We start from the raw sequence: 71,543 nt of genomic DNA on the forward strand, positions 1-71,543 counted from the left end.
GTCACATTTGAGGCCAAATTTGAACACAGGACCTCCTGTCTCTCAGTCTGGTTCTCCATCTACTGACCTACCTAGCTACACTCCTCCTTGACCCAGTACAACATAATATCTTGAACAACCACTGCAAGTGAACAAAGAGCCAGGCCCAGAATTGAGCAAGAAAGTGGATTAGATTGTCATCAGAAAATTATTCAGAGTTTTCAATGATCTAAACTGCTATTATAATCCATTGTTTATAGTAAGGTGGAAAGGACACTGGTGAAAGAGTTGGTGCACCAGGGTTTGAATTCCACCCTGGTTAATGGTACAACTTAAATTAAGGTACAGCAGTCCCCAGACCTCAGTTTCCTCATCTATAGGATGAAAAGGTTAAGATTTGATCTTTCAGGTTTCTTCTAATTCTGGATCTGGAGCACAAAATTCCCTGAAGAAGCATCATGAGGGGGCCCAAGAACAAGAGAAGAGAGATGAATGAGGGGTGGTGAGGGGTCGTGTTACCAAAGATGATTTACATAAAAAAGTATAAAAATGAGCTTATAAAAGTATTTTAAAACTTCATCAAATTAGAGGATATGGGCCTGTAATAGAGCAAGACTGAGTAAGTAGAAAATGATGAAAAACTCTTGCTGCCCAAAGGAAGTCCTGCAGAACATGCTTGGGCCATCTATGGAGGATTTATAAGAAGACATGGAAAAAAAAAATCATCCAGGGGCAGAGAACTTGGTCAGATTGTAATCATTAGTAGTAGAGGAAACAACCTAGTGAAAGATCAATAAATAATTCTCTTAGAATATCTCACCCTTGAGCTCCCTCAACGGATTTCCCAATAAAACAGTTGCTATCCTGAATCTATCATTAATTGTTCTCTTCAGTGATGTCCAGATAATGAGTTCTGCCAGATTAGATCCCCTCCTTCTCCTCTACCAGGAAATAGCATATGGATTATTGATGCCTCTTGTTCTTCTAGGCTGCTCCAAGAACAAAGAAAGCCAATCCAAATATTTAATTAAGTGTTCCTGAATCAAAGGCTTGATATTTGATGTAGATATGATTCTACTTCTACTTCTGGGGAATGTTTACTTTTTGTTTGGAGGCTGAGGGAGAAGGAGAGAAGACAAAAACTGAAAGTCATTGAAAGGAGAAGGAGAAACAGAGAGAGAAAAAAAAGAGAGTAGGGAGAAGGAGAAAGAAAAAATAGGAGGGGAGAAAGGAAAAGAGAGGCAGGATAGAGAGAAGGAAATAATGAGAAAGGATGGAAAGAAGGAAGAAAGAAGAGGAGGGATGGAGGAAAGGGAAGAAGGAAAAGAAGGATGGAGTGAAGGGGTGATGGGAGGAGGAAGGGAAGGGAAGAAAGAAAAGAAGGAAGGAAAAAGGAGAGATGGAGGAAAGGGAAGGGAAAAGGATGAAGTGAAGGGGTGAAAGAAGGAGGGAGGGAAGGGAAGGAAAGAAGAGAGGGAGGGAGGGAAGAAGAAAGGAAGGAAAGAAGAAGAGAAGGAGGGATGGAGGAAAGGGAAGAAGGAAAAGAAGGATAGAGTGAAGGGGTGAAGGAAGGAGGGAGGGAAGGGAAGGAAGAAAAGAAGGAAGGAAAGAAGGAGGGATGGAGGAAAGAGAAGAAGGGAAAAAATGATGGAGTGAAGGGGTGAAGGAAGGAGGGAGGGAGGGAAGTAGGAAGAAAGGAAGGAAAGAAGGAAGGAAAATTCAGAATCCTAGTGATTGAAAGGTTTGTCTAAATATCACTCCTCTCTGTGAACAAGATATAATAGGTAGGCTAGACAAAACCTAGGAACCAGGGCCCAGGGCCCAGGGCCAGCTGGGTTTGGCTTCATTGCTCCAGTTACAAATCTCCATTTGCTTTCTTCCTCACCAGGTCCTTTTGTTGGTCTGAGAGGCTCTTTAGCAAACAGTGTCCCAGTTACTGGCTCTTGCTTCCTTTGTTTTTGCTTTAACTTACTGAAAACACTTTCCAAGGGGAAGGAGCAAACACAAAGGCTTTCCTCAATGGTCCCCATGTGTGAAGGATAAGGGGCCTGCTTCTCCAAGATCTTTGCCCTATGTGCACAATGTGATGCTTTTCTTCATTGAATGAGATTCATTATATCATTACAGGACACCTTTCTCATGTAAGCAGCACAAAAACCCTTTGCAAAAACCATCTAAAAACTCATAGCTTTGGGGGCCTGGATCCATTAGAGCTCAAGTTTCCATCTTTCTGTTAAAGGGATCATATCCTTGAGCAATGCCATGGATAGAGTTTTGGACCTGAAATCTGGAAGTACTAGGTAAGAGGAAGCAGGGCAATGCAGCAGTCAGGAAAACCTGGGTTCAAATCCCATCCCAGACACTTACTAGATGTGTGATCCTGGGCAAGTTACTGAACTTCTTCCCTAGTTTTCTCAGCTGTAAAATGGAGATGATAAGAGGACCTACTTCAGAGAGTTGTTGTCTCCAACGAAATAATATTGGTAAAGCTCTTAGCACAGTGATTAGGTACTTAATAAATGCTTCTTTCCTTCCTTCCAAATCTGGATTTGATTTTGACGAGCTGTGCAACCCTGGGTATGGTCACTTTAACATTCTTGAGCCACAATTGGCTCATCTGTAAAATGGACTTAATCATAAGTTAATACATAGTCAAAAGTGTTCTGTAAACCTGAATGCATTCTGTAAATGCCAGCTATCATTACTGATTGTCAGGACCGTGGCAAGAGACGAGGAATATGTCATTGCCACTGGGTCTTGTGTGTGGGCAGCAATGTAAGTCATCCACACAGTACGGGATGATTTGTGCCCTACCCAGCAATTGCTCTTCGGTGACTTGGCCCTTAGAGATTTATTTCTTTGGGTTACTCCATCACCAGCCTCTTTCAAAATGCAAGTGTTTCTTCTCATTTCAGCTAATGGCAGCCATGAGCAGAAAGCCCTGAGGGAAATGGATGGGAGGAAAGAAGGGAAGGAAATTTTGGATCTTGAAATCTTTCCAGGTAAAGTGTGAAAGCTGAGTCCCCTGTGGATGAATATCCTCACCCAGAGCACTTTATAGTAAGAAGGAAAGGACTTGGTTTACCTCGAAATAATGCCCTATAGGTAGCACAAGTAGTAGATAGAATATCAGGCCTGGAGATGGGAGGTTCTGGGGTTCAAATAGGACCTCAGACAATCCCTGGCTGTGTGACCCTGTGCAAATCACTTAAACCTCCCCCTTTCCCTCTCAATTTGCCTAGTCTTTGTCCATACGTCTTGGAATTACTACTAGGGCAGAAAGCAAGAGTGAAAATAAATAAATAATTCCCTATAGGTCATGGAGAATGGAATATTATGGTATTAAAAATGTGTACGTTTACACCATTTAAAAATGACCCTTTTGTATCACTTTGTCTATTTTGCTCATTTCTAGACTTTTTTGGGGGGAGGAAAGTATGAGTTCAGTGAGGAACTTGGAGGGGACAGGGAGCCATATTGAGAGAAGGGACCAGAAATATGGTGGAAAAATGGGGGGGAGCCAAAGAATTTACCTTCTTTGCTATTTAATTCAAAAGCTACTAATGGCTTTAAAAAAAAGAGGAAGAAGAAGCCAGAAGAGCAGTAGACTAGACTTTTGCACAAGGGGACTTTCCTGGTCTCCCCTCTGTTTCCTCACTAGTGCCTTCCCTCTGAGATGACCTCCCATTTATCTTGTACCCATCATCTATGTACCTGGTTGTTGATGGGTTGTTTCCTCCATTAGAATGGGAACTCCTTGAGGGTAGGGACTGTTTTCTAGCACAGTGCCTCACTCTTAAGTAAGTTAATTTAATTTAAAGTAATTTAATCTTAGGTAACTTAATTAATAATGCTTGTTGAGCGACTGATTCACAGTTTTGCCAGAGGTTAGCCAACTTCTTCTCCTTCCCACCTTTTGGGCTGTGCACTTCTGACTTGGAGTTGTTGTTTGTTTGAATCCTATCTAATTCTTCCATTTAGGTTTTATTGGCAAAGACAGTTGAGTGGTTTACCATTTCTTTCTCCATCTCATTTTATAGAGGAGGAAACTGAGGCAAACAGAGTTAAGGAACTTGTCCAGGGTCACACAGTAAGAAAGTGTCTGAGGCTATCCTCTGGCTTGGGGTAGTTTGGATCAGTTCCAGTGATGAATAGAGAGAAAGGAAAGACCTAGCAACTTTAATCCTAGGCACAGCAGTTCACATGGAAATAATACTGAATAGCCAAATGCCCATTATTTTCCTTGGAGAGTGGCTGAAGTTGTTGGAGGCTGCACTGAAGGGATTGGCATAGAATGGGAGTCAGGATCCCTGAGTTATTTTTTTTAAAGCCTTATCATCCATCTTGGAATCAATACCAAGTACAGGTTTCAAGGCAGATGAAGAGTAAGGGCTAGGCAATTGGGGTTAAGTGACTTGCCCAGGGTCACACAGTTAGGAAGTGTCCAAGGCCATTTTCAACCCCAGGACTTATCATTTCTAGGTCTGGCTCTCTATCCACTGAGCCACCTAGCAACACCTTCCCATTTAATTTCTTATTAACGTGTGATATATTGATGTAAAAGGAATACCTGTATAAATATGTATATATATATATATATATATATTTTAAATTTACCTTTCCTTTTGAAGAGGACCAATGATATCATGGGGTGATGTCTTGACTTGTGAGTGAATTGAATTTAAGTGAGGCAGAGTTGCACAGAATCAACAGCCTTACTATCTCTTCCAGGGTCATTGAAGTCCAGTGTCAGGACAAAAGTCAGGATGACTGGAGATGGCCTGGGATGCAACGGGTGAGCTTGGGGTCTTCCACATCTGACCAAGTTCTAAGTAGTCCACAGTGGCCGATTCAGCTGCCTTCCTGGCCTTTTTAATAAATTGTTCTCATCTGTCTGACCTGCCAAGGGAAATCTTCACATGCTTGGGGGAGATGCCCCACTCATTCTCGAGCCCCAAGTAGGCAGGATAGAGGTCATTCCCATTTTAGTTAAGAAAACTGAGTCTTAGAGGTAGTGTCAATGCCCCGTTTGTGAAAAGGCCCTCTAGCTCATGGATCTTTGGAAAATGTTTACTGTTGAATATGATTTGTTAAAGCTTCTCAACTAGAGGAGAAGCCCCATGAAAATACACCGTATTCCCATCTTGGAGAGTTTGCAGGTATTTGGATGGGATTTTTGGAAGTAGAAGAAATTGAAAATAATTTACAGGATTATTTAGAATTCGACGTCTTCATTACCTTCCTCCTTGTGTAATCCTAGACTTTAGACATATGCAATAATTAAAATGAATATTTTAGGGAGTTAATCAGATTGGGTTTCTAATATCAACCCCACCCTGCCACCACCCATTTAGGGCTGCCTGTCCCTCTTTTTTTTCTCCCTCAGTAATATTTGATTGTATTCCCCCCCCCCAATAATATGTAAAAAACAATTTTAAACATTTTTTCTGATAGTTTGCAATCTATATTTTTTTCTTCTTGTCAATGGCAAGTAATCTTGACATAGGCTGAAATGTGCCACAAACTCTGCCAAGTAGCCATAAACAATCAAAAGAACAAGGACAAAATAGCTGGTTGATTTAATGGAACCACCTTTTAAAAATGGTATATGGGATTGAGAGCCAGGTCTAGAGATGGGAGGTCCTACATTCAAATCTGGCCTCAGACACTTCCCAGCTGTGTGATCCTGGGCAAGTCACTTGACCCCCATTGCCTAGCCCTTACCACTCTTCTGCCTTGGAGCAGTATTGACTCCAAGATGGAAGGTAAAGGTTTAAAAAAAAAATATGGTATGTGGATTGCTTAGATTTACAATTATGAGAAAACTCCCTACCTCACATAAAGTCCTTGGTTAAGAAGGTTCAGATTCCCAGTCCCATAGGACTAGCTTCAAACAATGCTCAGTTTCCACATTCACTACCTTTCTGTGCAGAAATGAGCAAAACTTGACCAAAAGTCTCCCCTGGGGTGTTTAACATTATTATTAGCATCCCATTAAAATTGCTGTTTGCCCAAGTGGACCGAAGTGGATCATGGGTAAAGGGGCATCAGTTCTTTGGAAACAACAGAGTCACAACCACCCAAACAAATGACTCCTTCTTTAGTAATGAATCAAGATTAAATGCTTTCTTGAAAACCCCTTACCCACCACACCCCCTTTCCTCTTTCCCTTCCCTTATTTACCTACTTACTTCTTCTTTTACTAACTACTCCATAGCTATCTTCTGGTATGATAAAATTTGTTCCCTCAGCATGGAGTCAGCCCATGCTGTCAGTTCTTTAGACTAGACCCTAATCCCCTCTGACCTAGGCTCTACATGTCCTATCAAGCAATACATATTTCTCTATTTGTCAAAGAAGACACGTATTGTACATATAAGAAAAATTCATAAAAGGAAATGAAGTAAAAAATGGCAAGCTTTGATTTACATTCAGATTTCATCAGTTCCTTCTATGGTAGTAGAGAGCATTTTTCATCACAAATCCCTGGAAATTGTCTTGTATTCTTACATTGCTGATAAGAGTTAAGTCAATGACAGTTGATCATCGTACAATATGTTGTTACTCTGTACAATGTTCTCCTGGTTCTGCTCACTTCCCTTTGCATCACTTCATAAAGGTCCTTATAGATTTTTATGAAATTGCCCTGTACATCATTTCTTGAAGCACTTTAGTATCCCATCATAATCATATACCATGACTTGTCCAGCCATTCTTTGATTGATGGACATCTCAAGTTTCCAGCTCTTTGCTGCCATAAAAAATAGCTGCTATAAATATTTTTGTACAAATAGGTCTTTTTCCCTCTTCTTTGATTTCTTTGGGATACAGACCTAGTAGTGGTATTGTTGGGTCAAGGCAGAGCCACAGTTTTATAGTTTTGGCTACAAAAATTTGGTTCCCCTAACCTCCTAGCCCCTAATCAATAAACTCTACTGGCACCCCATTACCCCCAAGATTAAATGCAAAAATCCTCTGTTTGACTTTCAAAGCCTTCATAGACTATTCTTCTCCTACCTTTCTAGCCTTATTACACTTTACTCCCAGACAAGATCCCTTTGATCTGGTAACAAAGAGTTCCTGGCTCCAAATCTCCAAGATACTCCATCTCTCAGCTCTGGGCATTTTCTCTTATTCTTCTCCATGCCTCAAACATTCTCCCTCCTCCACTCTGCCTTTAGACTTTCCTGGCTTCCTTTAAGCTACAACAAAAATCCCATATTCTACAGGAAACCTTCTCTCTTGATTCTAGTGCTTTCCCTGTTTATTATTCCTATTTATCCTGTTTGTGGCTTGTTTGTATGTGTATATAGACAGATAGATGGACAGATAAAAGGAAGGAAGACAGAAAAGAAGGAAGGAAGGAAGGAAGGAAGGAAGGAAGGAAGGAAGGAAGGAAGGAAGAAAGAAAGAAAGAAAGAAAGAAAGAAAGAAAGAAAGAAAGAAAGAAAGAAAGAAAGAGAGGAAAAGAGAGGAAAAGAGAGAAAGAGAGAAAGAAAAAAGAAAGAAAGAAAGAAAGAAAGAAAGAAAGAAAGAAAGAGAGGAAAAGAGAGGAAAAGAGAGAAAGAGAGAAAGAAAGAAAGAAAGAAAGAAAGAAAGAAAGAAAGAAAGAAAGAAAGAAAGAAAGAAAGAAAGAAAACTTAACAAAGAAAGAAACAAGGAAAGAAAAAAAAAGAAACAAAGAAAGAAATATGGATGGGTGGATAGTATAGATAGACATACTTTTTTTGCTGTTGTTTTCCCCCTTTAGATTGTGAGCTCCAGGGGAGAGACCATCTTTTGCCTCTTCTTGTATACATAGAAGGCACTTCATAAATGCTTACTGATTGACTGAATGATATTAAATAATAGCCAACTATAAGTTACTACCCATTTTGTCCCATGAATGACTCTTAATTCCAAGGGCCAGTTCAGGCAGTGTCTGCTGGATGTACGAAGGAGTGATACAACCGGGGAATGTGTGGGTGACTTGGCAGTAGCTGGGCATGGTGTGTACAGGTGTGGAAGCAGGTTATATGAGACTGGGTGTGGGTTGGGTGCTGAATGATATGTGTAGGAGAGGTAGGTGGGGCTGGAGCACCCCTGGCTGAGGTGGGCCAAGGGTAGATACTCAGAGTGGGAGGAATTCAGAATTCAGGCTGATAGAGAGATCCTGATTACTTTATAGGAATGTTGGGGGTGGAAGAAAGAGAAGACTTTGGGAAAAACTCAAGAGAGTTGCCAAAGATTCCAGAAGAAGAAATTTTGGATTTGAGCTCAGCAAAAGATCAGCAAATATTTATTAAGCAACTTCTAAGGGCAAAGCTTGGTCCTGGAGGAGAAAGAGAGAGTCAATAATAATAAAAGGGCCTATCTTATGGAGCTTACAGTCTAGTGGGTAGATACCATACACACACCCATAATTATAGTATAAAACAATGTGGCTAGAGTGCAAGACACCAAGGAGTAGGCTGGGGCTAAAGAAAGCAAACTCATTTGTGACCGGAGGCATGAGAGAAGAGTTCAAATTTGACCTCAGACACTTACTTTGAACTGGGTTAACAAAATGGAGGAAGAGAAGGGTGGCAGGAGGACACAGTTTGGGGGATTTTGAGGATGGAAAGGAGAAAGAAGGGCAGAGGGAAGAAAGAGCCTTTAGAGAGTCAGAGTGACAAAGAAAGAGGGTTTGAGGTAGAAAGGGAAGAAAATATCAGTGTGAATATTGAAGGGAAGAGATTGATGTCAGGGACTAAGATCAATAAGAAGGTTGGATAAAGATATAATAAGAGGGAGAACGTCAAAAGGAAGGATATTTCAAAAAGGTCTGGGCTGGATAGAAGAGGTAGGCTGCAATTATGAGATGAGAGATTTCATTCAACTCTTTTTTTTTTTTGGTCAAGCTGGTATCTATACTGGACTCTAGGGATACAAAGGGGGGGGGAAAAGCAAAAAAAAACAAATAAATTGGTTCTTGCCTTTAAGGAACTTATTTTTTCCTGTGGGAAGGGGGAGAGGACATATATACAGATTGTTGTTATTCAGACATTTCAGTCATCCCTGACTTTTCTCGACTTTATTTAGGGTTTTCTTGGCAAATACTCTGGAGTGGTTTTCCATTTCCTTCTCCAGCTCATTTTACAGATGAGGAAACTGAGGCTATTTTGAAGGAATAAAATACAGGTGAGGAGGGAGCATCCCAGCCTAGGGGATCCTTGAACGGAGACACATTACAGAATATTGAATACAGATGACATCAAATAAGCAAATTTGGCTGGCATGTGGAGCACATGAGAGTATCTAACATGGAATCAGTTTCCAGAAATAGACTGAGGCCAACAGTGAAAATGCTAGGACGCTTGTGTCTTCTCTTAGAGTTATTAAGGAACCACCAAAGTCTCTTGGGGCAGCTAGGTGGTGTAGGAGACCAGAGTTCAAATCTGACTTCAGCCACTTACTAGCTATGTGATCCTGGGCAAGTCACTTAACCCTGTTTGCCTCAGTTTCCTCACCTTCAAAATGAGCTAGAGAAGATGACAAACCACTACAGTATCTCTGCCCCCAAAACTCCAAATGAGGTCACAAAGAGTTGGACACAACTGAAACAACTGAAAACAACGATGAAGTCCTTTACACAGGGAGGTGATCGGTCAAATCTGATTTTATCCACTTTTCAGCAGTGGAAGATGGATGGGAAAAGAGAGAGCTGTGGAAGAGGGAAGACAAATAGGAAAACTGTTTCAAAGAGACTACCTCCCAAGAGGTAATAAAACCCTGAATCAATCAATCACCAGGCATTTATTAAGTGCTTACCAGGTGCCAGGACCCATTTTAGTACCTCTCCCACAGAACTCACCGCCCATCATTACTCATCTCTTTGACTTTTACTAGGGAGGGAGAGAATATTAGGTGCCTACTATGTGCCAGACACTGTGCTAAGACTTTATACAGATCTCATTTGATCCTCACAACTCTGGGAGATAGGTGCTATTATTTCCTCATTTTATAGCTCTTAGGAGGAAACTGAGGCAGACAAAGATTAAGTGACTAGTCCAGGGCCATCCAGCTAGCATGTATTGGGGGCTGACATTGGAATTAGGTCTTTCTGACCAGCCTTGTATCCACTGTGACACCCAATTGCTTCAAGAATCTAGTGCCAAACACTCTTCTGTACCCCTGCTAAAATCCTTTGTGAGCCTCCTTAATGCTAGTTTTTCCTCCAAAATTATCCCAAATTTATCCTGTATATAAAAGAAAAACAACAAAAACAAATCTATTCTGTATTTATCACTTCTTTGTTATTGTTATGACCGGTCGTGTTTGACTCTTCATGATCCCACTTGGTGTTTTCTTAGTAGAGTGCTTTGCCATTTCCTTCTCTAGCTCATTTTACAGTTGAGGAAATAGGCAAGAAGGGTGAAGTGACTAGTTCAGAGTCACACAGTTTGCAGGGTTGTTTGCATATTGTCCCCTCTGTTATCTCCTGGAGGACAGGGATTGTCTTTTGTCTGAGATCTCCTGGAGGACAGGGATTGTCTTTTGTCTTTTTTTTTTTGTAACCCCACTTAGGGCAGAGCTGACTTATAGTAGATGTTTTTAAAATGTTTATTGATTTAAGTCCTGGTAATACAAAGACAAAAGAAAAGAATGAAACCTGAACTAGAATACTATGAATGGACAGACAAGATGGATCAATGGGATGATGTGGAGAAAGAATCAATAAGTTTCTTTGGATGTGGGAAGGTGGAGGAGTTGAGAATGGCACTGAGGATGGAATCAGGGAGACTCATCTTTGTAAAACACTTAGCACAGAGCCTAGCACATAGTAGGTGATTATTAAATGTTTGTTTCCTTCCAATTGGAAAGGTTTTAATGGGAGTTTCAGAAAACAAAAGTGTGAGTTGTAGGGCCTGAGAAGGAGGGAAATAAAGGCACCTTGGAAAGAAGTAGAAGGTCGACGTAAAGGGTTCCAAGTGGGTCTAGATGGAGAGAAGTTTGGTGAGGGATTTTGAGGAAGAGAAGGTTCTGGTTGGGAGAGTCAATCAATCAGTAAATATTTCTTAACTTCCTGCTATGTACTGGGCACTGTGCTAAGCGTTGAAGATAAAAAAAAAGAGGCAAAAGTCAGTTCCTACTCTTTTAGGAGCTCAAAATCTGATGGGAGAGACAACATGAAAAAATACCTAAACAAAGAAACAAGCTATAAGCAGGATAAGTAAGAAATAATTAAGAAAGGCAATATACTAGAATTAAGAGGGATTGAGAAAGACTTCCTGTAAAAGGTAGGGTTTTAGTTGGGACTTTTAGGAAGCCAAGGAGGTCAGTGATTGAGAAGAGAAGGGAGAGCTTTTCTGGCATGGCGCAGAGTCAGAAAGGAAGCCCAGAGTTAAGTTGGAGTGTTTTGTTCCTAGAGTAGCCAAGGGGCCAGTATCACTGGATCTAAGAATATTTGCCTGGGCTTAAGGTATAAGATTGGAAAGGTAGGACTTCATAGGTCAGGAAGGACTTTGAATGTCAAATGGAAGATTTTGTAGTTGATCCTGGAGGCAATGGGGAACCATTGGAGTTTTTTGAGTAGTGTGTGTGTGTGTGTGTGTGTGTATGTGAGAGAGAGAGAGAGAGAGAGAGAGAGAGAGAGAGAGAGAGAGAGAGAGAGAGAGAGAGAGAGAGAGAGAGAGAGAAGGAGAGATAAGGAGAGAGGGAGAGAGAGAGGGAAGGAGAGATGAGGAGAGAGGGAGAGAGAGACAGAGAGAGAAAGAGAGAGAGGGAAGGAGAGATGAGGAGAGAGGGAGAGAGAGAGGGAAGGAGAGGTGAGGAGAGAGGGAGAGAGAGACAGAGAGAGAAAGAGAGAGAGGGAAGGAGAGATGAGGAGAGAGGGAGAGAGAGAGGGAAGGAGAGATGAGGAGAGAGGGAGAGAGAGACAGAGAGAGAAAGAGAGAGAGGAAAGGAGAGATGAGGAGAGAGGGAGAGAGAGAGGGAAGAAGAGATGAGGAGAGAGGGAGAGAGAGACAGAGAGAGAAAGAGAGAGAGGGAGAGAGAGGGAAGGAGAGATGAGGAGAGAGGGAGAGAGAGAGGGAAGGAGAGATGAGGAGAGAGGGAGAGAGAGACAGAGAGAGAAAGAGAGAGAGGGAAGGAGAGATGAGGAGAGAGGGAGAGAGAGAGGGAAGGAGAGATGAGAAGAGAGGGAGAGAGACAGAGAGAGAGAGAGAAAGAGAGTTTGATGTGGTTGGACCTGTGTTTTGGTGAATAGAGGATGGATTAGAGCAGTGAGAACCTTAGCAGACAGACCAATGTAAGGAAGGCTTGTACCAGAGTCTTGGAAGAGACAGAGAGGAGCAGGGACTGTCTTCAAGAGATATATTTGAGAGATGCTTCAGAGGTGACGGGTCTTGGAAACAGCTTGGATATGGGGGGTGGGAGAGGGAATGAGAAGTAGGAGGTGAGGACAAATGATGTCTGAGGGACTGAGAAGAGGATAATCTACAGAAAAACAGTGTCAGGCTTTTTCCTGGGAAGAGCAAGTAGGTGCCATACTTTTCAACATGGCTCTCAGAGAAGGGAATGGTTGGCCCTGCATAGCTGGAGGTCTTTTCTTTCTCTGGCCTACTTGTTATTATTTAATAAATAACTATAAATTAAGATATAGTCTCCAGAGAATTTTAATCTTAACACAGTAATAGTACTATAGTACTCTGTGGTGATAAGGAAGGTACAGGGAAGGTTTGGTAGAAAGATAACAAGGTCTCTTTTGGACTTGTGCTTAAGATTTCTATTGGAGGGCAGCTAGATGGCTCAGTGGATAGAAAACCAGGCCTAGAGATGGGAGGTCCTAGGTTCAAATTGGAATTCAGATATTTCGCAGCTGTGTGACCCTGGGCAAGTCACTTAACCTCTGTTGCCTAGCCCTTATCGTTCTTCTGCCTTGGAAACCACACACAGTTTTGGTTCTAAGATGGAAGGCAAGAGTTTAAATTAAAAAACAAACAAACAAACAAACAAAAAACAACCCCCCCAAAAACCATTTCTACTAGACATCAAACCCAGAAAAGCAGTTGGAGATGCATATTTGTAGGAAGAAGTTGGGGCAGGAAAGGTAAATTTAAGAATCATCAGCATAGAGATGGTCTTTAAATTCATGGCTGCTGCTGAGAACCCCAAATAAAGTAATAGAGAGGAGCAGAGAGGAGGACTCAGAACCCTAAAGGAGGAGCTATCGAAGGAGACAGAAGAATCTTAGAGAGGGGAACTAGATGGATTAGACAATTAATTAACCAGCATTTATGTGGTGCCTACTTTGTTCCAGACACTGCTAGTGAAGCAGACACAAAGGGAAAAAATGCTGTCTTTACCTTCTGAGTTTATGTGCTTTGGGGGGAACCAAGGCTGAAAAGCAGCGGAGAACGGTCCCGAGTCCAAGGGTTTAAACCTGCACCCCAGGCATGTAGTGACCCTTAACCTTCACAGTGCCCCGGGTGCCTTGGCTCCTCAGAGGCAGCTGGACTGGACCGCTTCTAGGGCCCCTGGTATGTCTAAGCAGAGGGCTATGGCTAGTGCCATGCTAGGCATTATTAGGGCTTGGCACAGTGCCTGGCACCCAGTGGGCACTTAATGGATGTCTGCCGACTCAGTGACGGTCCTAGGGTCCAGACTGGAGCCCTAAGGGCCGGGGGCGTCTAGAAGAAAAAAGAGGATGCAATTGGGAAGGGGAAGGTCCAATTGGGGAGGTCCAGTGGAGAGGGCGGGGCGGTCAGGGAGCGTATGGTCACTGAGTCTAGAATGGAGGGAAGGTGTGATTGAGAGGCTACAGGAGGAGGAGGGACTCATTTGGGAGCTAGGAGGGTCTGGCTGGAGGTCTAGTGGAGGGTGACCAAGGAAGTTAAGACAGAGGGTCTGCCTGGGGCGGGGGTCCGGGGCCGGAGGAGAGTCTAGGGAGGGGGTGGTCCTCCTGCGGGCGTCTCGGACGTCTCGTCCTCCGGAGCTGCAGGGGGCGCTGTAGGCGGGGGCGGCCCTCGGGGCCAGCGGCCGAGGCCCCTCCTGCCGAGCCCGGCCCCTTTTCCGGGTTCCCTCCGCTGCCGCCGCCGCCGCTGCCGCCGCCGCCGCCGCTGCCGCCTCCTCCTTGGCCTCGGTCGCCGCGGCCGCCGTCGCTGCTGCTCCTGGTCGGCCGCTTCCAGTCCATTCTCCCGGCCGCCCCCGCCGGTGCGGCAGCCACCGAGAAGCGCGGGCGCGAGCGGAGCCGGAGCGGAGCCGGAGCGGAGCCGCAGCCGCAGCGGGGCCGGGCACGAGCGCCTCCCGCCGTCCCCGCCGCTGCCGCCGTCCCCGCCGCTGCCGCCGGCCCGCCCCGCCCTCCGCCCGTCGGTCGCTCCAGGGCCGGGGCGGCCCGGCCAGGCCGGCCCCGCCGCCGCCGCCTCCCGCCCCCGCCCCCGCGGCCCCCGGCCTGGCTCCGCCGCCCTTCGCAGCCCTCGCCTGCGCCGCCGCCTCGTCGCTGCTGGGGTTCCTACGCTCGGCACCCCGGCCCCGCCGCCTGCTGCTGCTGCCGCCCCTGCCCTCGTCGCCGCAGCCGCCCCGCGCCCCCCGCTGCCTCCCGGCTCCACCCGCCATGCCCGGCCCGGCCGCCGGGAGCAGGGCCCGGGTCTACGCCGAGGTGAACAGCCTGAGGAGCCGCGAGTACTGGGACTACGAGGCGCACGTCCCGAGCTGGGGGTAAAGCCAGCGCCGCCGCCGCCCCGGGCTTGGCCGCCCCGGCCGCCCGCCTGCCTGCCCATGTGCTCCAGGCCGGCCCCCCGCGGGGCGAGCACACGCACTGCTGGCTGTCGGGCCCCGGGCTGGGCTGGGCGGGGGGCTTCCGCAGCCTGGGGCCGGCCAGGAGGGAGTGGGTGTGTGGGTGCAGCCCCAGCCCCAACACCGAGCTGCTAAGGGAGCCCCCGCCGGGTGCTGGGGGGGGGGGCGCGGACCGGGCGGCTCCTGCTGCAGAGTCGCCAATACTGGGGATACATGGGCCTGCAGAATGGAGGGGCTCCCTCCTGCAAACCGGCCGGGCGCCCTGCACATCCCCGTGGGCTCAGGGGCAGTTGGACAGAGGAGAGATGCTGGCCCCCTCCCCAATGGAGTGAGGGCCAGTAGGTTAGAGTTGGGATTCCTGTCCATCCTAACTCCCATCGAGGATCAGTTGGATGGAATTGGGGTCTCTGCCCCTTCTATCCATGGAGTGAAGGACAGTAGGATAGAGTTGGGGTTCCTGCTCCCCACCTCCCAATGGGGTGAGGGTCAATTGGATGGAGTTTGGGTTTCTTTCTGCCCCCCTCTTTCCCCAGTGGAGTGAAGGTCAGTAGGATAGAGGGAGACTTTAGGGGCAGAGTTAAGGGAAGGGGGGCAGCTTTGACACTCCCTTGGGCGAATGAATTGTGACTAAATGCTTTTTCAAGGGCTGGATCTGGATGAAGAGAGAGAATATGGAGGTAGTTAACACCAAAGCACTGTCACTCCATGTGTCTCCTGCCTGTCACTTAGATGTGTCTCTTGCTCTTCACAGTAATCAGGACGATTACCAACTGGTTCGGAAACTTGGTCGGGGAAAATATAGTGAAGTATTTGAGGCCATTAACATCACCAACAATGAGAGAGTGGTTGTAAAAATTCTCAAGGTGAGTCAGTGCCTTATTGCTGGTACTCTTATGATTGCTATGAGAATTATAATAGTTAATATTTCTCTAGTTCTTAAAGGTTTTCAAAGTGTCTTATCTCATTTGAATCTCACCATCCTTCTGATGGCTTGATCTGTTTTTATCCCCATTTTGCAGCTGAGGAAATTGAGGATCATGGAGGTTAAATGATTGGCACAGGATCGGGTAGCTAGCAAGTGTCTGGGACAGAAGTCTAGCTAGAGTCTTCCTAATTCCAGGTCCAGTGCTCTATCCACACCACCATCTAGGTTTTTTTAATTTGATTTACAATTTCATCCTAGTTTTAGTTCAGAAGGAAAACATCTTTTGCCTTGTTCCAGAGTAAGAAGTGGTATGTTTCATATTATGTAAAAGAGCTTATCTATGCTTTCCATCCAACTAAAAATCTTCCTCCATTAATCTTTCCCATCCCATTTTCTATTTACCACCCAAAAATTGCAAACTGGGGGGGGGAGAATGATTTTGACAGTAAAATCTAAATATAGCTTTTTAGGAACAGATGTTTTACTCATATATTAAAATTCTGGGTCCCCCTAGCAAACATCTCAGATAGGATTTCCTTGCCTGTTTTTTAGTTGCCAAATAAGATCACCCACAGACACTGGTTCCTTTATTTCCTGGTCCTTTCTTTGTGCAAAGTTTGCTTGAGCATTATTTATGTTTGATGGGTGTTTTGTAAGAGGAAATTTCAGCTGGCATTGAGATGGATTCAAGGGTTGACTGATGCTGATCAGAGGTAGGAAAAAATGTCACAGAACCATAGCTTGTTCATTTGGCTATGGTGATGATGTGATGTGAGGTCATGCTCTTGTGTGGGGGGATGTTTGCTAGTTTGTAATGGACTCATTTGGAATAAGTTGACACTAGACAACAAGGTAGAATACTTGAGCCCTCTGGAATCAAGTTTTGCCTCTGTGGTAGCTGTCTTCATGACAGAAAATTAACCCTACAAAAAAAATTTGGAGCTCTTAAAACAAGAATTTGGGTCTGGAATTTTAAATGTAGGATATAGTGGCATGTTCTTATGTTAACTCATATAACTAACTTAGTGATAAGTTTATTAGTGTATAGCACATCCATAATGAACATACTTGACTGAAATTCCTTATGTTGATAGTATATTTGGAACTATCTCTTGATAAAGACAGCAGAAGAACTCTTGGAATCTGATGGGTGCTTGTGACAGATTAGTTTGACTTACTCAAGTAGTTATGAAAAATAAAGGAATTAAATGACCAGAGCTCAGCTATTATGTGTACCTTCCTGATTATTAGCCTTTTGAATAGATTTGCAGAATAAAAATAGGATTAAAGCATTTTTCATGTCAGTACTGTAAATGATGATCCTTGTTTGAGTTGTATTACTAAGTTTTTACTCTGGGGATATTGAGGAAAGAATGTTGCACAATTTCACCTCAGTGATCCATCCTGCTACTGGAGTAGTTTGAAAAGTGCTTGGGCCGAAATAGGGAAAGCACAGGATACATGGAATCTTGTTTTCCTCTGTGCTAACACAAGAGTAACTTAAATGCAAACAAAAGTGTTTATAAGTGTTGGCCTCTTCAAAATAATCATTTTTAGAGTGATAGCCCCTTTTTCTAAGGATGTTTACCCATCACAATAAACAATTTTGAAACTCCTCCCTCTTGGAATTATATGCAGAACCAGTTACAGGCATAATAAAAAAAAATTAACCTCATTTTTCTAGCTTTTTTTTTTTAATTGAAAATACTGTTCCCCACCTAAAAATCACCCATCCTCGTCCACTTGAACTGGTTCCAAATGCCTTTTGCCTATTTCCATGACTCTTGAGGATTTTTGTTTTGAGAGAATTTTTCAGTTTCCAAAAGTGTTTTGAGCCAATGGCACCTTGATTGGAACACTTGTTTGCAGGCATATCTTACCCATAGATTGAGGAATGTTTAGTTTAAAAAATCATTTTGTTCAGTAGTCACACCTTATAATATAAGTAATATCATCACTGGGCAAATAATATTCATTCCCCAATAAAACTAACACTTGGCTGTTAATTCCCAGAATAGCTCAGTATGGTGGAAGTTCTATTCACTGTTTTTACAGGTGGACAAACTTGTCCAAGAACCCCCTTTGTGTACCTGAAAGAAACATAATATATACTGCAGTGCAGTTTGCTGGGTTTTAGTCTAGTACTTTGTTTATCCAGCTACAGTGGTTCTTGCTTCCTAACATAGGATCAGAATTGACGTGGAAGGGATTGGTGCTGTGTTCATGGGAGCAGCATTAGCTAGATGGATGAGACCCTCTTGGCAATCATAGTTTTGGCAGCAGGAAGTCAGGATCCCCTTCTTCCCCTTATGAACATAAATCAACATAGGCACATTGCACAAAAAAAGGATATTTTATGCCTCTTCACACAAGAGGATTGAGAAACTAGTGAAGCTTGTGACTTTATGTCTTAACAGGCTAAATGCAAGTGGATTTAAGTGACTTGAAAATATTAGAATCTTTATTTTTTACATCTCCTATATCCAGATAAGATAGAATTGAGCTTCCTCTTTTTTGTGTGTGTATTCTGACAATTAATTAGAGAAGAGTTAAGTCTAGTAAATGACTGACTATGGCTCTGAGGAAAGCTGCTTCTTAAGACAATCCTGCTGTGACTTTGCTACAGTCAGGAAATAGGGGAGCCCAAACTAGAATGTAAATTCCCTAAGAGCAGAGCCTATTTTTTCTGTGTTCTGTATAGTGAAGAGATCATAGATTTTGGGAAGGTAACTCAGAGGCTATGGAATCTAGTGCCCTCATTATATAAATGCAAGAATTGAGAATTAGAGAGGAGGGGCTTACCTAAGGTCTCCCAGAGAGGGAGAAATGCAAGGGACATTTGCATGTTGTCTTTTTAAGAAGACCTGGGTTTAAATTCTGCCTGAGGCACTTAGTGGCTGTTGAATCCTGGTGATCTTGTCTGGACATATTTCTTTGCTTGTTTGTTTCCTTACCTGTAAAAATAGTGATAGTAATAGTATTTTCCTTTATAAAATGGAGAGGGTCAAGTGTAGACAATCTGCTGAGTAGGAAAAGCCACTTGTGTAAAGTGCCTCATAAATGGGATGACAGTCCAGTGTATCATCCCTCAAGAAGACCCAGATTTCAACCTCTCCTCAGATTGACACATCCAGGCTGGTCTCAGAGTTCCACTTGACTTCTAAAGAACTGGTACCGATCTTGGGGTTTCTTTACCCCTGTATAGTTTGGATTTTTAATTCTCAACTGTTTTGTCATGTGCCGAGTCTAACCGACTGTGTCAGGATTCTGAACTGATAAAGTGGAAAGTTTTTTGCTACCTTCCCCCCCCCCCCCCCCATCATCAGTAAGAGGGGATGTGTGGGCCAAAACTTAAAAGAGTTATAAAAAACCAGTAATTCACCCAGCTCCTACAACCCACAAGGCATAGGAAGATTCCAGAAGGTTTTTGTACCTTGTTTTTTGATTCAGAGCTCTGTGAGAGAGGTGGGGGTAATTGTATAAAGGAATGGTGAGAGAGGCGTGCCCTAGATTTAATTTAATTGACAGCTATTGAGCAGCACCTGTGTGAATTGGTATTCCCACAGAACATTGACAAAGACATTGTCCTTGCTGAACATGGGAAAACATTTTTTTTAAACATAATGAGACGTATAAAGGCTAGGAAATTGTTGTTTAAAATTGTCTGGGAATTGTCTTCTTAACAGCCTGGCTGACTAAGACTACAGTCAGAGCAGAACAGGTGTTTCTATGAGCTCTGAGCATGTGGACAATTTTGTTCTTTTTACAGAGATATAGGAGTCAAAAGTCTTTTAAAGGAAGAACCCCTCTTCCCCGCCTGGACATCCCTTTTAGGGATGGATGACATGAGGCCAACCAGCCTTATCTTCCTCTTTTTAGGCTGACCTGGGCCTTTTTTGTATTTTCATTTTCCTTGGTGAAAAGTTCTTGTTCTTTTTCATACAGTCAACTAGCTGTGTAAATTAAAGTTTTTATTTCCCTGAAAAAAGGACATTCAGAATGTATCTGTGACTATTGCAGAATCTTATTCAAAAACTCATTTTCTTCAGGAAACCCTTTAAGATTATAAATTGCAGCATATGACTTATCTTCCTAATACTATCATTGTCCAAGATTTCAGTACCCTGGGTATTTTTAAACAAAATTTTGTAGATAGTTGGCAGAACAGAGCCACACATATGAAACATGGGGTGTATTTTGATTCTTAAAAGTAATTGATTCTCCTTGGTTAATTTCTTTGGTAGTTAGAGGAGTTCTTACTGATTCTGTTCAACCTTAAATATCAAGATTGGGGGGTCCTCAAGCTGGTTAAAGACTTTGGAGCTCATCTAGCCCAAGTTCCTTGTCTTACAGATGAGGAAGCTGTGCCCAAAGTCACCCCGCCTTTTGGGAGCAGAGTTTCTTCCCAAGCCCAGGTTGTTTAGCATTTCCATTGTTATTGAGTGATCACAATCCTCTTTGTTTTTTTTAGTACATATTTCAAAAATAGCATTTTACATTGTGAGGAAAAAACTTGTTTTTCGTACACTAATTCTAAAAATGTCTTGACCTCATGTAACTAGTTAGATTTGTGCAATTAACAAATGAACAATTAATTGAAATGAAGCTACATCCTGGCAGCCATTGTTTTCCACAATTGCCAGTGATGAAATGAATGCCTTGGTGATGTAATCAATGGTTCATTAGTAGTGGAGCAAAAGTAATTCGACTGGTTTTGAATACCCTGGCTGCTGGAGTTCCAGTTCTGAGTTACCTACTTCATGCCTCCATGTGGATGTTCCCTTAGGGTGGCAGGAGTTTGAGTAGGACTGTGACAGCAGCAGTCAGGTCTGGTCCCATTCAGTCCAAACTCTAGACAGAGTTCACAGAGGACATAGGCTGTTGTTCATTTTGTCTTTGTATCTTAAACATAGTAAGGAGGTCCTTTTGGTTTAGGTCATAGTATGTATACTGCACCATTGGGTGTTAGGGTTATAAGGGCAAAACTGAAACAGTCCCTGCCTTCAAGCAGATTGTATTTCATCAGGAGTATGCAATGAGTATGCCAGAGAAGGAAATACAAAGTATAGATGAAGTAATACAAAGTAATTTCAAGAGAGCCAGGGAACAAGAGCAGTGATGACTGACCAATTTGCCCTGTTTACCTAGGGAATCTAAGGCCTTGCATATTCCAAATATGGGGGATAGCCAGTGCAAAGACTCAGGTAGGAGCTGGCTTGTCTTAAACCAAGAAGGCTAGTAGCAGACCAGATGTGACTATAATGAGAGTGGAGGTATTGGAAAGAAGACTAGATCAAACAGGGAGTAGGGCTTATATTGTGGAAGGCTTTCTTGCCAGTCTAAGTAATGCAAAAGAAAGGTCATGGGTTTTAACTCTTGTTAACATGTCCAATCAATTTAAAATTTGTCAGACAGCATTAATTACTTGGTATTTCTTGAAGAATTTCAACTTTTGCATTTCTTAAGAGCCTGTCATTAAATTTGTGTTTGGTTACTGGTAGGTCTCAGTTTTCATTTAAAATGTTTAACTTCACATTGAGGAAGGAAAGGGCTAGAGGAGTCAAGCTGGCCTTTGGGCTATGAGGTTTGATGGTTGTAACACTCTGGGGCAGACAGGTGATGGGAAAAGGAAACTTTTTTTCCTCCTCATTTTCAAAGTTTTCCCACAAAGTTTAAACTCTATATTAAGTATTTTCTTTAAGCATATTGTACTTAAAGCATACTTAGTTCTATATTATTCTTTTATGTAGCTAGATTCAGTGTTTCAAGTTCTCAAATTTGGATACTTTTGAGTTTTCGGTTTGCAATTTTATTCATTAAAATTTAAGTGAAGAAAATACAGTAGAATATCAAAACAGCCCAACTGATTTGGTTCAGACTTTCTAAACACAGGACTGATGTGAGTTAAGTTCAAACATGGAATAACAACTTAAAAATGTTTTTTTCCAAAATTAAGGGATAGAAATAGGAGATCATCATGGAAGCTATCATGTGATTTCAACTTTAAATGACTGGTGTGATATATATTGGTTTGTTGAATCCTGATAAGAAGTGAAGAATTCTTATCTTTGTGGGAAAAAAATCAAACCAAAATAACTCATTTCTTCTATATAGTGCCTTCTCAGAGCATGGTCTTTCATTGATATGGAGTTAGAAAAAAGTAATTTTATAGCTCCCTCTGCTCCATTATAAGACCTTCTATAAAATAATGAAATGCAAAATCATTAACTTCTTCTATGGTCATGCTCTCCAATTCCATTTGGAAAATTAAAGTTACCATTCCCAAGGAACTCATTTGTGGTTTGGCTACTGGAACATCTCCCAGGTTTAAAGGGCTGAGCAAAGATTAGATTGGAGTCACAGCTTAATTCAGGCCAAAAATTAGGTACCTGCATTCTCAGGGTACTTGCCTTTAGGCTTAAGGGCTTTGGGTTTGGTCTACATGACACTTATGGTCCTCAAGGGAAAGAGCAAAGCCGAAGTAATTACCCAAGATAATTCATCCCTGCCCTTGCACACCAGGCCTTCCTGGTATGAACTGGCATTCCCATTTGCCAGGATGGTATTTGAAAGTGAGATGCCAAGCAAGTGAATGGGTTTGCTCATATCATGGAAAACTTTTGGGTGGAAAAGGAACATTTGTGTTCATCTTAACTAGTTCCTCCAAGGGGCCTTATATGTGCCTTAAATGTTGTTAACTAATAGAATAATAGCTAGGATTTATGAAGCAATTGAGGGTTTGGAGATGGTTTTACAAGGACTACCTCAGAGTGACCCTCAGACTCAGAATATCAAACCATTATCTATATTTTTATTTCTATCTCTTACTGAAATATCTCATTCAGTGGACCATTCTTTACGATTGGCATAGTATTTCTCTTATTGATATTATAGACTGGCAAGGTATATGCAAAGATCTTTTTTTTCCTTTACTGTTATTGCTAGGAAAATCCTTACTTTTTTCTACTGCCAGATGACCATTCCACAAGTTGCTTTCCTTTGAAAAGCATTGCTTGTTGTGTTAGCATTTGCTGAATAATTTATAGGCGGAAGGCCCCTTTCTGTAGATCTTTGGGCCTTCTCTGCCTTTGTAGAGAGGAGCTCTTTTTCATTGAAACTCTGATCCCTGGGGGCAGATGCTTCTCTGTCTGAGTGGAGTGGGGGAGGGGTGCTTTTGTGAATTTTTTGTCAGTTTAGTGAAATAGAGCTAACATGTCCATAAGGCAGCTGGGTGCTAAGGAGAGAGCACTGACCCTCCAGAGTTGGAGGACCCAAGTTCAGGTCCTGCTTCTAATCCTTATTCCTTGGTGTGACCATGAATGAGTCAATCAACTTCCCTGGACCTAGGTTTCCTGATCTGTAAAATGAGGGGATAGCAGGGGTAGACCATAAGGTCTTTGAGGTCCTTTCCAGGTCTAGCTCTATGACCCTCTATGAATATTCCCTCAGGAGATGCATGTGATTGGCATGTGTGTGTTTTTATGTATACTGAATTCACTGATCAGAATATTTTAGTCACATTTTGAAGCATTGTGGCCAGCCAGTTGGCATCACTTTCTGTTTGCCTGTGCAGATAGATGTATGGATGGCTGATGGATGCCTCTTTCTTAGCTGGTTGTTCCCACAGACATATCTTTGGAAAATATTCTTTTGCCACATGTAGAGAATGTGCCCTTGCTTGCTCTGTACTCTAGTCATGTTTAACATGTTGTTCTGGGACCTTATCTGTCACTCACCAAAAAAGGGGAAGTGTAGCAGGAATAATGCTTGTCTTGACTCTCATCCTTTTGAATCAGCGCACCCCTCAGCTGGCCGCTTCCTGCTGAATCCAAAATGTGAAGAGGTTTTCAGTCAGTGTCATAGCAAAAGCTGATCTCTTTTTTGCTGATTCACCATCTGTTTCTTTAGAAATGGAATCCAGTGTAAGAGCTTACCAGGTTTGCTGCTGATTTCAGATCTTAGATCTGAAGTCTAAGGGACTGGCCACAGGCAAAAATGGGAGCCAGCAGCTGAGACTCACCCAAGTTTGACATTGAATTGCAATGGACTGGCCTAACTTGCTGGAAGATGAAATACTCATGTATAAGCCAATGCAAGAACAGGTGGCTTACCCTTTTGTTTTAGTGGGGGGGTGGGGGGGAGGTCCTGTGACTACAGCTGCTAGTTCAGATTTGTAGAGATATGAAGATTTCCCATAAGATAGGGAGATCAATCTACAAATTGACCTGAACCGGATGAGTTTAAGGGGTTTTGGCATCTACACTCCTGGGTTGCAAAGGCCTTGAATTTAAACTCACTCTCATGGGTTCAGCTATTTGATCTCCTTCTTCTTCAAGTTTAGATAAACATTTTTTCACAGCCTTCTTGTGTAGGATACAAGTAAACCAGAGTTAACTTCAAAAGGAGTCTCACTTCTAATTGCTCTTATGTATTTAAGCCAGTGAAGAAAAAGAAGATAAAACGAGAGGTTAAGATTCTGGAAAATCTTCGAGGTGGAACAAATATCATTAAGCTCATTGACACTGTGAAAGACCCGGTGGTAAGTGCCTGAGGGGCTTTGGGGTCCCTGCTAGGTTAGTGGAATGTATTTCAACTATGGTTGTAGCCATGCTCTTTCTTCTGCCTCAGTGGTATCCTCTCCAGCCTACCATTATGGTTATTTTAAAAACCAAAGAGAACATTGCAGTGGTAAAATACCTTTTATTGAGGAAGCTGATCATGCTAACCTGTTGAATGACTTTTTAATCCAGGCAGATTTGTGGCAGTTCACAATACCACCTATCATTAATATTTCTTACAACTCTAGAACTCCATAGACCATGGTTATTTTAAAAACACCTTTAAGTGAAAAAAAATACCACCACTATCCTTCATACTAATGATTTACTCCTATAACCATATTGCAAATATTTCAAGGTTTATGTGTTCTAGAGATGAAATTGAGATACTTACTGAAAATTCCCAAGGTTTTTAAAAAAATTATTTTAGATCTAATGCAGCTTAATTAATTTCTTTAGTGAATAACTAACTTTGAATATTTTTGACTGACTGGTTCAGGTTGAAAAAAGTGCCCCCCCCTACACACACACACTTTCTTCCATCTCATTTCTTCCTCTTTTTTCTTTTCTATTTCTCCTGAGGTACCCCTAATTGCTTTCTCCTTTTCCATAATAATCTAATTTCCTTTGAAGAAATTTACTAGTCTTCATCTGTGGTGTGTACTAAACAAGTTAAGGACTCTATTCATTTTTTCTTAAAGGATTGAGACAATTGCTAAGATAAACCTAATTCAATCCAGTAAACATTCGTGATTTTTGCCTCTTGTGTATAGAGCACTGTGCTTGGGCGTTAGGAAGATACAGACATTAAATAAAATTTGGTACTTGCCTTTTTGGAGCTTAGAAAATTTAAATGGCAGCATGTATACCTGGGACTGTTTTAGTTAGAGCTGTCCCCCTGAGAGAATGGTCACTATTAGTGCCTGATTCTAATACTTCTCAGAAATCATCTCCTTCTTTAGGGTTGTCCTATTACATAGACACACAGTGTAGATTTAAACTATACCTTATTTCGTTTCCCTATGGGCACATCTTAGTTGCTCTTAACCATATGCAGAATGCCAGAGAGTATACTTGCATGCTATTCATCCTTAATAGGGGCCATTACTATGGGCCTAACTGAAAGGGAAACAGGATCCTCAAGATATTCCTGTCTCCCTGATTGCTCAGGAAGCATGTTTCCTTTGGGCCCTATAGCTCTTGACCATTGCAATTCAGATAGCTAAGAAAGTACTGGTCAGCTCCCAGAGCCTCCAGGTGGTAGAAAAGGAAGAGCTAGACTTGATGATGATGGGGGTGTTAGTGGTGAATCCATCTCTGTTAGTTTTTGCTACCACTGTTTGTTGGACTGGTTAAGGGGCTATATAGACTGGGGTCTTTTCTGGACTCATAGGTAGTCAAAATCCCTAGCTGCCTGCTGCCCATTCTGTCTAGATAAAACACAAACTTTAAAATTTCTCATGACTGCCTTCTTTTCTTCTCTTCCTCTAAACTACAAATTCTGGGGTTTTTTTTTCTTCTGTTGAGAAATAACTTGACCTGAGTTGACCATTCTTTATTGTGAATAAACCTGGCATATGAACGTCAGGATCTAAGCAAGAGATTTTGGCTGCTTACTCATTTTACACAAGAATCTCAAGATTTCTTTAGCTAGAGACAGTATAACACTTACAGAAATGATTTATAATGGGCATGACTACTGATAATTAGGCCCCAAAGGCAAATTACATTGGTTTTATATATCTTTGCACACTCTGGACCAACTAAGCCCAGTTTCTGATCAGAATTTAAAAAATTTTAAGACTTGATAGCATGAACTCTTCATTGTGATTCCAAAGCATTGTAGTTTTGAATTTAAGTGGGAACTTGGGAGTATTTAGTAAAAGCAAATTGTACCTTTTTTTTTTTAATCACTTTTATCTCTTACAGTCAAAGACTCCAGCTTTGGTGTTTGAATACATCAATAATACTGATTTTAAGGTGAGTACATATCTAAATTTATCTGTGTTTACTTTGTTATCTCTTAGGAATACAAGTTAAGAGAGAAGGATTTTAGATATGTGAAAATATAAGAAATGTTAGAAATACTGGAATGAGAATAGTAGGAAATAATAAAATTGAAATGCCATATTTTATGGTTTTCTAACAGATCAAGGGCATCATGAGATAACAAATAAATCAGAAATAGGCCAATTGTTCCTTCTGGTAACCACTGAAAGTAGTTAGAAGATGCAGAAAAATGAGAAGGGTTATTACATTTCACAAAATTACACACACCCCTCCCACTCTCTTAATATAGCACTGCCTGCTTTGCTGTGTCTTCAGTCTAAGATAATCCCTCTGCTCTGGTGGTCTATTTCTGGCCAAGTTGTTGATAGAGATGCAGCTTTGATTTGTACAAAAATCCTGTGGGGCTAGTTTGGTATGATGATAATAAAAGGACTGACACAGAGCTCATTTTTTATTAGAATATGTTATGTTATGTTTTGAGCTTCAAGCAGTTATTCATGCATTTAGATGTGTGTGTATTTAGAATGTCTTCCTTTAGGCCCCAATTTTAAGCATTTGGAAGTTAGGAAATTTGTATGTTGATGGGCTTTTGGGTTTATTCATACTATAAAACCCTGCTATTGTGTGTTTAGACAAGAATATGGAAGTTGTCTCAAACACATGCCTCTTGGTGATGACATTTTGTATAATCAGCTGTTATTAAGACAGTATGGCATAGAGAAATTAAGGCTTGGATCTGTGGCCTGCTTCTGATGGACACCTACTTCACAGTGCCCCAGTCCACTCTCTGAGATCTAGTTTGCTGATATGCATTAGCCTGGGAGTTTCTACACAGGAGACTTGCTTAAGCCCATGAAATCACAAGTCTGGAGCAGCCTAGAACTCTTAGAAGTTCCTTGTAGAACTTTCTTGGGGGACAAAAGGGAAGCCTCAGTTTTTAGAGCTAAATGGCAAAATTATAAGTGATTGAAATGAGTTTACTTTGCTAATCATGAATATGAGGGTTCGGTTTTGTTGTAGTTGCCATGATTGAAAAGGGGACCAAGAATGACCTTCATATTTATTGGAAATGTTGATTTCTGGTTGGAATAGAAGAATTTAGCCCTTTCATTAAGTTTTCCTTAGTATAGTCATCTCTGTAAGGTGAGTTAAGAATAATAAAAAGTAAACCCCATGTATTAACCTTAAGACAAACAAACAAAACTTTCTGTCTTAGAATCTAAAATACTAAGTATAGGTTCTAAGCGAGAAGAGTGGTAAAGGCATGGGGTCACATGGCTAGGAATTGTCTGAGGCCAGATTTGAAACCAGGTCTCCCTACTCTAGACCTGACTATCCACTGAACTACCTAACTACCCCCAAATATTGATCTTTTTCATAAATTTCACGTAATATACAATGTAACTTTTTCCAGATATGGCAAGCTTTTCTATTTATGATTGTTTTGTAAATGTGAAAAAATCAGTAGTAAACATTTCCTCCAAAGTAATGGGCTCCCTGCTACCCTTCCCCTTTCTTCCTTAGAGGAATCTTATAGTATTCTTACTGCTTTATGGTTGATCCCATTTTACAGTATGAATAACCCAGGTGTCTGGAAGTTTTCGACATATTATGTGAGTGGGAATATGAAAGAACAAGGCTTTATTGTTGCTTCGGCCCTTGAGCTTTCTTATTTCCACTTGGTGGATGCTTTGGAGATGCAGATCTCAGCCAGGTCATACCATTTCAGGTGCTATGACAATCATTAACCATATTTTTATACAAGGCTTCTAGAGAGAAGGGCTCCACCTGACATCATGGAAACATTTTCTGAAGTCTCTTAAGATTGCATAGCTCATGGTGGGTCAGCTGCTAGTTAAGAATTGGATTTTCTCTCTTGCTCCATGACTAGGCCACTTCATTTTCTGGTTCTTAGCCTTAATACTTCTCCTGTGTAATTTTTTGTTGATACTATGTAGCAGTCTGCTTGATGCCCACCAAATAAGAGATAATGGACTCTTGGTTGACTTACAGCTGTAAATTTTTAAACTGATATTCTATTTGCCTTTTTTTTTTTTAAATCCTTATAATACAACGTATTGGTTGCAAGGAGGAAGAGTAGTAAGGGCTGGACAATTGGGGTTAAGTGACTTGTTTGGGATCATATAGCTAGGAAGTATCTGAGGCCAGATATGAACCTAAGACCTGTCTCTAGGCTTGACTCTTCAGTTATTCTTAAATATATGTCATCACTGGAAGAATATTGTTGTTTTTTTTAACCCTTACCTTCCATCTTAGAATCAATACAAGCCTAACTCAATCCACTGAGTCTCTTAACTGCCCCTATTCCATTTACTCCTAAATATATCCCATCACTAGAAAAATACTGGTCTTAGAAATAATAATTCTTCTTTTTTTCCTGAGAGAAGCTTAGGGTCAATATAAACATTGTAGAACTTCCCAAAGACAGTCTAGCCCATTTTTCTCCCATTTAATCTTGGGTCCAGTTCATTATCTATTCACAGTGTTTGTGTATACATATATCCATTTAGTGATACTAAGCCTTTTAATGAATACATTTAAAAGATAGACCTAACAGGGATTTTGTACTGCACTCTTCCATTATTAAGATGCCACAAACAACTGTCTGGCTTCTTACTGGGATCTCATTCATCTAGCAGATGAAATGTTCACCCCAGAATTTCATGGCTTATAAATCACCCTATTCTTTCAAGTTGACAAGATAATTAATTGAGGGCTTCTAAGACACTTGGCTAGTTTTGAGATTTCATAGCTTCCTCTTTTAACAGAAGATTTAAGAAACTAGGCCTGGAATTCTCTAGGGGCTCTTCACCTTTAGGGTGAAGTGGTATTTTCTTCTACTTCCTATTCTCAAATCATATTTAAACAATTAATTTCAGCATGGTTTAATCAAAGAAAACAGGATTAAAATTCAGAGAACCTATGGAAAATGACTATAATTTATTTATAATTAAGCATATGGGTTAATAGGAATGTTTACAAATTAATTTTTCTTTTAATGCTGATTATCACCTAGAAATCACCTGTCTATCAGACAGACATCTGATTTTGCCCCATTCTTAAATGGTTAAACAACTTACTTAAAAACTACATCCGAAAACTACCAGTGTTGCACTGTCAGCTTGAGATGCATCAGGTGGTCCTGCAGGGATAATTTTCATAGACAATTATTTTCAGTGTCTTTATTGATGACCTGGAAGCCAGAACATGCCATTAACATTATTAAGTTAGCTTCTTAATATTTTGGAAGGCAAGACTAAAAATGAATTTGGGGAAACTGTCCAACAAAAATATTAAATAAAATTAGGAGAAAACATATGGTAAGGACCAAAACCTAACAATAAAAGCATGAGATATTTTGGCTTATGCCTAGACTTATGGAAGAAAAAGACTAAAGACAATGTCAGCATTTATATGGCATTGGTCAGTATGATAAGTAGCAATAAAATGAATTTAAATGAGCTAGACTTGGAAAGTATTTCTCTATTTTAATAATTATTAAACTTATCGAGTTTGAAAAAAGTAGACTGTTAGGAAGGCTCAGAAAACAAGCAGTGAAAGAATAGAAAAACATCAGGGATTTAGGGTTATTTAATAGTCTTAAGAGAAAATAAAATACTGGTTTTTATTATTAGTTATAAGAAGGTTTGTGGGAGTGCTGGTCAGTCATTTTTCATGTCTTTGGGAAATTTGACAAGAGGAGATGGAAATAAAAATGATTGGAGAGCTATGTGAAAGCTTTATCATAAGGGTGACACTGTTGCATAATGGACCCACTGAATTAAATGGTTTTCATGCTTTTCACTCACTGTTGGTGCCTAGGCCACATGTCAGCTTTACATCCCAGTCAGATCTTTTATGTGGCTTATGATAATGATAGCCACAATGATTTGAATAAAGTTAGCCCAAGTGTAGAACAAATTAATAACAGGTTTTCAATAGCTATAGTATTACCCTTGGGATTTCTTTAAAGGATTTTAAGGAAAAGAGACATTTTGAGGATATTTTGTAGTAGATCTCACTTATTAAATTTTATATTAACTAGTTATACTCTAAAACATGGTCAAGATTCCAAGTTGTATTATCTAAAATTTCTTAATCTCTGTCATTAGATCAAGAAACATTTCAATTGTAAGATTATTAAGATGGATGGTATAAGATGGATGGTGGAAGACTTTACATTTGGACACTTAAGTTAGCAGAAATATTGACCAGGGAGTTACTTTTTTCTTTGGACTATATATGTGTTAAATATAATAATTCCAGCTGTAATTCTACTGTATTCTAATTCTCCCAAGGACCATAGGACCATGGGTGCGTGTGCGTGCGTGTGTGTGTGAGTGTGTGAGAACGCACATATGCATGTACTCGTGCGCTGTGTACTGTTTGTGAATTTGCCAGTGGGTAGACACAGAACAGAGAAAAACTCCTAAACTTAGGATCTATTCCTTGGCCATTCTGGGCCTGCATTTCTGATTGAGGGAAACTCCTGAGCATGAGTCTATGAATCAAATTGAGATTTCTTCCATTTGAAGACTTAAACCAGGGTTATAGATGTGAAAACCTGACATTTGTTGAGGATCCTCTTAGGGTTAATCATGACTTCCAAGGAGGCCCTGGCATTAGTGAGCCTCTGAAATAAACATGGAAAGCTGGTATTTGATAATTATAAGAAAAGGAGTACAGAACTTTGGCACCTCTGTATAATATCAGATGTAGAGTTAATGTAGCCTAGGGAGCAGAATACCAGACTGAGAGTCAGGACATCAGGATGTGAACTTCCCAGAGGCTTAATTGTGACTATTGGCAAGTAACCTAATGTCTAGGCCTCAGTTTCCTCATCTGCAAAATTTGGGCAATTCATGCCTCACAGGGCTGTATGGAAAGAACTTAGCAAATCTTAAAGGGGCTACTAAAATGAGTGATTTCTTGGTGAAAGTTAGACCCTGAGAGAAACAAGCTCTAATTCCAGTCCTTCTTTACATGGGAGGAAAGTAGCTGAGAAAGGAGTAACAATTTGTTTGTGAAGGTCATTCATCTTGTAAGTAGAAGAGCTAGGCTTCCAAACCAGTCAAATTTTGTATCCACGTTTCTTTCTCTCTCATCTTACCCTTTCACTACACACATAACCAGAGACCAATAGAAAGACTCCTTTTCTTTTAGGACTCCTGTCCCTTCTTACTCCCCATAACACTTGTTAGGCTGGGTGGACCCAATTTCTCTGCCTCTAAAATGAGGCATGTTTGATAGGTGATAGTTGGGCATACTTTGAAAAATACAAAACTACCACATGTGTTTTTTATGTTTTTTACACATTCAAATAAAGTTCTATTCCTAAATCACTACTTTTCTTTCCATTTTTAGTATAAGTAGCTTTGAGAATCAACTGTCAATTTCAGTTGCATAAGATCACAGTGGCAGGTCACATACAAACTGGATTTAAGTGGGGGAAGTGTGGCCTATGTTTGGATCAATATATTTCCTTAATTGATCCTTTTCCCAGACTTTCCAAGAAAGCGAGCAAGAACAGTTTTTTGACTTGTAAAGAGCATGTATCCAATTTTATATCCTGTTCTTTTATTTTTCTCCTTTGGCAATGCCTTTTTTGAAGTACAAACATGTTTTGTTTGAGACAGAAGCCCTTGCCTTCTAAAATTTCAATGAAACATAACTTCTATGTCTCCACCAAGGGCTTTACCATTGTTTTACCTCCTTTTGTGTGGGGTTGATAAATGCTCCCTCACAGCTGGTTAGCAGAATGGAATAACATTGGGAACTCCCTGTTTAGTGATGACAGATCAGTTTTCCTAATTAAAACTTCCTAAGGGTACAGAACATATTTGTAGTGACAAAGACCATGGCTGAGATGGTACATATATTTGGTTTTCTATAATCTTTTTACTATTTATTTCCTTTTTATATCTGAAATTATCCTTATCTGAAAAGGCAGAGGAATTAGAGAAGTTATGAGATTTTGTTTTATTTAATATTGTTTTAAAATCTAAATATTATGCTGAAGTTGTTTGAAACATTTTACTTAATATTTATAGGAGAAGAAAGTCCTTTGAGTAATTGATAGAGGCTAGTGAGTGAGAGTTTACCTCCTAAGGTGTTTCCAGTAGGCCCCAAAGGGATATTATTCCTACCTGGGTATGTCCAGGTCTGACTTGCCCAGGATTTGCATATTTGTATATATAGGAGGAGCTTTTGCCTGCCTTCACTTCTGATACATTTGTAAGGTGTTCCCAAATTGATTCCAGAATATGGTCACTGCAAGTTGTAGCTCTGGAGAAGGTTTGAGTTTGGGCTGTGATGAACCCTGACATAGGGGAAGGCTGGGACCCAGGGCTGCCTGTATGGCTTATGTAGACAGGGACCCTTCCTAGAGCCTTCCATTACATTTTTTGATAGAAATCTTGCTAAGTACAATATGGCTTTCCCTCAACTAGAATGGTGATTAACCTTTTTTTTTCTTTTTTCTTTTTTAAAGCTTACTTTCCATCTTGGAATCAATACTGTTTTCTGGTCCCAAGGCAGAAAAGCAGCAAGGGCTAGGCAGTGGGAGTTAAGTGACTTGCCCAGGGTCACACAGCTAGGGAGTGTCTGAGGCCAGATTTGAACCTAGGACCTCCCATCTCTAGACCTGGCTCTCAATCCACTGAGCCACCCAGCTGCCCCTCTAATGATTAACTTTCAAAGAAAGTTGAAACATTTGGAAAGATTGCTGATGAATCTTTACAGATATGGATGACTATCTGGCTCTAGAGTTTTATAGTCACTTATTTACAATGTAGGGGCAAGATTTTTGGCTACTGGTTTATCAGAAAGGTAATGTGACATACATAATGCAACTGGTACAAAATTAACCTTAAAATATGCTAGGCCAGAATCTGGAAATGTCAGTCACTGGTTCTGCTAATTATATCTTGATAGAAATTAACAGGCTTTGTTTTGTCCATGATAGTTCTTTTTGATGAGTGGTATCAAACTCGAATAGAAACAGATATCTTCTCTCCACAAATGAACATTCTCTATGCTGTATTGTAATTTATTTTATTGGAGTATCCATTAATATCTGGCATTTGATATGTATACTTAGGAATGCTGAAGGCTGATAAACCCTGGACTTCAAAGGTCCAGTGACATTATTGGTATAACTATTCCTTCCCTCAGAACAGATTGCAACCCATCCACAAAGTCTCATCCTGTGCATCTCTTGGCCATACTCTCTCATAAACCTGGGGAAAAGGGGTACCTATTAAACATGATTGGGGCTTTCGTTAAATAGTACAGCTTGTGAGTGCTCATGTAGTACACAGGCTGTCCTGTCCTTGGCCTGTCCATATATCTCTTGGATAATGTATATTATGCCATTTCTTATGTGTCACTCATCTTTGGTAGAAAAGATGTTTTTCCATTGCCTTTTTTATGACTACCAGTTATTATTGTTAGAATATAATTTTTCAGTCATATAACTACAAGAATATTTCAAGTATATTTAAAAATAGACTTTTATTTCAGGGTTCATCTAGTGCAATTTCTCCAACAGCAATACAGCCTACTGTCTTAACTTCTTTTCAGTTTCAGGCCCTTCTATATGACTGCAGTGTCTGTCCTAGATGTATTTTTTTACTTTCATTTTCATCTTCAATCGTCTCTTAAAATGAAGACATTTAAATTTCTTAAATCTAAAAATAAAAAGTCATTTCCTTTTCTAATTATGTGGTATTGGTCATAGTATAGAATGCTATTATTTCTGTTGACCCCCTGAGCATCAGCCATCATCAGCAAATGTTAAGAACTGCTACTGGTATGCCAGGCACTGTGCCAAGTGCATAGATAAAAAGAAAGGTAGAAGGCGGTCTTTGCTATTTTGGAGCTCAAGAACATGCAAGTAGCCATGTACAAATGCAATTCAGATAATAATCTGCAATATTGCAGATTATTGCAGATAATAATCTGCAAATGAATTGCAGATAATAAGCAGAGTAGCATGAAGGGGAGCTGGGAAAGGCTTCTTGTAAGATATGAATGGGACACTAGGGAAGCCATGAGGTGGAGATAAGGAAGGAGAGAGAATTCCACACATGGAAAATAGTCCATGAGAGCGCATGGAGTTGGGACTATCCCATGTGAGGAGCAGCAAAGAAGCCAATGTCACTATCAAGAAGTGTGCAGAGGGTATTAAGCTGTCAGAAGACTGGGAAGGTGGGAGGAGGACAGGTGATGAAGGGCTTTGATCTGGGAGGTAAGAGGTAGAGTTGGTGGGCACCAGTCAGACTTGTGGACATGACACAGACCCACCAACAAGCTGTATCACAACAGTCCAGGAATGTGGCCACAAGGGCCTGCACCAGGGGCATGGTAGAGGAATAGGAGGCAAGGAACAGTGGTGGTGGAGATAGATTTAACCGAGACTTGGCAACAGGTTGGATGTGAGGGGGTGAGAGAATGACATCTAGGTTGTGAGGCCAACAAACTGGGTCCCCTCAACAGTAATGGGAAAGTTAGAGGGAAGGCTTGTGGGGATCCACGAGACATCCTATTCAAGATAACCACTAAGCAGTTGGTGTTAACAAGACTGGGAGTTAGGGTTAGATGACTCGATCTTAGAATCATTCTGGGTAGAGATGATAAGTGAATCCCTGGTAGCCAATCACCAAGCAAAAGAGTGATGAAGAAGATCAGAGGGCCCAGGATAGAACCTTGGAGATGGGATCCTGAGAAGGATTGGTTAGACAGAAGAGAACTAGGAGAGAGCAGTATCATGAAAAGCTGCCAAGATATATGAGGCACTGGGAGGGATTAGTGACATGACATACATGTGAAAACCTTAGTATATGATGAGGGCCAAATCACTGATGCAGGACATGAATTGCTTTAGCAAGTCAAAGCGAAGACAGAAGACTTGTGGCTGCGTTTGGCTGGGATGTTGAAATTGGAGATTGGGCTTGATAAATGGCTATGTGGAAAGGAGATGGGGCACAGGAAGAATAACCTACACAGATAGGAAATCAGGGAGTTTGGGGGGGACACTGAGCCTATAGGGATATGTGACAGGAGTATGGTAGGCTCACATAAGACCGAGTGGGCTAGGAAAACTTATCATCTGAATACTAAGTTAAGGAATTTGCTACTCTTATAAGCATACTTTCTACAGTGAGTGGTACAGTGGATAGAGCCTGGGCCTAGAGTCAGAGTTCAAATGTGGCCTCAAATGTTTTCTAAGTGTATGACCCTGAGCAAATCACCTAACTTCTCCTTGCTTCACCTGTAAAATGAGAATAATAATAGTATCCATTTCATAAGGTTGTGAGGGTCAAATGATAGATTTTTAAAGAACTTTACATAGTGCCTGGCTTATCAGAGGGGCTATATAAATGTTAGTATTAATATTGTTATATGGAGGATAAGCAAAATTGCAGTCACCTTGTGTTTTGTAAAACACAAATTAGTATAGATCTAAATATATTGACAGACTGAGGCATTTAATCTTAGAATTTGTACCATTTATCCAGATTCTTGGTAGAGATGATTTTATGGAAGAGCAAAAATTTGGAATCCCACGGTATAGTGACAGATTGGGGATAAGGACTTATACTATGCTGTCTTAGGCAGAGATAGTAACAACCTTGTACTTTCTACTTGATACTTCTGCAGGCTTTACTGAGGTGCAGAGCTCTAGGATTGGAGAGGTTCAATAGTCACCTCCACTGTACTGATGTGAATTTCATTTCCTTCAGGTAGAATTTTTTGAACCCAACATGTCTTCAGTGGACATTTGTCCTTAATAAAAATATTTCACTAAGCTTTGATGGAATATATGCTTATTTTACAAAAAGACATTGAGAGATTCTTAGCATAAAGTTTGATAGAGATTTAATACTTGGAGAAAATAGTTGCTAATATAATTGGAGTGACTTCCTAATACCTATGGCATATTTCTGTGTGAAGAATGGAGCAGAACAAGGTTAATAGGTGAAATGCTAAGCCTAAGAGAATTATGGCGTAGGAAATAATTCCACTTTTTAAAACTTCATTACAAACTTAATCATCAACACTTTCAGTATACAAAGCAAAAAAGAGGATTTATAAGAAACTGAACTTAGGTTGTTTTTTTAAATGTAGATTAAATGTAACAAGGCAGTAGCAAAATTGCCTTATTTGTGTCCCCTTCTGAACCTGTTTCCTTTCCATTTTTGAATAATATGGGTATTTTTGTACCCTTTTTTGCTTTTCAATTATAAATGCAAAAACTTGGTTTCCTCAATAAAGCTCACCCCTCTAACAAATAGTATAGGCTAGGGAAACAAAGCTGCATTATCTGTCTAAAAATGTATTCTTCTGCCTGCTCCTCTGGTCCTTCAGGGAAGGTCTCATTTTGAGTAATGAGATAGCAGAAAGAATAGTGTTAATGACTGTTATATAATAACTAGAATGAATCAATTCTTCAGCTGTCTAACAGCATTTAAAGGAGTAAAAGTCCTATTGGGAACCTGGAATCAATTTATTTTTTATTGTAGGTAGAGGTGTGTCAGATGGATCGTCATTTAGGATGATTTTCGTTTTTTATGTCCTATTAGCCTGTGACCATTTAATCTTTCTGGAACCTCCTCTTTGAAACCCTTTTCTGCCTGGAATAGTTGTATTCAACTTCAGTTCTTAAAAACAGCCACTTAAGCATCTCTTTCCCTCTAGAGAATGATTTGAGTAGGAGAAAAGAGTGCCTTACTTGATCAACTCTTGGCACTCCAGTGCCTCGTCTATCATAATCCTAAAAGCAGCCCCAACTTTTTGTATCTTTTTTTCAAATAATTTCCCCAGCTTGTTAAAACAGTTCCAAGTAAGCTAGTGATGCGTCTTCAAGAATTAAGTATCAACTGAGCAACTAATTGTGGATTTTCTTGAATTGTGGTGCAACATAGGGCTAGTTTGGTGGCTGGGAGAATGAGGTGGCAGGTGTCATTTTTAATATTGTCTTGGAAGGCAGCTTTTGATCATTACATTTGTTGAAAGACTCCATTCATAAACAGGAATTTTTAACAGATTTTTAGGGGGAACTGATACAAGGAAGGAGAACATTTCTTAAATCCCAGCTGAATATGTTTTGAGACAAATTTTCAGAAAATCATCTTAAAATTGTGGTTTGAGCTGTTGTTGTTTTGGGGGGTCCAAGCTACCTTTGTGTTTCACAAGGAAAAGATTGTAGAAAGAGTAATGATAGAGTCCTAAATGACCCTCGTAGCTTATTATCTTTTTCTCCCCTGAACTTTATATTCTCTCCCTCTTCTCAAAAAGTTGTGGAATATATTAGCTTTTCACTATTGGTTTCTAATTTCCCTGGAATGTCTTTAGATTCTGATGATAAATCTTATAGGGATGTTGTCCCTAAAGAGATGTGATGTAGGAAATAACAAACAGTGGAGGAATACAAAACACATTATGATTAAACTGACACTTTTCCCCCCCATACTTTATTTCAGCAACTATACCAGATCCTTACAGACTTTGATATCCGGTTTTATATGTATGAACTACTTAAGGTAAGTGACATTAATAAACAGTCAGGAATTTTTAAACAGACTTTTTGGGGAATTTGATACATTGAAAGAAAAGATCAACCAGGTGAACCTGCAGTCAGAACATTTCTTAAATCCCAGCTGAATATATATATATATATATATTTTTTTTTTAATTAATTTATTTTTTTGAACCCTTACCTTCCGTCTTAGAGTCAATACTGTGTATTGGCTCCAAGGCAGAAGAGTGGTAAGGGCTATGCAATGGGAGTTAAGTGACTTACTTGCCCAGGGTCACACAGCTAGGAAGTGTCTGAGGCCAGATTTGAACCTAGGACCTCCCGTCTCTAGGCCTGGCTCTCAATCCACTGAGCTACCCAGGTGCCCCCGCTTAAATCCGAGCTGAATATATTTTTAGACAAGTTTTCAGAAAATCTTTTTAAATTGAGGTTTGAACTGTCATTGGGGGGGGGGGCAGTTTAGTTGTGTTTTATAAGAAAAGATAGTCAAATGGCACAAATTTTAAATTTCCTTTTTTTCTGTAACTTTTTGTGATTCTTTGACACCCCCCCCCCCCCCCCCCAAATTAGTCCCTCTTTAGGATGAGACCTTTGGCCATAGCTTTACCCTAATGCACTGGTGATTTGAACCTGATCTGTCATCAGAAGGGACTCGTAAAGCACATTGGACTCTTGAGAGCCATGGGCATTGGGAACCTTTGTGATATTTCTGTAATTTACAAAGGAATTCAGTGGTTCCTTGGCACCAAATAAATAGGCATACTGAGAATTCCAGAAAGGTTTCAGAATATAATATTTAAGGCCCAATGGGTTTTTGTCATTGTGGAAGAGAATTATCAGAACAAAATAGTGTTAGTATTATGTAAACAGAACCCCAGTCATATACTAATAAACATTTGGAGAGGCATCCTCTTGAGCAGTCTTGACAGAAGTACTGTAGATAGTCAAGTGTGATGTATTTGATGTTTTCCCAATATTATTCCAAAGTGGAGTTGTAAAGGAATTAGTATGAAATTTGTAGTGCCTCTTATGATTCATGTGATGAATGAATTGATATCTCAAAGATGACCAGGCAAGCATTGTTTGTTGACTGTATGTCCCCATCTTTATTCCTCATGAGTTACCATCTTAAAATTCCAAATAAATTTGCTAATATTAATTGGCACCTAAATTTACATTTCAAATCTAATGCAGACCTGCTGTTTCTTAAAATGGACAGTCATTTAAATTTGTGTGCTTAGAACCTGATTCTTAATGCTAGGAAGCCTAGGATTTTGGTTAGGAAGGGGATCTTAAGAGATCATTAGGATCTAATCTTGTTTTCAGAGGAGAAATTGTGGTGTGTTCAGAGTGAGATTGACTTTGAGCAGGTCACCCAGATAGTAAGCATCAGAGCTGAGATTTAAACCTAGGGCATCTGAGTTTAAATCCAGGGTTCTTGCCAATATATGTTAGCTCTCATGTTGACTTTTTTTAATTGCTCAGTGGTAGTGACAGCTTAGCAGTAAAGGTGCCCCTTTCTGCTGATGAGATAAATTGCAGGACACACCCAGGGTTGCATTCTTAGTGGTTAGGAACTGGAAGAGAGGACTGTCATAAAGTTATTTAAAGATGTTAAGTACTGATTCCTTATCCAAAGACTAGGAAATATGTCTGAACAGTTAATTGTGTGTTTGTTTGTTTACCTTCGCATTTCTTAAACATGTCTTAAATCCCAGCCCTACTTGTCCCTAATCAGTTTTTGTTGTTTCATTTGTTTCTTTGTTTTGCAAAGCTGGTTAACAACAAAACGAAGTAATATTAACATAAGCAATAATCACTTTATAATGAATCAGTGACTAACACTGAGAAAAATTTATCATTTTGTATCACATCTCAGTGAGGAAAGTCATAGGGTGGTGAGTGGGAATAAAAAATAACCCTGCAGGTGCGGGAAAACTGAAGCCACTGAGAGTTGTTTGTTCAGATCTGACTTCCTGATGCAAATCCACATTCCTTCTTTTGGAGCCTTGATCTTGTAAGATATTTTCCAGTAAAACACTGGAATCTCACTAATATACTTATCTAGTGCAAACTAGATTGCTCTAAAGGGATTTTTTTTTTAAAAGGGTAGTTTAGCCTATGAAACTGCTAGTTAAGTGTACCACTGCTCTAATCAGGTGGTGATTCCCTCCCTTCTCTATTCCCTGCTGAGCACAGGTTTCTCTGCACACAGGTGGGACATTTACTAGCTGGGGAGTGAAAGTGAGTGTATCTACATGTGAAAAACAATACAGTTCTGACTCAAATTCCTAGATGCTGAGAGATTTCGAAATACTTTTCATAAACAGAATTATCTATACATATTAAAAAATCAAGCACTTCCATGTAGATAGCCTTAAGCCATAGAAATTTTTGAATTCCCTTTCCAAAAATTTAAAGGGACCTTATAAAATTTAAGGTTTTTTCTATTTCAATAGTCTCAAAACATGGGTTCTACAAGCACATTTTTTCCTTCTAGCAATATAATCAAATTTCTTTTGAAATCAAACAAGAAATCAAAATTTCTTGAAGCCCCTTCAGTTCTAAAGATAGTTATAGAAAGACAGTCACAATTTTCAGAAAGTCAGGCCTACCCGAGCTGCCTAAGTAAGGCATAGCCAAGAAAGGTACTTTAGCTCAGATTTCTTAACCTCATGACCTTGCACACATGGCTGGCTACTTGAACTGTAATTAGGAATGAGTCTACTGTTTATAAAGAATAACACAGCTTAAAAACAATGCTTGGGAAAGCTAGTAGTTGAAAACCCAGTGGGTGATAAGTTAGGACAAGAGTGAGCATTTCTGTTCCCAAAGGGATTTATTTCAATAGAAGGCATAGCTTTTTATCTTTAGTTTCTTCCCTGATAGCTAGGCTTTTGACAGTTTGGTGTTTTAATTTGTCCTTTGCGATTAAGAAGGAGGACTTGACTGCTTAGTACCCCCTTGACCTTGGTCAAGTCACTGAAACTTAGTCCTTGATTTCTTCATCTATAACATATGGAGGGTTAGACTAAATGGCCTCAAAGTTTCCCTCCTGCTCTAAATCTATGATTGTATGAAAACATTTCTGCCAGTGATTGAGATTGAAAGTCTAAGGAGAACTTTGTATTCTGAGCAAATTAATAAAATGAAAAACATTGCCCCTGCCCTCCTAGAAAATATAAGCCAGCAGGGGAATAAAAATGGAATTTAGATAATATGTGATATTATGTGCCTTAAGAGGATAACTAAACATCAGAATGTGTCAATCCAGTGTTGGTTGGGAAGATGTGCACATTTATGACCAGAGTTAGTACTGCGTAAGTATGCCATCACCTGTGTGGGAGGATATTGTTCAGTCCTAAAAATTCTCCATGGTTAGAGTTGCTTTTCCTCCCCATTGCCCCACAAACTGTTCTCAGCTCAAGAGCGTGGTTTCTGAGATGTGTAAGCTGCCATTCTCTGACTCATCTTGCATAATAAGATATCAGTATTCTCAACTGATCCAAATTTGTTATGGTAATCTGCACTTGGCTCTGTGTGCTAAGTTAGGGTGGCGAGATAAAGAAGGCTAATCAGAGGGTTGAGGGGCTTCTGCATTCATATGTGTGTTCTCTGTTGACCAGGCTCTGGATTACTGTCATAGCATGGGCATCATGCACAGAGATGTCAAACCACACAATGTTATGATCGATCACCAACAGAAAAAGGTAATGAATTTATGCTTAAGAAAAAAATTGTTTTTCCCTAAGAACCTTGGTTGTTTGTTTATGGTGTTCCTATTCTTTTCTCACCTCAATTCTGGTTTCCAATTTTTTAAAAATACCTTTTACTTGCTATCTAGTAATCAATATTAAGGAGACAGCTTGGTGGATAGAGAACCAGACCTGTAGGTCCTTGATTCAAATCTAGACTCGGATACTTCTTGGCTATGTGACCCTAGATAAGTCACTTAACCCCCATTGCCTATCCCTTGCCACTCTTCTGCCTTGGAACTGGTACTTAGTATCAATTTTAAGACAGTAAATAAAGGATTTAAAAAAAAAAAAGAATCAAACTCATAATGGTCATATATGAACCCAGGATCTTCCATCTCCAGGCCTGGTTCTATTCATTGAGCTACCTAGCTACCCCCTCCAAATTGTTTTGAAGTTACTACTCAAAGAGGGTTCAGCGGTCACCACAGATTTTTACCTAAAATTTTCAGCCTGTCATTTATGATCAGTCAAGATTTTGTGTTGGGTTCCTTTAGAGGAGGGGTGGTTCTGTTCCATCTTTAAAACCTTTAGGCCCAACCAGACTACTTATGCTTTTTTAATGCCTCTAGTTTTCTCCTTTTGTCATTACACTAGTGGTCTATAGGATAGGTGATATCGACAGTAGTGACAATCTCAGGAGATGAGAGAAGCTAGAGTAAGTTCAAGAACCCTGGCAAACAACAGAGCCCAAGACCTCGGCACCAGAAACACAACAATTCGTGTAACTCGTGAAAATTAGTAGCATTCTGAGTAGAGTGCTCGTAAAGAACCTTACTGTGATCAGACAGTGAACTGTCAGTATGTTGGAACCTTGTTTTAAAGGGTAGACATCAAAAGCATTCTTGATGGGCTTCTCTTGTCCTTTCTGTAGCTTCGGCTGATAGACTGGGGTCTGGCTGAGTTCTACCATCCTGCTCAGGAGTATAATGTCCGTGTGGCTTCTAGGTACTTCAAAGGGCCAGAGCTCCTCGTGGACTACCAGGTACCACTGTAGGCTCCAGGAATAGGGGCCAGGGCTCTTCTTACAGTTGTCTATCTGGGGTCCATTCGGGAGGCTGAATTCATGGTCTTTATTTCTTATGGGCTGTGCTGCCTTGGGGCTTTGCTCCTGGACTGCTTGACTGAGCTCAGATGGCCTCTGAGCTGTTCAAGTGAAGGCTGGGATAGTGGACTGAGGAAGGGGGATGGATTCCTGCCAGCCTCCCTCATTGTGGCCTTCCTGGTCTCTGCAGATGTATGACTACAGTTTGGACATGTGGAGTTTAGGCTGTATGTTGGCCAGCATGATCTTCCGAAAGGAGCCCTTCTTCCATGGCCAAGACAACTATGACCAGGTGAGGAAGTGCTGACCAACTAGCTTTTCTGGATCAAAAAGCCTACGGGGGCGGGGGGGTGATAGTAAGAAATGCTCTGCTGTCGAGAGTGGCCCAGCTCCCTGAGGGCGATGAGGGGACTTGCTCTGGGCCTTTAGCTAGTGATTGTCAGAGGCAGAACTGAAAATCAAATCTTCCTCATTGTCTGATTGGCTCCCCTCTGTTCCAGCCCACAGCCACCCTAGGCTAGATAGTAAGAGCCTGTGGTTTGGAGGCATTAAGTGCCTTGTCACAGACTCAACTCAACATAGACTCAAACCTAGGTGGGAATGTCTCTGCTGCTTTGGGCTTCTCGGTAGAAGGGGCTAGGGTTCGGTCTGTTAAACCACGCTGCCTGTGCTCCCAGGAGGAGCCAGAGGGGCATCTCCCATGATGTGGCTCCCTGGAGTAGAGGCCTAGCTTTCAGCTTTGGCATCTTCCTTGTGGAGCTCTCAGGCAGGGGAAGGTCAGGCCTAGAGCTGTGACTCACCATGTAAATGTGACATGGCTTTGACAAGAGTGTCCTGTCATTTGTCAGAACAACAGCTTTTACAGCTTCCCAGGGCTCCTCATCTCTTCACAGAAAGCAGGAAGGAGCATCTGACCTGAGGAAGAAGGCCTATCTCAGGAACTTAGCTATTCAGGCTAGGATCGTCCACCTCATCATTCCATCAGAACTCTGCTCTCCTCAGTTCCCCATGGTCTCTTCTTGCCAAATCCAGCGGCCTTTTCTTAGGCCTCTTGCTGTCGTTGACCCTGTTGATCCTCCTCTCCTCCATGACACTGTCTGGTCTCTCCTGGTCCTCCTACTGCCTGCCTCTTTTGTCTCCTTTGCTGGATCTTCCCCCAAATCACACCCTCGAAAGAGGGCTCTGTTTTAAGCCCTCTTCTCTATACTGTTTCTCTTGGGGATCTCATAATCTCCTGAGAATTTAAATATTATCCCTGTGCTGATTTTCAGATGTACCTTTCCTGCCCCAGCCTCTGCTAATTTTCAGTCTTAAATCTCTGCCTGCCTTTCAGACATCTTGAACTGGATGTCCCAAACAGCTCATAGTCTTTCCACCTAACCTCCTCCCTCCTCACCCTGCTGCCTTTTCTAGTCCTATAAAAGCAGCACTGCCCAAATTGGGAGTCTTCCTGGATTCCTCACGATCTCTTTCCTGTATCCAAGTTTTTGCCCAGGCCTGTCAGTCTCACCTTGGCGACATCTCCCGAACACAGCGTCTTCTCTCTGACATCCCTACCATTATAGCGTCGGTCCTCATCACCTCCCCGTCCTTAATGTTTGTCCAGTTGCGATGATGTGTGGTGTACCGGGAGGTTTGGACACCAAATTCATCCTTGGTGTAGATGATAATGAATGGCTTCCTTTGGAAGGGACATAGCAGTCATTATGGCAGTCTTCCTAATACAGTTTCCTTGAAAGCTGGCAGGGAATTTGCTGCATGGTGGTTGTGTTAAATCTGTGTTGTGTTTCAGCTTGTCCGGATTGCCAAAGTACTTGGTACAGATGAGTTATATGGATATCTCAAGAAGTACCACATAGACCTGGACCCACACTTCAATGATATCCTGGGGCAGTAAGTAAGAGAGTGGGCGGGCTTTATAGTTTATCTTATTTCAGAAATACTTGGCAAAGTCAATGAAAATACATCTTAAAAATGGCTTCTTTCTACTTTAGACTTATATTGACATTAATTTTGAAAAATTAGAGTATCATTTTCTGGAAATCAGAACTTTCTCCATATGCTAGGACATCCTTTCTTAATTCAAAAGCAGATTCATATGGAATACATGAGTTTTCAACATCAATAATCCCAAGTCACCCTGCAGAAGAGTTAGTTAAACAGAGAGCAAAAATGGAGGGGGAGGACGGGCTTTCTTTTTTTCCAGGAAGAAAGCTTTGCTGCTTTTGAAAGAGTGATTGTAAAGTCACTTTCCCCTAACACTTTTGGTAGTATTAATACAATGTAACAATGTAGAAAAGAGCTCATTTTAAAGCTTCACCAAATTATCAGGTGTTACATAGTACTTCTAGGAACCCCTGAGGTATTCTGAAAGGTAATAATCATGGTGGATTCATTTACAATGCTCCTTCAGAAAACTGAATGAGGGCTTGGGAAATTTCTTTTTAAAGGAAGAATACCTCTTCTTTAATAGAAAAAGCTCTGAATCAAACCGGGAAGGTTTAATTCATGAAAGAGGCTGTTATTTTAATGTACTCGTAGCTCTAGTAGTGCTACTTGGGATTTGTTTGGCGTCAGACACTAAGGTTTCATTCATCCTTCAGACACTCTCGAAAACGCTGGGAAAACTTCATCCATAGTGAGAATAGACATCTTGTCAGTCCCGAGGCCCTGGACCTTCTTGACAAACTTCTGCGATATGACCATCAACAGAGGCTGACTGCCAAAGAGGCCATGGAACACCCTTATTTCTGTAAGTTCAAACACTTGTCAGCAGAAATGAGCCATTGGCTGCCTTGTGACTGAGTATATAAGACTATTATATAGAGGTAGAGATTGAGGTGTGATTCATCAATTGTAGATGTTTTGGACCATCCTTAGCAACCCTCATCAGCCAAACCATACTGTTTGTGAATGCACCCTGGGCTTCAACACGAGAATTGGTTCACTCATCTAGTCCATGCTCACCTGTCTCTAATGAGACCTGTAAGGTATCTTCTTCCCTTAAAAGGAGCTATCTACAGGACAGAATAGATGCCTCTGTGCTATTAACATAAAAGCTATAGAAAGCAGTTAATGTCGGCCCAAAGAGAAGGGATGCTAAAAATGTAAAAATATTGGCAAAAAAGAGATCAAGATAGTGTGTATTTCAGAGTGGGATACTAGAAGGCTATGAAAAGTGTTTGTAGAAAAGAAAGCAACTAAGATTCTTATTGACCTGACTTCTTGTTCCTTTAATATTCAGACAGGGGCTTCATTGTATAGGATTTTTATACTCATTTGAAATTCTAGGTGTGCTAAATAATCTTAAATATCATTTCTGTCATTGGGATTGCTACTTGGTGGTAGGTGATAGGATATAGGAAAGTTAGTTAACCAGGCCTAAATTCATTGTGTAAATTGGGATTGAAGCTATCAAGCCACTCTGAGTTTGCAGGCTTTTACTTGGCCAGCTGATATGCTGATATGACCTGAGAAATAGACACACGTCATAGCATAGCATAGTATAGTGGAAGAAGTATGGGAGGGAAGACCTAGGCTGGAGGGTCCTGCCCCGCTCTTGATGTGAACAAATACTTTCAAATCTCTTATGCCTGTCTTTTAAAAATGGAAGTCAACCCTATAATAGCAAAATCCCAGGATCATAAGATCTTACCCATAGAGCAGGAGCCGGGGTTTCTTTCTCTCAGCCTTTAGGTAATATATTTGTGTCTCAACATTTCTGGGAAAGAATCGCAGCAGAACAAAAGTTGATAGCAGGAATGACTGAACAAGTTATAACATATGAATGTGCTAGGATACTATTGTGCTATAAGAAATGATAAAGGGAATGATTTAAGAAAATCCTCGGGAGACTTTTAGGAACCAGCATAGAGTAAAGTAAACAGAATCCAACAACATTGTAAGGACAAAAAGCTTTGAAAGAATCAGGAACTATATCAACATGATTCCCCAGCTTCATGACAATAGTGTTGCCCACCCTAGATTGCTGAAGGACTTGGGGAGCAAAGGTATATTTTTTCTGGATGTGGATAATGCAGGAATTTGATTTGCTCAATCACGCATAGCAAATGATAGGAGAGAGAGAATGTGGACCTAGAAATAAAATAAAACTCAATATTGTTTTTAATTGCTTATAGGAACAGTTTTACTGGCCACTTTTTGTGAAAATTTCATTAAGAGTAATATTTATTTACACCACTCTCATTCCTTCTTGTCTACCCTATTTCTTTTTATCTTCCTGGATCTCTTTATTATTTGAAATGAGAAAGTGAGCTATGAGGCCCTCTTCACCTCCCTCACTTGTCCTTCCTGACTGACATTAATTTTGCCCTTTTGTAGACCCTGTGGTGAAGGAGCAATCCCAGCCAAGCTCAGAAAATTCTGTGCTCTCCAGTGGTCTGACAGCAGCGCGATGAAGACTGGAAAACGACGGGTAATTCAAGATTGATGATAACCAATAAAACATCCAACCAAAAAAATCTTGAAGGAAAACTACAGTGTGATATGAGAAATTCTGATCGTTCCTCTAAATGCAAAGAAGAGTTAAGAACTTTTTTTTTAAGTCTATCCAAAAAGGAAAAAAAAAAGAATTCCCAGTAAACAGGGAATAGCCAACTGTCTGGCATGCTCTAAGATTTAGGGAAAGGCCTCTTCTTTGGAATGAATGGGAGATGAGAAACTCAGAGTTGTTGTAATGCAGTTTTCATTTTACAGGAAACCACTGTTAAATTGACCAGCCCAGTCAACAAACTCTGACTATCTAACTTCCTATCTATTCCATTGTGGTCCTGGTTTCCTTTGATGAGATCCAGGCTCAGGTTTTAGCAGAATGTCAGCCTCCACTGACACAAAGGAGATAGTAAATGTGACAGTATTCCTCCTTTTTTTTCTTTCTTTTCTTTCTTTTCTTTCCATTTTTTTAAGCTTTTACAAATTCATGTTTTACACAATTTCTTAATGGTATGAGCTCTCCAGGGACTGTCCTTTCTCACTGCAGTTTTCCTTTAAGTCTCCAAGAATATTTGAATGAACTGAGATCTTTGCTGCAAAACAATCCTCTTGGGTGTCATCTGCCATCACTTTCAGTTTCTTGATGTCACTGCCCAGAGCAGTAATTCTCGTCAAAAAGTTATACGTGTAAGTGTGTATACCCCAGAGTCACTGCAGCTGGTGCTGGTTTGTAGGCTTATAAGTCTATGGATTTTTGTTTGTTTGTTGGGGACAGGGTGGGGTGGGTTTCCTCTGGCATAGCCTTTTTCTGTGTCCATGGTAGGAGAATCTTAAAGGATTTTCTTACCCTAGATTTTTCCATGTATACATATTGTAATACTGAAACATAGGCTTATTGTTTACAACCAGCACTATCAAAGAAAAGTCAGTGCCTCTTAATTGGGGTAACTGGATTAAAACTAGTGGCCGCCCCCTGGTTTATAAAAGGAAAGAGAAAAAAGTGTGCCATCTTAGTTCATTCAGAAAAGACTTTGGGCAAAGTATTGGTAGGGAACCTTTCTTCCCCCTTCCTCTTTTCCCCCTGTGAAAGAAACTACTTCACAGAAATCAGAGGAACGTATTCTTTCAAGTTCTGATGTATTAGATACATAAACATACAGTATTCTACTTGAATGAGATAAATATCATTCGTGTGTCAAGAATCTGGAGTAGTGTTGGAAAGGCCCTGAAATAACCTAGGTTACCGAGAAAAGGGTTGGGGTGGGAGGGTTGGGAACTAGGACTTCTGCTAAGGAAAAAGTGGCACCGTTGGAGCAGGTGTGAACAGATTTGAATCCAGGATGCTAATCCCTGTGTGTTAGCAGAGTAAGCTAGATTTTTGTGTGATTCATTTTATGGGCATGCCCTTGAAACTTGTCACCAGCACTGTTTAACATGGGTTGGGCCTGGCAATCACAGCTGCCTCTTATAGGTCTCTGCTGGAAAAACTATCCAGCAACTGTGGGGACTTTACACATTTAGGCTAGAACTAGAGGTGTCTACCACCCTTTAGGATTTCTTTATTAACTATTTAATAATGCCATACTTTTTTATATAAGGTTAGATTGTTTGTTTGAAACATCTGTTTACATTCCATATTCCAATAAAATCATATTGGTATTGGTAGCAGGTCCTATCTATACATGTAAATTCTATTTTGTCTTCTGGTCTGTGGGAATTGAAAATGCAAAAAAAAAAAACCTAAACACAAACTCCATTCGTGTCAAATCAGATTTACAGACGAGGAAACAAATTCCAAAGCCAGGAAATGCAAGATGATAAGGTTCTCATACCACCACTCTCAGGCCTACATTGCATATCCTGCAGATTGACCTATATGCCCAACCCTACCTGAAAATAAAAAATGAAAAGATGGAACACATCTCCACATGTATCAGACCAGGAAATAGTTCCCAGGAGCCTGCTAGTGTGCCTGTCCTGGGTGCAGCTCCAGAAGCGAGGAAGGGCTACTCTAGGGGAAGTGGGTTGTTACCCCTTTCTCTTTCTGCTCCTCCTTACCCTAGAAAAAGCATCCTTTTGGGAACTCTCCCCATTTAGATTGGGGGAATTGTAGGCAAGTCCTGAAGCAGAAGCATATTTCCCTCCTTTTCCTTATTTTTTCCCCAAAGGAACAGCAATATATTCAGATAAAAATCACCCGATTGATCTCCCTGGACTTCCTTGCCTTGATTCACTCCTGAGTGTCTGCAGTCCCACTTCACTGGCCTATCCAGGAGTGTGTATAACCTCCCATTTGACATAGGACTAGATCCTCTTTAGGAAGCATACAGTTTACTTGTAGAGAAACTTTGTCAACCATCCAGCTCTGTAGCGTAGTTGGAGCACTTGGCCCTTCTCAGCACATCTTATTAAGCCTATACTGGTTCCCAGCAGCCCTGTCTGCATCTCTAGAGGCTTCTTTCTCTACTAGCAGGTGGTTTTTGCAGCATAGCCAGTGTAGTCTGGATTTTAAAATCTTATATTTCTCTGCCTCAAAATAGTTTTTGTCCGGAGTGCCTAATTCCCCTTAGCTGTAAGAGCATTCATTAATGTGGGGTCAGATAATTTTTTTCTGGCTAATCAGAGATGCCCCAAAGGGCATTACTGGATGTGTTGTAATTGCCTTACTTAGAACCTTGGTGATCTGCAAAATATCCTTAGGCAGTGGTGATTCTTGGACTAGGTCACCTCCCTTGAAATTATATCTGATAAATAGCAACAGAAGCAAAAGTGCCTTTGGTGAAGAAAGGCAGAGGGACATGGAGAGAACGGAGTGGTGTTGCTGTTAAGCTAGTGTTTCACTGCTATCTCAGGTATTACCCATGTTCCTAAGCCCAGTTGGGCAGGATGTAATATATGTTGTGGTTTATTAGCAATGAATAAGCGTGATTTCAAAGCAATATTTTTATTCAAAAGTTCCTGGAGCTGCTAAGTAACAGTAAGACTTAATGAAATACTTGTGATCCTTCACTTATGGTATACATTAGCTTTAATTATAGAAGGAAGTGACACCTCCTCACCTCACCTGCCCTGGAATTTGACAGTAATAAAGTTAAACCCATTGGAAAACCCTTGTTCTTGCCCCTCTTGTGGGTCTTTAGAGTGAGAAAGAATTAAAAGGCCCGGTTTGTAAAGAGTGTTTGTTCCTAACTTGATTCCATAAAAGGTTCTGCCAATCACTTCAGAAATAAGGTGGTCTTCAACTGAGTATTACAACCAAGATATTCAAGAGATATCAGAGGCCATCTAGTCCAATCCTTTTTCAGAAGAGGACACTGAGGTCCTGGGAGGGGAAGGGCCTTGAGCAAGGTAATAATAGGCTTTGTTAGAGTGATTTGAATGCTGAACATTGACTAGGAGTCTAGCTCTGTGACCCTGGACACACCCCTTCAGCCTCAGTTTCCTTATCTGTAAGATGGAGATAATGGCACCTACCTCACAGGGTTGTTGTGAGGATCAGATGAAGTAACTGTAAAGTGAATGTTCTGCAAACTTAAAAGTGCTATCAATGTGCTTGTTAGCTATAGGACTCGGACCATTCTGGGTTGCTAGGTTGGGAGAGGAACTAATGAGAAATGTGGTGATGCCAGCAGAAAAGATGGTTTGGAGGGACGTGTGAAGTAAAAATTTATCTGGGTACTGAGAACCAGGGGAGCAAGACCCAGGGTCTGGAGATGAAGATTAAAGGGACAGAAACAGATGCCAGGAAAGAGACTAGAAGACAAGATCAAGCTTCCCCTGGGGGAAGTCAGAGTCTAAGGGGGTACTGACCCCATAAACGAGACCAAACAGATCTCTCAAAGGTCTGAAGTTTGGGCCTATTCAAGCCAACTTTCTATATTAATAGACTACACTAATTAAAGGCAGGGTGAATGTGGTGCAGTCATCTTTGTTTGGGGTGAGGGGTGTGGAGGGAGTAGATTTAAAATAGACCTAACTTTAGGAGCAGAAACTAGTGTTCACCTTTTGGGAGCATTCAACAGAAACCTCAAACTTTGGGCTGCCCATAATAATGGCTAGTTAGCTTAATAGGCTAGAGGTTGTTTAAAACACAAAGCCCATTCACCATTAAAAACACAACAGCTTAATCTCGGCCATGGAGAAATGTTCCAACTCTGGAGTCTGGTAAAATATTACAAACTAGAAAAAATAATCAACCTGTGGGAGAACGAGCAGGATGAAAAAGTAGGAAGTAGAAGTGAGAAAATGTGCCTCTGTAGAGTCTCTAATGGTTGCTAGATTAAATGCTGGTTTTTAACTATGGATTTGTTAAAGAAGTTAAAATCCCCATGCCCTGGCAAGTGGAAAAACATCTCAGTAAGAATACATAAGTGATGCATGCTCTTGGGAGAAAAAAATGGAAGCCTATAATAAACATGTCTACAACTGTGATCCTTTAACCTTTGAGTGAATTTTAGTAGGAATTTGTTTTTAAGCCATCTTTTACAGTACCAACAAGTTGGCAGTTTTTTCCTGCTGGCCGTCTTGGCTGAAAATGGTGTTTTAAGACTCTGGGGACAAATTGCGAAATCCATCTGGAAATCATGGATAAGCCATCAAGAACTAGGATGCTGACCATCTACTGCCGCCTGACAAATCCCATCCAAGCTGTGAACTAGTTCAGACAAATGACTACTTCAGATTTGATGGTCCCCTATCTTTGTACATGTCCTTGTGTAATCCCTGTTCTGCTGCTACTTCTGCCCTTAGAGGAGAGGGGAGAAAATGCCATGTTAAACCAAGCCTGTTTTCATAAATAAAAATTTTAACAACCGGATATTTGATGTGGGGAGATTTGGCTGCTGGTTGCTATGAGAACCTTAACTCTTGCATTTCCCATTTCTTGAGAGCAAAAGAAACAAGAATATTACTCCTAAGATTGTCTATGTGGTGTTTGCATTTAATTCCCATGATCTGAAGGCCTACCTGGAAGGAGTTGGAGAGATATTTTGTTGAGAATCGCTCTTTCACTATAGATAGCACTCCTCGGAAGAAACCCTCAGGTGCACCCTGCCTTTTGGTGGCCTAAAATGCTGCATTTTTTTAAGAGTTCCAGTTGGCAGTAAGTTTTTGCTTCTTATTTTTAAGTTGAGCCATGTGCATAGTACTAAAAAGATTATTCCCTTTTATAGGTGGAACCCCGAAAATTCAGCTTCCTTGAGTTTCTTGTTCATCCTCTTTCAATACACCATCCCATTTATCCCCCCTAAAAAAACTCCCAATGCAAAGCTTTATATAGGGTTATTCTTCACCCCCCTCCCTCATGTTGGAATATTAAATTTTCACACTCATGCTTTTATAGATTCACCGTTATCTTGAGTCAAGACCAAACATTTTTATCCTAAAAATAGAATTTTTACAATATACATTGACTTCCCAGAGGCTCGTGAGGGTGGGCAGTTTCTTCTGGTAGCTTAGTTCCGTTGTATTGAGAGTTTTCAAGATTTCCTTTCTTGGGATGTCACTGTCCTTACAACATTACTACATGAATGCAGAGGTGGAAGAAGGAGAAACCTGTTTTTCACTTCTTGGATCACAAATTCCCCATCCCCGAGTCCCTCAAAAAATAGTGGGAAGCATCCATGGTCAGCCTTATGACAGCTGAAGAGACACTTGGCCCTTTCTTCTGGAGATTCCTAGTCTTAAAGAAAAGGGCATCCCGAGTTTGGCTGCTAATGTGATTGCCGGGCTTCCCACAATGGTAGGAGGGTTGCAGAACCCCCTCCCCCCCAAATAATCTGTGGAACTTGAGGGAGACTAGGCCATTTAGTGCTGTTAAGCAGTATGGTGAAGCTTGTGAATCTGTGCCTAGTATGGCCTCCACTCCCTGCACTGCATTTCACTGATGGGGGAAAGTTATTACAAAGCTTTCTTAGAGAAGGAAATGGTGGAAAGGGGGAGAGGGATCTAGAAGAAGCCCAAGAATAATTCTAAACTCATCCAAGAAAATGACCCGTTTGCTCTCTTAATGAGCATTCAGAGGTGGCTTACAAGCACCAAGATAGCAGCCAATAAGCCAGTGAGGCCAGAGAGGTGGAGGCATGGCCTGGAAGTTCACCTGAGCCTCATTAACGCCGTCTCTTCCCCCCTCCCTATCTCTCCCCAGGTCTGATGCTGTTTCTCCCACTTTTCCATAAGCAGAACAAGAACCAACTCAAATGTCTTAACGTGTGTACAGAGACCACATGCAGCGGACAGACACGTCACGGTGACAGGTTACGAGAGCAGGAACCACACCAGCTGAATGGCAACCAACAGTTTATAAAACAAACCTTACTTCTGAATGTAAAAGGTTCATACGCCTTTGACTTCCTGTTGACTTCCTTCTGACCCAGAAAGCATGGAAAATGTGGAGGGTATGCAAAATGGTTGTTGGTTAATGTTGCTCCCCCACTTCCTACATCCTCACCTCAACCCATTGACCTTTGGCCCCATGGTCCCCCCTTCCCCAGCAAACTGTATTAACTAACTGGCCACAAATCCACAGTTGGGGAATGGGGGGGGAATATATGGCATGATGGACAGTTATATATTATAATTAAAAAATTATATATTATTGAATAAAAGTTTTAAAAGAAATGTATGAAGAGTTTTCAGTATGAAAGGAGCTTTAAGCTGAGACCTGAAGGGGCAGCTGAGAATTCCCCAAATGGTGGTGTTGAAGCAGTGGCCTAGGCAGATGGGTCATGCCATGTTCTTGGCCAGAATGGAGCGAGACCAGACCTAGGAAAAGAATGTGTCATAGAGCAGCCTTCTCTCGAAAGCTGTGATCTGTTAGACGTAGTGACTGGGGGAGCTCGTTGTAGGAATTGAGCTAACCTAAGAGAATGGCAGCAGGAACCGTCAGTGAAACATGCAGAAGTTTCACTTTGGACCCTCAATTTCCCTTGTTAATCTTAAGAGTAACCTGTCTCCTTGCAGAGGAGAGGCTTTACTTCCTAGCAGGCTGTGTCACTGACTATCATTTTAGCTAGCCAATGAAGCTTGCTTTGCCCCGAACAATGAACTCAGGAAGATTATTTAGCTTTTCCCTTCTCTTCCCATCAGCTCACATATTCTGTTCCACACCTTCCATTTCCCCTGTTCCTTCCCTGCTTCACCCCTAATACTTCTGAAAAAGAGCTTTGCCATAAGGGTTAGAAAGAAGGAGTCTCACATCCTGAATGGGGGTCTCAGATCTGTGGGGCTGCTTCCCTCTGACCACAATCTGAAAGCTTACAGACCTCAGTCATGGGGAAGGAGGGCAAAGTTGGGAGACTGTTTGTTTTTAAAATAGATTTCCCCCCCATCTTTGAACAAAAGTGTCGTAGAATTTACAGAAAGACGTCTCTGTGTGACCCTGGGTAAGTCACTTGACCTATCTGCCTTAGTTTCCCCATTTATAAAATGGGGATAACAAAATCACCTATCTCCTAGGGTTGTTAGTGAGGATTAAATGTATTTGTGAAGTGCTTTGCAAAAAACCCACCCTATATAAATATTATAACTGGATTTGGGAGCCAATAAGGCCTCTCTCCCACCCCCTCACTCTCCCAACACGAACAAGACCAATAGAGAAGAAAGTATATGAATGTGTGAGCTGATCTTTGGTTTTTCCAAATTCTGGCTTTCCTCCTAGTTGTAAGGAGCAGTAGGAAAAGGGGGAAAAAATTCCTGGGCATTGAATTGGAGCAGTTGTGGTGTAACCTAGGTCTCCATTATTAGTCAGTTATCCTGGCATTATTCTTCCTTTGTTTCAACAAGTGCTTATTTTTGAATGACTTAACTGTAAACAGGTGTGCATAACATTTTTTTTTCCCTGAAGGAGTAGAGGGAGGGGAGTTACGGCCAAGAAGGGTAGGTGAAGGATCAGAGCTTGAGGCTATGGGCATTTTTTGGCCAATGAACTAAAACCTGGGGTCTTAACACTTAAAACTCTATTTAAGACCCAGTAGAACTCTGTACAACTGAATTTTGTGTTTCCCAACTCTCTCTCTTGCTTTGTTTTCCTCTGACTTACCCTGTATTCAAGTTCTCTCTTGTAAGGCTACCTCTGATTCAAGGTTCTGCTCACTATTTTTTTCCCCCGTTTCCTGACTGAAAATGCATTATTATAATTACCTCTTTTTAAAAAGTACCTTCCTGTACCGTACGTTTCATGCCTTCTAAACCTTATAGATGTGGTTCTTTGTATGTGCGCGTATATATAAAACATGTATTTATTATCCGTGTGTTGGCCTGTGTGTGGATATATGTATCAATCCAGAAAATGCTACTATAGATGGGGTGTGCGGCTTTCTGTCCTTTTCATTCAGGTAGGGTCCTTCGCAGTTTCTGCACCTGGCAGATGAGAGGGGTGGTCTAGATCAAGGGTTCTTAACCGAGGCTTTGTAAACTCTGGTTCAGAGATAGATTCTTGTGGGTTCGTGAACTTGGATAAGGGGGGAAAAATGACATCTTTATTTTCACTAACTGAAATTGAGCATTTCATTCAATTATTTACAAACATTACTCTGAGAAGGGGTCCATAGGCTTAAGCAGACTGCCCAAAATGTCCAGTGACACATTAAAAAAAAGATTAATATCCTTGAGACAAAACAATCTCCAACTAGGAGTAGATGGTCCTTCTCAGCACTAACATTCTTTGATTCTAGGATCCTTTTCGCTTAGGACCATCCTTGCCATTTTAAGTCAACAACAAGCATTTATTAAGCACTCTCTATGTACCAGATATTGTTCTAAGCCCTGTGAAGATACAATGAAAGCCGAAATAAAAAAATTCCAGTCTTGCTCTCAGCTCCTAGTCTAATGGGAGAAGGCAACATATTAACAACTGATGTACAAACAGCTGGAAAGAATCAACAGGAGGAAGCACCAGCATTAAGGTGGTTTGGAAAAGACTTCTTGTAGAAGACGGGATTTAGCCTAAGACTTGAAGAATGCCAAGGAAGCTACGAGACAGAACAAGAAAGGGACAGTTCTCTCCAAAGGCTTACACAGCACTCAGGGCCATGTGCAAAGAAAACCAAAAGGCCAATGTCTCTTTAGCAAGTATGTGAAGGGAATAAGGTATAAGAAGTTGGGAAAGGTAGGAAGGGGCCAAGTTAGGAAGAGCTTTCAAAGCCAAGCCCAGTAGTTTTATATTTGATCCTGGAAGTTAATAGGCCAGGCGGGAGAAATCCTATACCCTTTCCCTCTCTCTTCTTGATTTCTTCCCTCTATATTGATTAAACCACCATAGATTTCCAAATTGACTTGGGCATTTTATTTAGGATATTCCTTGGCGACCAAATTAATTTAGTTTAGGTCACAATCCCAAAATTATCCTTTACATAGGGAGCCTCTGGATTTTACTGAATTTTAACTTGAGTTTCTTTTCACGGAAGCCCATGCATGAAATGGATCAGATAACTGCATTTATAAGGAGGCAGATATCAAATGGGTTGGTTTTAGGTGATTAGGAGAACTGCTTGTTGGTGGGAGCAAGCAGAGGAAGGAGCAGTTGCCATTTTTGTCTCCCCCCACCCCCTTTTTTTGACTGGAGAAGGAGACGTTCAAGTAGCTGGTAATTTAGTAGGTTCTTTTGGGTAATTGTACTCACCAAAAACTCTGCAGAGTCATGCTCAAAACAGCCACAAGTGAAAATGGAGAAAGCACAAAAGGCACCTTTTCCTCCTTCTTTCTCATTTTTAAGAAAGGTGCACAATTAAGGCTTTGGGAAAGGAATTTGGTCAATCTCTCAGCCACTGATGTCACTACTTTTAATTTCATCGTTCCTTGACTGCAGGTTTATTTTCCATCCCATACACGTTTGTTTGAGTGCCTTCTCTGTAGAGCACTAAGCTGAGCCCTAGAGGGAGATCTGAAACTGAGAGACACATAATCTTTGCAGTCAGAACTCAGAACCTTGCAAGCTGGTAGGACACAAACACAGATGACTTCTCTTATTCAATAATAATGTTTTAGAAACATGAAAACAAGTGGAAGGAGGGCTTACCCTTTGGAATGATCCAAGCAGGTTTCTTGGAGGATTTGAAATTTGAGTTGAGCTTTAGAAGTTGGATGAGAATTCAGGAAGGGAAGAGGAAGAAACCTGGAACTTTCCAGGGAGACAACAACACGGTAGGAAGAAAATCACAGAGGTCAGGTTTGCCACCAATCCCCGTGTCCCAAGGAGTTTGTGAGGATGAATGGATGATACTGGACCAGCCATGTTCTTGGGGGAGCAGAATTTTATGGAATATTACTATGACAATAACAGTATCACACACACATATTCTGATTTCGTGACTCCATGGAGTTTCTTCTCTAAGATACTAGAGTGGTTTGCCATTTTCTTCTCTGGTGGATCCTTTTGTCAGGTGATCAGAGATGATGTGGTTTGCTCAGGATCACACAGCCAGGAAATATCTGAGGCCAGATTTGAACTCAGTGCCCTTCATCAGTGAGCCACAGCTATGTCACACACACACATGTCCATGTGTGTATATGTATGCAATTATATGCATATATACATATATGTACATGTTTATTTATAAGCGTTAAGATTTGCAACGCCCATTATATTTACTCTCATTTTGAGCCTTACAACAATCCAGGGAGTAATATGGATGGACGTTCTGCTTGAGGTCTGAAGAGGGAAAGGAACTCTGAAAGTATGGAAACCACTAGAGCCCCGGGCCCAGTCAGAAGATCTGAGTTCAAATTCACCTGGAATGGATTCTTTGTGTTTTTAGAATGTCCCTTTGTCCTTCCAGGGAGGAGAGGAAAAGGGAAGTTGTCTGATTCCGAGTCCTCCATGAATACACAAGCCATCAATGCGTGTTAAATGAATGCATCATTTGTGTATTTTTTAAAGCATTTGCTGGAGAGAGGAGCCCCTGGGGAGGTTGGTGGGGGGATGGCTTTATAAGAATCACGTCAGAGCTAAAATTCAGAGAGCCACGACTGGCAAAAGAATACCAAGGGCAGTAAAAATGCTTTGTTTTGTTTTAAAATGAGGCTATTTCAACGAAACTGGTTTCCTTTGCAATCCTATGTATTTTATTTTGTGCATTGGAAGACATCCTTCTGAGAAGGGGCCCATCCTTACCCCAGACTGTCATCCAAAGGAGAATTTGGCAATAATCACCAAGATGCCAAATGCCTTCACCCATAAAAGATTGTCAAACTAGCCACATTTCCTTTTTCCATTCTTTTTTAATCCTTTTCTTAGTAACTAGACTGGTAGATGAAGAGAATGTCATTCAATCAAATTCAATTCATCACATTCAATCAAAGCCTTGGACAAAATGCCTTTTTGTTTTATTCAGGGGAAAGATATTCTTGTCAAAAGTATAAATGGAGGGGGGGGCAGCTGGGTGGTTCAGTGAATAGAGTCAGGTCTGGAGATGATAGATCCTGGGTTCAAATGTGGCCTCAGACACTTCCTGGCTGTGTAAACCTAGCCAAGTTACTTAACTCCCTCCCATTGCCTAGCCTTTACCACTCTTCTGCCTTAGAACCAATACATAGTATTGATTTTACAATGGAAAGTCAGTTTTTAAAAGTACAATGAGGTGGGTTCAAGACCTGGTTAATGGCTGAACCTGAAGAAATAGGAGGGATGTGATGATAATTGTCTTCAAGATTAGGAAGGACTATCACAATGAAAAGAGATTAGACTTGTCCTAGTTGGTCCAAGAGGCAGAACTGGGTGGGGAAGTTGCAAATAGATTTCAATTTGACATAAAATCTAAATCTATTTTATATATATAAATCTATTTATATCTATATTTATATTAAATCTATTTTATACATATTTTGTATAAATATATATAAAAATTTAAAGCCAACCTAACAGTTAAAGCTGTCCAAAATAGGATCTGCTACCTCTAGAAGAAGTGGGCTCCCCTTTGTTTTAGGTCTTCAAAGAAAGACTGGACAAGCATTCATTTAGATCATATGACCTCTAGGTGGTCTCTGAGAGTCTCTTCTCACTGGGATCTTTTGTGGTGTCTGAATGACCTTACACACATCATTTCACCCTCGCTCTAAAAAAGGTGATTATTGGGAATGGGAAGCAATGAGATGAAAAACAACACAAGAAGTAATTTGTGGGAGGAGGAGGAGAATCAGGGAAGATTTCAGGCAAAAGTGGCTTTTGAGGAGTAGTTCTAAAGAAGAGTTTCCATGAGGTAGAGGTGAGGAAGGGCTACATTCCTGGTAAAGGGGACAGCCAGGGAAAGGACTATACAATAGGAATAATATATATTGAGTATCCAGTGATAGGGCACTGCAGCCCAGGCGAGACTGGACATAATTAATGTCTGTGTGCGTATGTGCCAGTGAGAGATGATAGTTAAATCCCATGGCTAAGATTACCAAGAGAGCCTGGGTCATTATTTTCTTACGTCACAATCATGCTGGTGACATCACAAAGAACACATCTTAAAATGTAACAAGAGGCAATGACCTCTGTTGTTGATCGAAACAACTATTCTCAGTCAAGAGTTTCACCGTTTATATTTTTTTAGGATTTCACGGAAACTGCTTAATGAAAAGACATTTTTTTGTTTCCATTCAAGCTATAAATTATATTTAGATTATCAAGCGTCCATCAGTCTCAGTTTCTCTTTCTGAAAGTTGCTTCATTTTTGAATGGCAGAGACTGTGTTGGGTTTTCAGAATGGTATCAGGGTGGGTTTGATAATGGCATTGCCCCAAAGGTAAGACCTCAAATAATTACTTCTTGCTCGTTGTGGGGTTCTTTCTCTGAACCTTATTGCTATGGTAAAAAGTAGAAAAAACATTTGTTTAAAGGCTTCGGACACGAGAAACATTTAAAAAAAGAGAGATCAATAAGCTAAAGTTATTTATTAATTAATAAGATTAATAAGAGGTTCAGCTTCATATGCAATCTTCTTTTTCTAATTTTTATTGATATGCTTGTATTTGATATTTAAGTTCATAATAAATCTGTAAAGAAATGAGAGATGAATAGCCTGAAAAAAGAAGGCAGAGTGAGTGAGCATGATCACTGCTTGTAAGTTTGAAGAGTTGTTATGTAGATGAATTAAATTATTCTGTTTGACCTCAAAAAGAGACAACTTGGAGTCAGGAGTAGCTGCTAGAAGAAGCCAGATTCACCTCCATGTAATGAAAAGTTTCACAAAGGCTTCCTTTAGAAAGCAATTGAGAGGATATTCCAGGCACAGGGAAGGCAGAAAGATAGGAGATGGGAGTATTGAAACACAAAGTGGACCAGTGTTAAAGGATCAGAGAGTAAATTAAAGATAGGAAGTGACAGGGTTGTGAAGAGCTTTAAAGAGGATTTTATATTTGACCTTAAGGTAAATAGGGAGCCACTGATGTGGGAGAAGGTAGTGATGTAGACCCTAGCTTTGCAAAGATCACTTTAGCAGCTGAGTGGCCGAATGACTAGAATGGGGGAAAATTTGAGGCAGAGTCAATTTAGAAGACCATTGCAATTTTACAAGCAAAAAGTAATGAAGGTCTCTACAATGGTGGTGGCTCAGTGAATGGAGACAAGGGTGGACAATAAAGTTTAATTGTGTGTGGTGAGTTTAAATGAGTTGAGAATGACACCATGATTGCAAGCTTGGGTGACTGGGTATATGGTGGTACCCTGTGAAGGAAACATTGGGAAGAGAAGATTTGGAAGAAAAAATAAAAGAATTTTGGGTGTGCTTAGTATGATATGCCTACTGAGACAGGCAATTTAGGATGTCCAAAAGACAAGTGGTTACACTCAGGAGGTTAGATTAAGGTTAGTTATAAGAAATATGGAAGCTATTGACATAGAAATGATAGTTGAACACACAAGAACTATAGGTCAGTAGATGACCTCTAGAGGGAGAGTAGAGGAAGAAAAGAAAAAAATCTAGATGGAGCCCTAAGGGAACATCCATGCTTAGTGGAAGTGCCTTGGATGAAATCTCTCAAAATAGACTGAGGAGCAATCAGACAGGTAGGAAGAATTGGTACCTTCTGGCTGACATCCTAAATTTTATGAAACTGCTTTGGAAACCTGAATGTAGATGGTCCATTTATGTGCCTAAGCCCAGATCTCACAGACTGTCACAACTAGAAGGGAGAGAGGATGGACCTTAAAACAGGTCACCTTTATTTTTCAGAGGAGAAAACCAAACAATGTTCAGATAAAGGGATCTTCCCAGAGTCACCTAACTACATTATTTTTTTCTTGAAGCAAACATTTAGAGGCTACTTGTGATCACTGAACAAAGGGCTAAGTCATGTGGAATTTATGTATAGGAATGGGATTATGGTAGCAATTCAGGATCTTGTCATTGTTGCCATAAATTATAGAAAGGATGTCCTCAAGGAGCCCCGACTAACTGCTCAATTAAGCTGCAAAGAAATGATAGAAACTTTGCAAGTAACAATTCAGGTTGCAAAAGTCTGACACCTAGGAAATACCTCAACCAGAATTACATGGACTTTGGATCCAGGGAAATAGAATCACTAAGTACAGTCTTAAAGGAATCTGGTATCTAAAGAGAGGAGCCACCCTCTTTTTTTCCCTACTCTTTGGACCTTTATATTTCTATATAAATTAAATTATTAAAGCTTAGATTTGATTTGGGTCTAGGATTCCCCCACCCCAAAAGGGCAAAAATATTCAATGTATAATGTAAATCAGGTCTATCAAAGGAAATATGCTTAACATGAAAAACTCACAAGCATGTAATGACAAAAAACAGTACATGAAAGTTACTTAAAATTTCTGTTCTACTCTTCTGGGGACGTGGAGACTCAATCATGAAAACATAAAGCAATTTGTGGGGCAGTTAAGCAGCATTTCACACTTCATCCTAGCTCTTCTGACAGTAAGAACTTAAGGTTCCTCCTCCTGTTTGAAAGTCCTCTCTGCAAAAGGGATGTAGTCACGAGGCATTCTTCCTGCTACCAATCATGAGGGACTCATTTGCTCCAGAATTCTTGAACTCACCAGGTTGTCTCCAGTCTGGATGGCTAATTCTAGTACTGTCACCATTTCCCATCCCCCCACCCCCCTTAAATCCTTCCCTTCCCCTCAGAATCAATACTGTATGTTAGTTCCAAGGTATTTGAGTGGTAATGGCAATGGGGATTAAGTGACTTGTCCAGCCAGGGTCACACAGCTGGAAGTATCTAAATCCACATTTGAACCCAGGACTTCCCATCTCTAGGCCCCCACCAGCTCGATTTCTAGAATTTCTAGAGTGCTTTAAGGTTTGCAAAACACTTTATACACATTATCTTTGCAGCCTGGGATACTACTTGCCCTCCTCCCAGATACTTTCTTCTCCCTCTGCTTTTATGACACTTCCGTTTCCATCTTCTGTCTCTGTCTCGTTTCCATCCTTTTGTCTCCCTCCCTGCCTAAACATTCCTTTTGAATCTCTTTTGCCGAATCATCCAAATCTGTATCCCCACCAACTACCTGTCCTGGGCTCTCTTTCATCTTTTCCCTTGCGTTTCCCTATCTTCTCTTTGTAGAGGATCTACCTATCCAGTCTCAAAGTCTCTCGAGTCTCTTATAGCCTGCTGAGTGTCCTAGAGATAGCATTAGATGTCCCAAACTCAAAATATCCAAAATGGAACTTGTCTTCCTAACTAAACCCTCTCCTCTAAACTTGCCCCTTTCTGTAGAGGGTGCCAGTCTATTTCAGTCACGCTGGCTGAATTTCAGGGCTATTTTTCCCTCTTTCCCTCAGCCTCATGGCTAATCAGCTCCCCAGTATTACATATCTCTCCCATCTGTCCCCTTCTGTCCTCTCACGGGAGTCCCCACCTTATTCAGGCTCTTCTCCCCTCTTGGCTAGACTGTTGCAGTTTTGTCCTGGGAGTGTGGCCCGTCTCTCTTACACACAAGTCCCCAAATAGTCCAAGACACAAGGATAACCATTTGACTCCCCTACTCAGAGACTGCTGATGGGTCCCTACTAGTTTCACAGACAGGCTGTAGTCTGACTATCTAAACTTATTTTAAACTATGCCCCTCCGTACAATGGCCTTTAGTCTAAGTGGCCCATTGGCTTCCCTGAATTCAACCTTCTCCTTCTGCCTCTGTTTATATACAAACTGTATTGCTAGGACGTGCTTAAGAGGATAAAGCTATTCTTTGGATCTCTGATTGTGTTTCTTCAATAATAGGAAAATCCACCATGGAACAGGAAGGCTCACATCCCCATGGCTGGATTGACTAGGTGTTTGCATCTTCGCATCTCTCCTCGGAAGGCATGGTTGTCCCCACTGAGACCACCTTGAGGTGATCTTGGAATCCCTGGAGCCCTTTCTGCCTAGGTGATCTGGGTAAGGCACTTTACCTTGCTAGGCTTTGGCTTCCTCATCCTGGAAATGAGAAGGTTGACCCTCCGAGGTCCCTTCTGGCTCTTACTCATCATCCTAGGCTCTTGGGTCAAAGCTAATGTGAATAAACCTCTGTGTGGTGGGTTTTGTTTTTTAAATGGCTCTATTGAGCTCATGATGTTCAAAGTGATTGTAATAGAAGTTGGGGCCTTTAAGACTCATCTGTATTGGAATGGAAATGGAAGGAGCCATCACCAAAAAACCTGGAGTGATAGATAATTTGGAAGACCAAGCGAGACTCTAAAGGAAATAGTCTGTGCCTTCACTGCAGAGGTTCAAGGAACTGGAATGTGTTGTGAAACATACTGTGGCCTGACAGGCCAAAGGGTGATTCAGTCCAGCCTGTGCCCTCTAACCGTCCACACCTTAAATTGAGCATCTCTAAGACTGAGCCGATGGCTTTCTCCCCCAAGTCCTTCTCTGTTTCTATGAAAGCCACCTTCTTGTGGATGTTTACAAAAGTCTCCTGGTTTCCTGTCTCATTTTCCCCCACTCTAGTCCACCCCACTGTCCCCTGTTGCTAAATAATTTTCCTTCAGTATAGATCTCACTGTGGGACTCGACTCCAGTGGCTTCTTGTTGCCTGTGGGACAAGGTGCAAGTTCTGTTTGGCTTTTAAAGCCCTGCACAGCCTGGCCCCAACCTATTTTTCCAGTCTCAATAGAGAAATGGTCCCCTTTCCATACTCTGGGATTTGGTCAAACTGATTTCCTCATTATTTCTCCCACGTGGGACTCTCCTGCTTCTATTCTTGTGTCTTGGCAATGGCTTTCCCCCATTCCCTCCCCACTGCCACATCTTAAAGTCCAGTTTTTTAAAAATAAAAAACCCTTCCCCTACCTTCTGTCTTAGATCAGTACTAAGTATACCAATCAATACTAAATGTAGATTCCCTAGGCCAAAGAACAGTAAAGCTAGGCAATTGGGGTAAGTGACTTGCCCAGGGTCACATAGCTAGGAAATGACTGAGGTTAGATTTGAACCCAGGTCCTCCTCACTCCAGACCTGGTACTCTATCCACTGAGCATCTGCCCCCAGACCTCTTTTTTAAGAAGAAGCTTAAGAGCTTTGGAAAACTTATGTGGAAATTTATGACCTGTAATTGGTAAAAATAGATCTTAAACAAAAAATGCAGCTCATTTTCTACATGACTCCTTTCTTGGTTCCCTCCAACTGCCCATGCTCTCCTTCCCTCCCAAACTACCTTGTATTGAACTGCTTTGTATATATGCTTAACTTTCTATTTCTACCATAAATATTTTATATAAATATTAAATCCCCTTTTAGAATAAAAGATCCTTGAGAATAAGGATGACTTCATTCCTTGTACTTATATCCACCATGCCTGGTACATAGTAAATGCTTAATAAAAGCTTGAGTGATTGTAACAAAGATTTTTTTAAAAATAGCTCAATAAAACTAATCTATAATTTATTTTTTTAATGATTTTTCTTAGGGATCAGCTGGGTAGCTTAGTGGATTGAGAGCCAAGCCCAGAGATGGGTGGTCCTGGGTTCAAATCTGGTCTCAGACACTTCCCAGCTGTGTGACCCTAAGCAAGTCACTTAACCCCCATTGCCCAGCCTTTACTGTTGTTCTTCCCCAGAATATATACTTAGTGTTGCTTCTAAGACAGAAAGTTATGCTTTTTTAAAAAGGATTTTTCTTTTTTCCCCCTTCTTTCCTCTCTGGGTGGGGAAGGGGATGGACATATTGTTAAATTAAGGGCTGAGGATTAGACGTGATTTCCTTGGAAAGAGAACTCCTAGTTGAGGAATCTCTTACCAATTCAGGTTGTCATTTTCTCTTCAATGTGTAGACTGAGAGAATTGCCTGGGGTCCTGAAAAATCGTTCTGAGTGTCCTGGAGTGCCCAGTCTATATGTCAGGGGTGAACCTCCCTGGTGTTGAGACCAGATTTTTAAGAGCTCACAGATAAGTTTGGTGAGAGCAGCTGTAACTGAGTGAATGATTTGGATGATGGATTACAAAGGATTGCGAGGAGAGGAAGTAGAGCTGGTAAATGTATGTAACTTTTCCTAAAAATATAACAGAAAAAGGAGAGATACTGGACAGTAGCTTGAGGGGATGGAAGTTTTACGTTGTGTTTTGGTTTTAGGATGGGGAAACTTTGGTGTATGTCAAGGCAGTAGGGAAAGAAGCAATAAGTAGAGAAAGATTCAAGATACAGAGAGAACAGGGACGATTAAGGATGCAGGTTCTGATGAAGAAACGAGGGTTTGGGATCAAGTAATTACACAATAGGGAGGGGTTGGCTTTGGCAAGATTCGGGGAGAGGGAAGGAAATAAGCATTTATACAGGGGCTATATGTCAGGCACTGTGCTAAGTGCTTTTTAAAAGTGCCTCATTTGTGATATGGGTACTGTCACTATCCTTATTTTACTGTTAAGGATACTGAGGCAAACAGAAGAGACTGGTATGATCTATATCAGACTGTTTACCACCTTGTGGAGGTGAAGACGGGAGAGAGAATATGAGTTGCAAAATGTCCAAAAACAGTTTGTTTCTACTTTTTTTTTTTAAACCCTTACACTGATTCCAAGGCAGAAGAGTGGTAAGGGCTAGGCAATGGGGATCAAGTGACTTGCCCAGACTCACACAGGTGGGAAGTGTCTGAGGTCAGATTTGAACCCAGGACCTCCTGTCTGTAGGCCTGGCTCGATCCACTGAGCTACCCTGCTGCCCCCAGTTTCTACTTCTAATTGAAGAAAAAAATTAAAAGTTTTTTTCTTTTTTAATGGTGACTTGCCCCAGGTCACACAGCTAGTCCAGTACTGAGACTGAGTCATCTACCTGAACGCTAGAAAAAGGGCCACTTCTTTGTCAGAGAGTAGGGGAAATGAGTACGGGTAGTGTCAGAGAATTTTAAGATGAAGAGAGGAGGGAGCTCACTTAGAAGAGCCTCAGTAAAATAACAGACAAGGCCCTTAGCTTTGATAGAGGCAAGAAGGGAAGGTGTAAGAGGCTTAAAGGGAGAAGAAGAGGTCTGGAATAGTTTCTTTTGGCAAGGAATCAAGTAGGGATGAATAAAAGAATGGAAGGTGATAAGAGCGGAATGATGAGAGTAACAGAGGGTTGAGGTTTGGCATGTGAATTGTGATAGGACCATTCAATTAATATTCACTAAGCTCCTACTATGTGCTGGGCACTGGGTTAAGGGCTGAAGATACAAATAAAAAAAATATAGCCCCAGCCCTCAAGGATGTTCGGTGGAAAGTTACTTAGAGAGGTCTTTCCCTAATTAGAGCGTCATGTCAGATTCTGTAACTAGGGAAGTGGAAGAGCTTTGGCTAATGATGAGATCTAGAATGGGATCAGGCAGAATGAAGGAGTGGAGTAGGGCATGGAATGGAAGATGGCCCAGGGATTGAGAGGTTAGTAAGTTTGAGGGGAGCCTCAATATATAATTATTAAAGTCCCTTCATGTAAGGCCAGGAGTTGGGGAAGAGAGGACAATGGTGAACTCCTAAACTCCTTCAGAAAGAAGGATTGACCTAGGCCTGGGGGTAGAGGGCCACAATGTGAATGGACTTTGAAGGAAGAAAAATGGCTGAGGGAAGGAAGCAAAGAGAGTCTAGAAGGGACAGTGGGAAACAGAGTATGACAGTTCTAGGATGTATGTGTGTGTGTGTGTTGGAAGAGGAGCAGGAAGTAGGGAAGAAAGACCAATATAGCTGGGTAGGGGAAGGGGGAGGAATATATTAAAAATGGAATGTTATATAAAAACAAAAAGATAGATAGCAATGTTGACAAATCTGTCCAGGAGATAAATTACTGTCAGCCATGACAGCTATGAGCAGGTCTATAAGTCATCAGCAGACAGAGCTAATGATTGAGCCACAAATATTTTTGATCTTCTAATTCACAGATCAATCTGTGGGAAGCCAGTGACAGAATCTGTCCCAGAGGTGACTGCATATGGGAATTCTCAGACCCCAGTCTTCTGAGGAAAGTTTCTCAAGTTCTGAGTTCTGAGACCTGGACTTGTAGAGAGAAGGGGGTATCCCTGGGCTGAGAGGCAGAGAAGAGTGGAGCAGTGAAGAGGAGAGAACTGAGTATATATGGTACTAGAGCTAAGGCAGGCAACCAAGGACTGAGCTATGATGTTGGGAAGCAAACTTAGCCTTTCCCTATCTTGACCATAAACTATTCAGCCACTGCAGATCTGAGGGGAAGAAGGGCTGCCTCTTGGAACATCCTGATAGTCATTTTCCTTCTGGAGTTGATTTCAAGTTCATAGAACTGGTATTGGTCCCTGAAGTGAAGGTGGGACCACCTGGAATGACCAGATGTAGATGAGAATTGTGTCCACTGTTGATGGCCTGTTGTGAGTCTTTTCTTTTTCCTTCCTTCCTTCCTTCCTTCCTTCCTTCCTTCCTTCCTTCCTTCCTTCCTTCCTTCCTTCCTTCCTTCCTTCCTTCCTTCCTTCCTTCCTTCCTTCCTTCCTTCCTTCCTTCCTTCCTTCCTTCCTTCCTTCCTTCTTTCCCTCCTTCCCTCCTTCCCTTCACTTTACCATCAGTCTTAGGATCAATTCTAAGACAGTATCAGCAACCCAAGGTTACATAGCTAGGAAATGTGAGTCCAGATTTGAATCAAAGTCCTCCCAACTCTAAGTGTGGTGCTCTATCTGCTGTGCTACCTAGCTGCCCCTGTGAGTCCTTTCTGTTGTTTTATACCCCATACAAAATGTTGTGGCATGAAGTCAAGGCTGTCTTCTGCAACCAAAGTCAGAGCTTAGAGTTCTGAGCTTCCAGTTATACCTGGATTATGTCGTCCGTCCTACCTCACATGACGCTTTTCAAGGCTCAACTCAAATTTCACCTTCATTTAGTTTTTCCCGATTCCCCTCTTTCCCATCGTTACCTTTTCTCAAATTAGCTTGCATTACTGTATCTGTTTCCATGTTGTGATATCTTCAGTAGAATGAGTTCCCTGAAGTCAAGAATTGTTTTTCCTTTTTGTCTTTGAAAGTCCAGTACCTAGCACAATGTTGTTTATTAAAGGTGATTAATAGATGCTTGTTGTCAAATTGAACTGTCATTTAGTTTGATCCTCAGTTTCCTCTTCTGTAAATAGCTAAATTTTCTATAGATTTTAAAGTTTGCAATGTGCTTTATATATTATTTTATGTGGTCCTCACAACAACCCTGGGAGGTTTGTGTTATTAGATTGGAAGCTCTTTGGGGGCAGGGACTGGTTCCCCCCCACCCCTTTTTGTACCACCAGTTTTTAGCACAGAGCCTAGAACATAGTAGACACTTAATGTTATGACTCATTGTTCCCATTTTACAGATAAAGAAAAAGACTGGGAGAGTTTAAGTGATTTAAAAATAACCCTGTGAGGCTGGTGCTTTATTAAGTGGAGCTCTGGCTAAGGCTATTGGGGTCAGGGAGACCTGAGTTCAAATTTGGCCTCAGATACTTTACCAGCTAAGTGAGCTTCAGCAAGATACTTTCTGTCTCACTTTCCTCATCTGTAAAATGATAATAGTAGCACCTACCTCTTAGCATTGTCAGTCAATAAACACTTTCTAAGTGCCTACTAAGTGCTAGGTACTGTGCTAAGCACTGAGAACACAAAATGAGGAAAAAGACAGTCCCTGCCCTCAAGGAGCTCACAATCTAACTGAGGAGACAAGAAGCAAACATTGTATGTACAAACAAGCTACATACAGGATAAATAGGAAATTATGAAAAGGCAAGCACTGATTCAAGGAAGGCTCCCTGTGGAAGTTTAGTTGGGACTTGAAGACTAGAGATGAGGAGGGGGAGCATTCTAGGCATGGGGGACAGCCAGAGAATTTATTGAGTAGGTGGGAGTGACAAGATTAGATCTGCTTTAGTTTCCAAGGCAATATCCAAGCATGAAGTGATGCACTACATCAGGGTTTCCAAGTCAGAAGAGAGAAGGAAGGCATATAGGAGAGACACTTCAGAATGAAATCATCAAGAGATGCAGCAGAGGGAAACTGACTAAAGATTATGCCGAGGTGAAATCTACAGACCTTGGTAACAGCTTAATGGGGGGGGGGGAGGGGTAGGAGTAGGGGCGGGGAAACAGGATAACCCCCAGGTTGTGAGGGAGGACACGAGAATGAATGGCGTAGCCCTTTACAATAGTAGCACAGGTAGGGGAGGGGCAGGGTTTAAAGGGAAAGATAATCCCTTCTGTTTTGGACTTGTTGAGTTAAAAGATGTCTATTGGACATCCAGTTTGAGATGTCTGATGTCTTAAAGGCAGTTAGAGGTCAGCAGAGAGATCCGGGGCAGAAAATTTGAGCGTTGTCAGCATTTGGTTGTTCAGTTAAGCCTAACTCTTCGTGGCCCACGGTACCGTCCATGGGGTTTTCTCGGCAAAGATACTGGAGTGGTTTGTCAGTTCTTTCTCCGTGGGAGCTGACGAGATCACCATGAAGGCGTGCAGAAGGAGACGAGGGCCGCCCAGGACAGAATCCTGAGGATCAAATGAGATAACAGGGTAAATAAAGTGCTTCGCAAACCTTAAAGAGCTATCTATATATAGGCTCGCTCTAGTTATTTCACAGAGGAGAAGAGTGGCTGAGAAGGGCTCATTACCACCCCGGGAGGCGGGGGCTATAGTCATCCTCATTTTAAAGAAAGGAAACTGAGGTTCAGTGTCTCCCGAAAGGTCCTACGGCTAATAAGCTTCTGAGGTAGGATGGGAACTCAGGTGCTCCCCACTGCGAGGTCCAAGTTCCGCCACCCAGGGGAAGGTCAACAGCGAGAAGTCCTCTAAGGCTAAGTCCCTGAATCCCTCCCAGGCTCCCCCAGAACCTCCCAGCTTCTTAGCTCCTCCTTCCCCGCGTACTTCCCCAGCCAGGGGGCGGAGCCAGCTTGCTCTGGGCCCTCCATGGCCCTCCCCACCCCGCGGTTCCCATGGTACCACGCAGGCGCCGACAACAAACTATGCCTGTCTCTCTCTCGGGAGAGCCGAACCGGTCAAATGTCGAAAAAAGTAGTTCCCTGGCAACGGGGCTTCTTTCGCGCGGGGCGGATCCCGAGGGTGGGCCCTCGGGTTCGTGGGACGCTCTGAGCGCCGGAAGTTGAGCGAGGTCCGGCGGAAGGATCTTGGCGCGTGGCGCTCCGCCCCACTTGAGCGTCGGCGCCCGGACTGGAGAGCGGGGAACGCGGCGGCGGTTGCTCTGGTCGCCTCTTGGAGGAGGCGGAGCGGCGTCAGCAGAAGGTGGCAGGGCGTGCTTCAGGAGACGCGGACTTGGCGGCGACTGACCGGGGCCTCCGGACTGTGGACGCAGCGTTCTCGCGGCCGCCTCAGCCGTCGGATCCCCATCTCCCCGCGCGGAGCCGCCTCGGGGCCTAGGCCGGCCGGGGCCGCGGAGGGCAGGGGCCTCCAGCAGCGGGAGGCAGGTGCCCCCGGCGGCCGCCGTCGCGATGTTCAAAAACACGTTCCAGAGCGGCTTCCTCTCCATCCTGTACAGCATCGGGAGCAAGCCCCTGCAGATCTGGGACAAGAAGGTGCGGGGACCCCAAGTCCAACCCCTACAGTCCCTCCATCCTCTTTTCTCCTTTCTCTCTGCCTCTCCATCCCTGGGGACCTCTCCATTCTGCTCATCCCCTTCATCTCTCTCCTCCCCTTACGTTCCCCTGAACCTCCTTTCCATCCCCTTCATTCCTCCTACCCCTCTTCCTCTCCATTCTCTTTCCTCCACCCCGCCTCCCTGGACCGACCCCTTCATCCTGCTTAACCTTTCTATTCCCCTGCACCCTTTCTCATCCATCCCCTTGTTCTCCCCCTCCATCCCACTGGACCCCTGCATTCTGCTTAACCCTGTCACCTTCTTCCCCTCCACTCTATTACCTCACTCCCCGCCCCCTTTTTTTTTCTCCCCCATCTTTTTCTCCATCCTCCACTTCCCCTCCCTTCCACAGCCCCATGCAAAAACCGCCCCTTCCCAAAATTCTCCCTAAGGCTTTAGAAAGTCCAATCTTATAACAACATATTAACTGTCTACCAGTGACCCTGTATAACGTATTTACTTTCTCCATGCCTCAGTTTCCTAACCTTTAAATGAGGATAAGGTTACTGCCTCACTCAGGGTAGAGGTGTAAGGTT

The 71,543-nt window shown here is 41.5% G+C and overlaps 2 protein-coding genes across 4 annotated transcripts in view; both read left to right on the plus strand.

Annotated features, from left to right (window-relative positions):
* Window positions 1-14,059: 14,059 nt before the first annotated feature.
* CSNK2A2 (casein kinase 2 alpha 2) lies at window positions 14,060-55,287 on the plus strand. Of its 3 annotated transcripts, none has more exons than XM_056811742.1 (12): window positions 14,060-14,596; window positions 15,485-15,596; window positions 24,096-24,197; window positions 26,146-26,196; window positions 37,731-37,790; window positions 41,413-41,496; window positions 42,416-42,526; window positions 42,777-42,878; window positions 44,379-44,479; window positions 45,190-45,338; window positions 46,928-47,021; window positions 53,184-55,287. In XM_056811742.1, exons 5-11 carry the CDS (start codon window positions 37,773-37,775, stop codon window positions 47,002-47,004), a joined length of 642 nt encoding a protein of 213 aa, XP_056667720.1. In that variant the 5' UTR covers window positions 14,060-14,596; window positions 15,485-15,596; window positions 24,096-24,197; window positions 26,146-26,196; window positions 37,731-37,772; the 3' UTR covers window positions 47,005-47,021; window positions 53,184-55,287. The 3 variants fall into 3 exon arrangements, with proteins under 3 accessions (XP_056667720.1, XP_056667734.1, XP_056667726.1); XM_056811756.1 differs by having other exon boundaries at window positions 14,417-14,655; XM_056811748.1 differs by lacking the exon at window positions 53,184-55,287 and having other exon boundaries at window positions 14,417-14,655; window positions 46,928-51,854.
* Window positions 55,288-70,522: 15,235 nt separating this feature from the next.
* Window positions 70,523-71,543, plus strand: part of CFAP20 (cilia and flagella associated protein 20) — a 13,788-nt gene continuing 12,767 nt past the window's right edge. The window contains exon 1 of the mRNA XM_007477554.3: window positions 70,523-70,945. Within this exon, the coding sequence (XP_007477616.1) occupies window positions 70,862-70,945 (84 nt within the window). The 5' untranslated portion in view covers window positions 70,523-70,861. The remainder of the gene's footprint in view (window positions 70,946-71,543) is intronic.

Source organism: Monodelphis domestica, chromosome 1 (genome assembly GCF_027887165.1).
Source record: "Monodelphis domestica isolate mMonDom1 chromosome 1, mMonDom1.pri, whole genome shotgun sequence".
In the NCBI taxonomy this organism is placed as follows: domain Eukaryota; kingdom Metazoa; phylum Chordata; class Mammalia; order Didelphimorphia; family Didelphidae; genus Monodelphis; species Monodelphis domestica.

What these genes read in the sequence shown, in the direction of transcription:
- CSNK2A2 (XM_056811756.1), top strand. Translation starts at nt 14,552, where the DNA reads ATGCCCGGCCCGGCCGCCGGGAGCAGGGCCCGGGTCTACGCCGAGGTG. An exon ending in TCAATAATACTGATTTTAAG is followed by an intron (nt 26,197 to 37,730) that starts GTGAGTACATAT and finishes ACTTTATTTCAG; the next exon opens with CAACTATACCAGATCCTTAC. An exon ending in GCCAAGACAACTATGACCAG is followed by an intron (nt 42,879 to 44,378) that starts GTGAGGAAGTGC and finishes GTTGTGTTTCAG; the next exon opens with CTTGTCCGGATTGCCAAAGT.